We start from the raw sequence: 72089 nt of genomic DNA on the forward strand, positions 1-72089 counted from the left end.
AGAAACAGGTGTGGAGCTGAAGGTATAAAAAGTTTTGAACCGGAGAAGGCAGGGTCCAAATTATCAGGAAGAGAAAGCAGCTCTGAGAGTCCTCTTTAGTTTGGGCTAAGGCAGATGAGTGGTTTCCCCCAAAGCAACCAATAACTGCAAGAGCCAGTGGGGTGCAGGATCGTGTTTATTGGAGCGGAAGAAGAAAAGGTGCAAATCATGCCCATTACAAATCATGCCCATTGGGACCCTTCGACTGCAGTATGAACCCCAAATACTTCAGAGTGATAGACAAAAGGTAAAGGACCCCTGGATGGTTAAGTCCAGTCAAAGGCGACTATGGGGTTGCAGCGCTCATCTCGCTTTCAGGCCAAGGGAGCCAGTGTTTGTCTGCCGACAGCCTTCTGGGTCATGTGGCCAGCATGACTAAACCTCTTCTGGTGCAACGGAGGACTGTGATGAATGCCAGAGCACATAGAAACACTGTTTACCTTCCTGTCGCAGTGGTTCCTATTTATCTACTTGCACTGGCCTGCTTTCGAACTGCTAGGTTGGCAGGAGCTGGGACTGAGCAACGGGAGCTCACCCCGCCGCGGGGATTCGAACTGCCGACCTTCTGATTGGCAAGCCCAAGAGGCTCAGTGGTTTAGACCACAGCGCCACCCGTGTCCCTATTGATAGACAATAGCAGTGTAACACAGGTTGAGGAATCTCCCCTTCTGTTACCATGCTTCAGATGGGCTGCCACCTCTGGCACCAATTCCAAACACATTTATAAGGATGGAAGCCCCATTGCTAAGGAAACATGCATAGGATTGCACCATGGGCACCAGCTAATATGCACCTTAGTCTACAGTCAGCTACACAGGTTGTGATGAAACATATTAAGATACTTACAAACTGACATACTATTCTGCAAATAACCTCTCTGCTTCAAATCACCTTCTTCAGCCACAAAGCTTATGCCTACCATTCTCTCATACTGACCTATTTCACAAGTTAGTGAGACAAGGATAAAATGAGATAACCCCGAGTTTCAGAACAGGGCAGAGAAGCAAGTACTCAAATGAATCTTAGGGAGGAAAAATGAGTTTTCCCGAATAAGCTCACTTTAATTGCACTTACCCGTTTACTGTGATGACTAACAATTTCTAAGAAAAAAATATATATCCAAAGCTTTTCTCCAACCTCTGATGTACAGATGTATTCAAGGCAAAAGAAAAAACACTGCACAGGGGAACACAAGTATTTTCAAATCCAAATTTACTTATGGGGAGGGAGGTGCCGTGAAATTCGGCCAAGTGAATAATATTCAAATAAAACGTAAATGTCAAACAGTGAATACGGCATTCCTGAGGTATGCTTGATATTAAGTTTCTACTTATTCTTGCTTTATCAGCAACTAGGAAATACGATCTGAAATTCGCGGTGAAATGAATCGCCACTTGTATATACTTGTAAGGCAGAAAGGCAACAGCCTATAGCAGATTTAAAGGTTAGAAAAGGCTTTTTAATGGCAACAGTGTGGGCCTTAGAATCCTGAAGACAAGTCTTAAATTTGCCAAGATCTTGCTTAGGATGTAGTACAACATAGGGACTAAGAGATCAAGTAATGGAGGCAGGAAAATCCCTGCTCCAGCATTTTCTTCAGCTCCCAATCAGCAAGATGCTTTACAGGGTTATCGTTGAGGAATGGCGTACACAAATCAAACACTTTACTCAAAGTGCTAAGCAATATTGTTACCTTGGCCAACTTTGGCCTCTTGATCTCATTTTCTGCCTCTGCTTTAATTATTTGGTTGGATTATCAGTATTAAAGATACCCAGTTAAGCATCTCTGGCTCTCCAGGGTTAAACTCATGGTCAGGGTTGTTTTAAGGAAACAACAATATGGGGAAAAAATGAAGCCAGTATTATCCATAATAATTATCCACTGAATTTCGACCTAGAGTAATTTCCTTTAGGAGTAAGCTTCATTGAACTCAACAGGGATTGTATAAGAATAAACATGCATAGAGCTAGATAGTAAGCACTACTGCTCTATAAAACGTTGCTTAAATGCAGTGCTTTAAATGCAACATGATTCAGAAAGAAGGAAAAGGCACTCAGATAAAATAGGTTTATTTAAAAGTTATTTTCAGCAAAAATGAATATGCAAAATACAAACTCTGACAAAATGTTCATTTTTCACTTCATAGTTTACAAATATACAAAATAGAAGTCTCCTTAAATTTATATTACATATTTATTATGTAAAGAACCATATAGAAAAAAAATATTTGTTCTGCTTAAGGCATATTTGGGAATAAACCATTGTACAAATTATTGCACATTGAAACCACAGTGCATTACAGACTGTCTGCATAGAAGATTAAAAGAGAGACAAACACAAATAAGCCAGGTTTATCAACCTGACTTAGGTCATCATTAACTGTAGATCGGAAGACAAACGTATTTCCTTGTCAAATATGCAGCAGTTGAGAACTTTGGCATTTTTGGTACCTTAAGAACCAAAAGTCATTCAGCACCATGAAAATAGACTTTTAACCATAACTCTGTACCTGAATTTCTTCTTCCTCATTTGACATAGTTTAGTAATGGCTTTTTTTTTAAGGAAAAAGAAATTGCAAGACTACAACATGTTTACAATATTGCATTGAAAATAAATCTTAAGGGAATTTAGGGTGAAGACAGACATAGCATTTAAAGAGAAGTCACAGTGGATTCTTCAGCCATGGTGTGAGGCAACCCCCCCCCTCATTTCCCCCCACTTTGCACGACATTTATCCTCTGTGAAGTTAAATGGTGAGGTTTGGTGTCAGTTTTGTCCGTTTCCCCCCACATTCCTTGCTTTAAAAATAAAATAAAGGTAAGTGCAAGTTGTACCTTCACACATTCTCTCTTCTCCTTAAAAAAATGAAAGTTTTAGAACTGTTGCAAAATTGCTTGAGGAATTTGGGTGGTGGGCAAAGAAAAAGAGAGAGGTGTCTCTGAAGTCACAAGCACATTAGCAGAACAGCATTAGCTTTTGTGGCAACCTTGCACAAACATGTTTTTTGGACTCCAACCTTGGCAAAGTAGGGGGGGGGGGAGTCATTTAGATTGAATGAGATGAAGAAACTGCCAAAGCTGAACAGCCCCCACCGCTCTACAACGTTACACCTGTCTTCACCCATCATCTCCCTACGTAATCTCCCATTCTCCCCACCCTCAACAGTTTCGTTTTAACCCTGATATCCTTGACTTCCAGTCAATCCTTGGCAATCTGTAGTCCAGAAAGATTCAAGTCAGATTTTTCAATAAAAAAAATGGAATGATACAAGATCCAGTCACTGTCCCCCTATAAAAGTTCCACAATTGTCTCGTCTTTTCTTTATTGTCCGTTCATTTCCACGCTTTCTTTTTGGAAAGACCTCGCTGGGGTTCTTTGTAGTGCTTTAAAGTGGAGTTCTCCCCTCTGGCGGAAGACAGTCTTTTGTGCTGTCAAATACTGAATCTCTCATGGCAGTAAAGGAAAAAGTTCACCACGTCCTGTTTAAAAGTGTCTTTTCATATGCAAGGCAAGGTGGTCAGACCTGGAAAACGCTCTGTCACACCTCTGGCACTGGAATGGGCGGTGCCCCGTGTGTTTTCTGTAGTGACGCGTGAGTTCATCAGAGCGGGCAAATTTCCAGCCACAACCTTCCCAGTCACAGTGATAGGGCTTCTCACCTTCAGAAATAAAGAACCATATCAATTACTTCTGTATCTTCACAGATATAGGTGCATCATACGATTCAATAAATATAAGTTTGTTCCAGCAATCACAGTTACAGACAGTTTTCCCTAGGATCAGACTATTGTCATTATAGCTTCACATTAGCTGCTATAGCTGAACAAATTAGAAAAGGAAAAAATCTCATGCATATTTATTCAACTGGCGAGACAATAATTTTCTTCCCTCAAAATGCTGAAGGTGGTATAAGAAGCATTTTCTGTGGTGTGCGTACACCTATCCCTCAATCATTCCTCTTCAACAGTTCTGCAGGTTTTCTAAAAACCTGTAGAACCTGTTTGACCATGAACGGTGGCATAAAACAAACAGGCTTGCAAATAATGTACCCACATACCTAGCCACCTGTGGCTAATAAGAATTGCCTCTAGGTAGCGAAGCTGGAAAACTTTGCAAAACTTTGCTGTTGTTTTTCTTTTGATCACAAATGACTAGGCAAGCAAAATTATCTGTGGACTAGTATTATTAAACTAGTTTGCAAAGCTGGTGTTCACTACAGGTAACAATGCCTCACTTGTACCACCAATTCTCGCACGCTAACATCTGTCACCAGTCTACATAAAATGAGGACATATCTAGAAGCATAAACATCTAAGGGACATTTTTTTCAATGATTGCTTGGCAGTATGTTAAATCACAATACTTTGTTTCTCGATCTCTGCTGCCTTGACTGCTTCCAAAATTAATGTTGCATGTAAGTATTCAGACTACAAAGGAAACCTGCACCCATTCAGGTAAGCTTAGCAATCAAACTGTTGTTACAACCACACTTTTCAGGGAACTAAAGAAAACGACGGAAAGCTATTTGCAGTCCTTCACTGTCAAACTTAACAAACACCCTCCTTTATATATATATATAATCAAACCAAGAACTTATGCGGAAATTGACATCAATCAGAAGTTTCTCTGAAAGTCAATGTTCTCAAGCAGTTTGGAGATACTGAAACAGTGTTGTTCAATGTATTTTAACCATGCTGACAGTGCCCTAACTTTATTCTTTATGCCCTAGCTTTAGTATTTTAAATCATGCTTGTAAGTCTGTTTGAGTCAATTTTATGAGTAGTACAACTAATAACTGTTGTTGATGATGCTAATAATAAGAAGAATACTTGTACACAAGTGAAAGTGCCACTTAAAACAGTGAATCTGTTTCCAGGTATACATGTTAAAAACTAGGCTTTTAGCACTATTAACACATAACAAGGCACTCCTAAACTTGCTTATTCAGAGCTAAGCCTGTCTTCAATGAACTAACAGGTTACCTGCTATACTTTTACTCATAACACCCATTTTTTTTCTTAAGAGAGTCTAATTATTATTAATTAGAAAAGATGTTCAAGTTCTGGCAAATTTAATTGAAAAACAAATACTGCCATTCAAAGAATATTTACTCACAATTAAGTCCCACTGGGGGACTTAATTGAGTCCCACTGGGGGACTTAATTTCCAAGTGAACGTGTTAAGCAGCAAGGTAAATTATTGCGAGTAAAAAATTATTTCATAGTAAGATGAACGTATAAACTTCAGCAGCAAGAACTAAGTCTGTTGGTTATTTTTATCACTTTATATGGCTGGCTGGAAAATCCAGAACTGGATGTTTTCCGAAGCTAATTAACCAAGTCTGTTGCTAACTGGCAGCCGTTTTATACAACAGAATTGAGGAGAAATTAAATATAACAGTTTGTGGGAGGGCTGCACTGCTTCCCCTGAAGTCAAAACAGTCTCAAATTAGAAGTTGGTCTCCAAAATCATAGCCAATCAGCTAACATTTGTTGATTTAGAGAAAATCGAAATGAGACTAAGCTCTTTAACCAGAAGCAACAAGTCCAACAAAATAAATGAATTATAGCTATTTGCAATTTCCATTCCCCCAAAAGAAACACCTCAGTGGCGTTATCAGCATAAACATGCTTAATTCACTCTGGACTTCTAGCTACCTTGTAATTAGCTAGCCACATGGCCAGAGTCAGGCAAGAAAATCTTGCACGTCTGCAAAACAATTCCTTTGCTGTGGCTGAAACATTCAGAGACATTTTAATGAACTCCTCCGATCTGTAAGCAAAGCCATATATTTAATGGCTCCCGCTATTTAAATTCTTATCTTGGTTGCAGCCACAGATATGCATATTTTAATACACTGGTGGAATGAAACTATTTAAAATGGATACCACAAAGGTACCCCACCAAAAAAGAAAGAAAGAAAGAATATGGTTGAGGGGGGTGTTGTTGCTCAGGGTGTGTATCCTCATCATGCCTTTGCCTCTGTTAGACAGGCTAGCAGGTTTTAATATTTCCAAAACCACCAAAACCTATTTAACTAGAGTGTGAGAAAAGATGTATACATAGGTACATGAGAATGATGATTCTCTCAGACTGATGGAGATGCAGGAGTTTAAGGGCACAATTAGCACAGCAGCTCACTTACAAGGCACATTGGGATACTTCTGAGCGAAGATGGATGGGATTGCACAGCAAGGCAGTTATTCTATATGCAGACTCCTTTTTTGTGTGTCCCAACATCATATCACCAAACAAGTTTCACAAGCTTTTGGAAGACTTGCAAAACCGGTGCACAGAGTTACAGCGGGGCAGATGCATATGGCACCACAGGCAAACATGCCTTTTTCATACAAATGCCAGCTCTCTGGAAAAACCTCTTTCCAGCCACATACAACAACCCTACTAGGTTGGGTGGGGTGGGGTGTGCAAAAACAAAACAAAACCCTTTACACAGCTGATGTTGGGCTATAGAGATTTGCTTTTGAGATAAGGGCATGAGATAAAGGGATGCCTGGGACCTTGGCAGCACAGTTGAGCAGGGCTTACCTGTATGGGTCCGAAGGTGTGCTTTGAGGTGTGAGCTCTTTGTGTACGTTTTGCCGCAACCCGCATAGTCGCATGTGTGTGTGGCGGTCCTTTTCCTGGGCCATGACCGCCGCCCCCTCTTCGGCTTGGTCTCTTCGGCGAGGCAGCTCCCAGAAGGCATCAGCTCTAGAGGTGAAGAGGGCGGAGTCAGCATCATCCCTTGTACCAAGCGAGGCATATTTACAGGCTCTCCAAAAACATTTAGATAGTGAGACTGACCTTGATACTGGAGCGCGCTTGGTGGCAGCTGCTCTGGGAGAAAAGGAGGGTATCCCGGGCCAGGGTGGTAGCCTGGAGGAAGCGGCAGAGCTGGGTGACTTAAGCCCTGCGGGGAGGGGTGGCAGTCTCTGCTGTTCATCAGCTCCTCTGGAGTCAAGGGAGGGTTAGTCCTGCTAGGCAGTGGGCGCCCCAAGGGAAAATCGTGTTGCTGCGCCCTCTGAGTATTCCCATGGGATTGGCCAATGGTGCAAGAAGGGGCAGCCTCCTGCTTGATTTTTTGGCACATTCTGGGCACATGGTTATAAATAGGAGGCTGCACAGGTCCATCTGAACAAGGGGAGGTTGCAGCAGCTGGGTTGTTCTTGCTGCTAACACTGATGTGGTTGTTGTATTCCCCCATGTTCACGGTGGCTTTCACCACAAATTTGCCATGCAGGCTGCCCAGTGGGGATGGCTGCTGCTGCTGCTGTTGTTGTTGCTGCTGCTGCATATAAACTGGGTCCAGATCTGGCCTCATCAGCTCAGCTACAAATCCACCGGAAGGGGAGACGTCGTTGATATCAGCCAGGTTGAACGGGGCAGCCGGGGCCTGCTCCCTGTTGTACAGCATAGCTCCCCCTCCTCCTCCGGTGTGATCGCCCCTTTGCAGTTGGTAGGTGAAGTCGCAAGTGGTAACTGTTGGGCAGTTGCTGCTCGTGACGGCGGGCGAGGGGCCAGGAGTGGTGCTTACTACTGCTGCGGCAGCAGCCGTGGGTTGTTCCTGGGGCATCAGGGAGTTGGAGAGGATGAAGTCAAAGTCCAGAAGCTCGTTCAACTCCTCCGTCTCCCGCCTTGACATAGCCCCACTGCTGCTGTTTGTGGTGCTGCTTTCCAGCTCAGAAGAGAGGTCGTAAGGCCGTCCTGTGAACACAGAGGGAATCCGCTTGAGGTGAGAGAGCTCCTCCCGCCACTTCTGTGGGCAGAAAAAGAAAAAAAAACGGTGTTGGTAAAGAAGGAGAAAACAGTGCTGGTGAAAGCACACTGAACTTTCGAGTTTCGCAAAGCAGGAAAGGTATAGGAAAACCTAGGCATGAGCAAAACACGGCGACCACCAAAACAGGGGGAGAAGTCTTTCACAGACAACTCTTTGGGACACAACTGAGTTGCCACAACACAACAAGGGACAGTCCTCTGCTGATTGAAGTGAACCTGTCAGTCTGTTCAAAGCAGTAGTCGCATGGCCCAATGCAATCAGCTGCAGAATTGCAGGACTGTGAAACGAAACCCTGGAAATAGTCAATCCCCTATTTTATCATGTGTTGAAAATACTTAAATAACACACACTGCGGGAGGGGGGAATAAATTGGGAGTCTCTTGACTTCTGATATATGTGCTTTTAAGGCAAACTAGGCAATTGTCAAGTCACGACATGTTGCAGAGAACTTTCATTTTCCCTCTCCATTCTGTGCTACATGGTGTGTGGGGTTTTTTTTGGGGGGGCACTGTAATATTAATTTACGGGTTCAAAGGATTATCAGGACTTTTACTGTAAAGCCTGAAGTTGCAAGGTTTAGATGGAATAATTTTTTAAGTCTTTAACTTTCCAACGGTCTGTTCAAAAACTTGCTTGCAAAAAGTTACAAGACATGGTGATAAAATTAAAGGCACCAGTTAGCAAATTTATGTGTGTTTATGTGACTATACCTAAGTTTATGTATAGTCACATATATGCCCTTATAATCAGGTTACATTTACCTACTTATTAGTAAAGCAATGTTTTAGACACTACTGAGAAACAATGAGTTTACATGACTTAAAAAAGAGAAGGTATCATGTGGCTTTCTGCTGTTGTAAAGGAGCACAAAAATTAATACAAATCAACAAAAACTGCACGCACAATGTTAATCAGATTGCCTGCATTTGATATTAAACACACGTAGGCGTTTTGTAAAGCAGCATGCATTATACAACAGCAGCTGTAGGTACAAGCCATCAGCTTGAGACAAGCGAACAAAAAGTTAACCTAAGCACATGAGTAGGTGTGCATATTTCCCAAGGCTGCCCATGTATTAAAACATATGTATCCACACCCATGATTCTGGGTTGCGATACACTGCATATTTCAGCTTATTTACTGCAGCACAGATCTGGTAAAGCAGATCTATCTATCCCAGTTTCTCTTTCCCCCTACCATCCCACATTACAGAATGAACTTCAGGGAGCAGCTACGCCCCTGCCGAAGGTAAGAGCATTTTCCTAAATTGTGCTTACATACATTCTGAGGGTCTAGGGAACAACAGAGCAAAAGAGTACTGTAGTCAGATGAAAGTGCTGCTTTTTTTTTAAAAAAAAGGTGGGGATCATATCCCCGCAGCTGCTGTTAGAATATACATTTACATTGCAACACCCCCCATGTGTGTGCTTTCACAATTGTAAAGGGTGGAATAGCTCCCTTTTCGAACAAGACCGGGATTTTGTTTTTTTAAAGATGTCTCATTCAAACTCTGTTGAGACCTGATCAACTTCCACATTCCATCCTATTATAGGAATCTCCTCCATCTTCTAACATCCCACCCCAGCCCCAAATGCTTTAGCTTATATATATAAAAAAAAAGATAGTGGGGCTCAAGCCCATCAAGAAGCACCACCCTAAGGTGGAATCCCATTCCACCAGTACAGGAGCTTGAGTGATTCTTTGATTCAGTGTTTCTTTGGTGGAAGAAATGCACTCCACACCTGTGCCGAAGGTCATTCTCATGTCCCATTAAAAGCAAAAATGCAGGTTCTGGGGGAGCTGAGCTCCTCTAGCACTAGTTTGATCCCTGAGTAAACCCCCCCCCCCCCCGCCCGTCAGCATTCACACACAACTGCCCTGCCTGGTTGTGTACTCACGTTACTGGCACCTGCTTGCCTCAAGGCTTTCTCCCTGCCGGCCGTGCCCGCTGCGAAGGTGGCGATGGAAGGGAGGAGGGTGCCGCTGAGAGCCATGTCAAACTCGCCGTGGGGCGGCTGCCTGCGGAAACGTCAGAAGGGAGAAGGGTGAAATAAACCGGCGAAGCCCTGGGTTCATCCACAGACAGAAAGCAATCAAAGAAAAAAAATATCCAAATTCGGTTCTGGCATGCTCAAAGTTCAGATCCAAGCATCCTCAAAGGGAAGAAGGGGGGGTAGAAAAAATGGAAAAAGGGGAAACATCACCCACCTCATTAACGTGCCAAGGGCCGGTGCTTGGTCGGAGGTCAGAAGTATAGAATTATTAGTGTGATATATATATATAGATATATGTTTTTATATATACTGCAACGGGATGTTGTTAACTTTTGTCCTTTGGGTTGCAAAAAAAAAAGCAAACCAGAAACTTTAGAAAAATATATATTAAAAAAATTAAAAAGCCGAAGGACGAGCTTTTGCTGGTGGCTTCTCCTACGATGAGGAGCAGCCCCGCCACGGAGCTGCTCCAGCAGATTGCAGCGCGAGCAGCGGCTGGAAGAAGGCGCGAGACGGTTCCCGGGGATTCCCTGCTCGCGCCGCTGCCATGAGGGGAGTCCGGGAGTCTCCCGCAGCCACCGCCGCACGTCCCTGGCTGGCTGCGCTAACTGACGGGCGGGGCCGGCTCGCTGCCTCGGTCTCCCTCTCTATCTTTCCCCGTCACGCGCTCAGGCTTCTCCACTCCTCCCGCCGCCGCCGCCGCCGCCGCTCCTTTCGCCCACCGCGGCCTTTGCGAACTGTCAAGCCGCGCGCCCGCCTCAGGCTGACTTATAAACTCTCCCGCCCGCCCCGCCCACCTCCGCGGGAGCCACGCCCACCACCACAGCCACCCCCGAGAGGCGGGGCTGGGGCATCGCGTCGCTACGGGCGACGGGAGAAAACAACAAACTTTACTCTCCCGTCCAGCACGTGGGGGCGGCGGGAGGGAGAGAGCGAGAGTGAGAGAGCAAAGGGATGGGCCGTGACGTCAGCAGAGCAGCTGGTTGGCAGCTCGCGCCCGGCGCTGACGCCAGCGAGGAGGAGCCCGCGAGGCAGCCGAGAGCCGCCCGTTGTGTTTCTGCTCGTCGCCCTCGCCTCAGAGAGGCGCTGCCCCCTCCCCCCTCCCGCCACACACACACACACACACACACAGAGAAGCCGCGCGCGCCTCGTTTCAGCCGTTGCGCGCCAGCGGGCAGCGCCCAGGCGTCTCGCGCACCTGAGGGCTTCAAAGGGAGCGGGGGGGGGTCGCTATGCGTGAAGGGAGAATAGTATATAAAACACACACACACACAAATATAAAGATATATATGGGGAGAGGGAAGGAAGGGCGGCTCATAGATTCAGTTTTTGTGCTTCTCCTGGGTCAGCTCTGGCGCCTTTCTCTTACGCGGGGGTTTGGGGGAAGCCATAGATGGCAGTGATTTAAATGCGTTTCCCTCAGTCGTCGAGTTTAGCTATAGAAAAGGTGATTCCACCCTCCCCCCCCGCGCCCCAAAATAAATTACATTTCTCCGATGAAAATAGGGACGTTCTATTCAATTACGAAAATCAAAACATTAACGTTGTTATTTATACTCTGCCCATCTGACTGGGTTGCCTCAGCCAGTTTGCCAACATGTATGAAAACATAATAAAACATTAAACATTTTTAAAAGAAACATCCCTATGGTATTCATATACTTATCTCCTTCCCTGTACATATATGCTTATGTCCTTGGCTCAGGAGTTGCATAACTCCATATCCTCCAACATTTCTCTGATGAAAATAGGGACATCCTATTTAATAATAATAATAATAATAATAATAATAATAATAATAATAATAATTATTATTATTTTATTATTTATACTGCAGCCATCTGTACAGTGCATATATAAACATAATAAAACACTGAACATTAAAAAACAATGAAAACAACAACAATAATTGCACCTCACTCATCTGACTGGGTTGCCCCAGCCATTCTGGGTGGCTTCCAACATATATAAAAACAAAAAAACATTGAAAATTAAAAAATTTCCCTATACAGGGCTGCCTTCAGAAATCTTCTAAAGGTTGTATAGTTTTATCTCCTTGGCTTCAGAGTCACATAACTCCATACCCACCAACATTTCTCTGACGAAAATAGGGACATCCTAAGGAAAAGCGGGACATTCTGGGATAAAATCAGAAACTGGGACGGCTTCTGTAAATCCCGGACTGTCACTGGAAAATAGGGACACTTGGATGGTCTGGAGTCGTCATCTGATATTCAGATAGCACCTTTAGAGAAGGATTTTGTCCATTTATTTTAGAACACCTGCCCCCCACCCTCAACTCTCCGTCCCCAGGTTACCATTTCCAGGACAGAAATAAAACACACACTTTTAATTGTTAGTCCCACAATCAGTTGCAGGTCTAGCTTGGCCCTGAGTAATGCTCTCAGCCAGAGCTGCCCGCCGCTCATTTTGAATTAGAGGGAAATGCTTCCAGCCCAAAGGACAGGGCCTGCAGGCAGGCTTAAGCTTTAGCACCTGCCCTTTGTCTCCACCATTGCCAGGCTACTCACTAGGATGCCTTGTCATTCACCCATCACCTTTGCATCCTGGTGTAGAGGAACAAGAACCAAACAAATGTCACATTAGCCCGGCAGCCATTACACTGAGGGGGAGAAAGTCACGTATTGCTTGCTCTGCTTTCTGGAATTGCAACCCCTCCCTACACTTCTCCCCCCCCCCCAAAAAAAAATCCTAACTATCCCATTTTGCCCTGACAACAATGGCAAGGGGAGATTCACTTGAAACATCTGCCCAGGGCAGTTCATAGCCAAGCAGAGATTTGAAGTCAGGCTTTCCGTGTTCAGGCCCAACCAATCCGTTCAGTTCTGCCCCAGTTAATGCAGGATTTTTCATTTTTCATTTGTATTGCTTGGACCTGCCTATACTTAAAGTATAACAGGTCTCGCCTCACTGCTCTTCTGTATGCATTTCCAACTTGTGTTTGAGCAATACCCACATGATTTGGTCAAACAGTAATTACCACGAGTAACAGGGTTCAGATTACGTTTATCTTCATATACTAGATTGTGTGGGACCCCAAAATTTGCCCTGAATAAAGTGCTACTAGGTTTAGGAGCCATATTGGGTGGCATGCACACCATACATTTAAAACACATCACTTTTCCAAAGAATCCCCACAGAACTGCAATTCCCAACACACTTAATGAACTTCTGGTCCCTGGACTTTTAAAATGTGCTCTTAACGTATTGTGTGTATGCAGCCTTGGAGAAATCCAGTAATGTGGGCCCAGGACATGTAGTTAGTGACAGGGAAAAATTGTGGTTCTGCTAAGTAGTCTTTGTCCACCATTACTGTTTCAGACTAACTGATCTTGATGAAAGCTTATGCTCCATTAGCTTTTCAAGTAGTATAGCAGTTCCAAAACAATTTTTCACAGCTCAGAGAATTTTAGATGGCTTCTGGAAACCCTGTTATTGCTGTATCTTGGACATAAGGTATCCTGGATCTGGAATTGTTCAATCATTGACCACCAGCTACAAATTGGTAAGAGTCTGCCTAATGTTTGCACATTTAACTATGGCAACATAGTGTAGTAGAGCTACAATTCCCTGTGTAAGGATCAGTATCAGTATAGATTTTTGCTATTGGTGACATGAGAAAAAGATGGAAAGCAGAGCAGAAAAGTAAGAGGAGGTTGAAAGTGAACAGGAAGTAAAGCAAACACTGTTAGGAGGGATGAAAGAAGATTTTTTTCCCCCTATGTGAAGTTACAAAAGCTTCAGATCATTCATCTGTGTCACAAGCTAGGATGTGTCACTTAATTGCAACTAATTGCCCTGCCCCTGCTTTAGTTGTTGAAAGGGATAAGGAACATTTTGTTTTGTCTCCAGCAGACAACCACTTTGTTGTTCCATGAGGAGAGGGGGTTGTAGTTTTTTTAAATTATTATGTTTTGTGTTTTTATGTTGTAAACCACCCTGTGATCTCTGGATGAAGGGCAGCATATAAATTCAATAAATAAACAAAATAATAATAATATTCTTCTTTGCTTCCTAAACTGATGTGTTCTTCCAGTAATATGTAGTGCTGGAATGTGGTGCTTTTTCTGTCCTTAAGAGCTTGGATTGACATGATTTTTATATTCTATAATTACTGAGTAAGATCTGAACTGTAAGAGTGACACTGTCCAGAATATTTAACTACTTTATAACTAGCTTCACTTTACGTCACAGGAATTATTATAATATTTGTTTATGTAGCCTTCTTGCATGATCTAAGAATTTTTATGTAGAAGGAACTAAGTTGCAATTCTATATATACATACAACTGACTTTCTTCTAAATAGACTGGTATAGCAGCCAGTGCTCTGTAAATTCCATTGAAGTCTATAACATTAGACCTTATTAATACTTATAAGACATCTTTGGATATTGTAAATTTTATAGAATGTTGGAATGAATGTTACAGGTTCCTCAAAATTAAGTACAATAACCTGCATCATTATGAACGACGTAATGGTTCCCTCACACAATCATATTAATATTTTTGCTGCTTCAAATTGCAACTGCTCTTTTTGTTAGTTAAATGTTGGAGTGCCTGGAAATGTCATAATTTTGAATTACTAACTACACTGAGGAACTGGGTTGTGGGTACACTCTAAATACTTGACATTATAAAAGTAATACAAGGTGGCTGAGAGATTCTAAACCATTGCTTCCCTTTTATACTCTGTTTATGGAAATGAAGTTTCCTATTTCTGTAGAATTTTGCTGCCTTTTCACCCACCTATATGCAGAAATAATATCTCTTTGATTTTGTCTCACCTATGTCTGAGTATATGTGTTCCATAACTTACATCCTTTATTGCTGGATGACATCAACTTTGTGACTATTGTGACTTTTCACCATACACGTGAAAGATCTGTTTGAGTTGAAAAAATACACTTCTACCCCATTTTGTGGAGAAAAAGGTAGTCTCCAAAGAATACAGAATACAGCGTCACTCGCATCCCTACAGAATATGGCTACCCCGTAAAAGAAATATGAGATTAGTAAAGGTAAAGGGACCCCTGACCATTAGGTCCAGTCGTGACCGACTCTGGGGTTGTGGCGCTCATCTCGTTTTACTGGCCGAGGGAGCCGGCGTACAGCTTCCGGGTCATGTGGCCAGCATGAGTAAGCCGCTTCTTGGTGAACCAGAGCAGCGCACGGAAACGCCGTTTACCTTCCCGCTGGAGCGGGACCTATTTATCTACTTGCACTTTGACGTGCTTTTGAACTGCTAGGTTGGCAGGAGCAGGAACCGAGCAACGGGAGTTCCCCCTGTCGTGGGGATTCGAACCACCAACCTTCTGATCGGCAAGTCCTAGGCTTTGTGGTTTAATCCACAGCGCCACCCGTGTCCCGCAAGTATGAGATTACTAGATGTATAAACATGTAGCTTCCAGCTGAAATGTAAATGTACCAACTTCTTTTGCTTTTCATCTTTCATCTAAAAAATATTTCTCAGCTGTAGATTCTGGAAAGAATGGGGGGTGGCCTCATAAATGAGGCTGGTTGTATATTTAAAGGTTATGAACCTCCCTTCTCATAATCTATTATTTCCAAACAGGTTAATCTGGGGGAGTTAAGTTCTGCTCTATATAATTTATAAACATGAGAGTGAGTAACCTTTGATGACTAAATTAAACCATGAAAGAATAAAATGCTCAGCTTTCTCTCTACAAACTGGTATTTCATGTTTCACCATATTAATAGTTAATATCTCTGGTCCGCAAGAATGGAGATGTTTCGGTAGAAAGTTCATTTCTTGACAGAAGATATGATGAGTAGCATGACGGTAAAATGATTAATGTGGAAACATGAGAAAGAATTTTTAAAAAAAGCTTTCCTCCTTATTAAGGGTTTGCCTTCATGCCTGAGATGTATAGTTTTTACTGTTTACTATATATTCTAGTTTTAGGGTGCATCCAGGTCATCATTTTTCCAGGAGCTGCTACTGAAAATAGTTCAAGGAGACTGAAAGCAAAGAATTAAGGGTGTTTCTCCTTCACTCAAAATCACAGCCTCCTGAGACTGCTTTTCTTTAAAACAGAACAGAACTTCATATCATTTGCAAATAAATGTAGTTTGCACCCGGCTGGGACCAACAAGTGGATTGGGTTTGATGCCGACAATGAGTGTCGCGGTCAACATGGTGAAAACAGGATGCAATGAAAAGGAATAGCAGGTGGGATGGGCCTGGCTCCAAACATGGAGCCTGTTGCCCAATAGGTCAGTGTGTCTGGCTGTTGGTGGTTGGCTGTTAGAAGGTTCATGGTTCAAGGCCACCCAGGGACAGCTGTGGGCAGGATTTCTGCATTGCAGGGGGTTGGTTTAAGTCGACATTTCTCTCTGTCGTCTCTCCAGTCCTCTCGCAGGGCCATCCTAACCTTTCCCTATAATACCCACTCATATGCTCAAGTCAGAACGTGTTGTGCACCTTTGACTCAACAAGAAGTTGACTTTGGGTCACGGTAAACTAAAGGGAAAACTGTATATAATTTATATTGCAGTTACACTATAAAATACTCATGACCATGTGCACCTGGTCCTTCAGAGGCACAATTGCCCCGTTCAAGACCAGGGAAATCTCCCAGCCCCTGTCCCCCAGAAACAGTACTTCTGTCTTGTCCAGATTCAACCTCAGTGCGTTAGCCGCATAAAATATAATTACTTTTATTTTATATTTATGCTGCTGCTCACTAAAGCTTCCATGGTATCTTAAAGCAAAGTTAATAGGAGCAAAAAAAGTACCATAATAATAATAAATATAAAACTAACAGCAATCAAAGAGATAAAATGACAGAGCAACAGCTAAAAGCAATGTTTAAATTCAGCAGAACAGATAAATAAACTACAGCCAGCTTACACCAAATGACAAAAATGTCAGGCAAAAAAAAAAAAGTATTGGCACTAAAATGATGTCAAAATTGCCATCCGACAAGCCTCTCTGGGGAGAGAAATCAAGCTGGCCATCTCTTCAGTCACCACCCACCTAAACAGGGGTTCTGAGGATGGCCTTTAAGGATGGCTGCATATTAAGTCACTACAATGTTTGGTTTATGTACTCTTAGGGTCAAACTACATATATCTATGATTGCATTTATTATATTTGCTGTTTGTTACTAAATGATTGCAATTAGTATATAAAGTTTGTTACTATGGTATGTATTTTTGTGTTTTTATGTTGTAAACTGTCCTGTGATCCCCAGATGATGGGCAGTATAGAAATATATATATATGGTAAAGGACCCCTGACAGTTAAGTCCAGTCACAAATGACTCTGGGGTTGCGGTGCTCATCTCGCTTTACTGGCCAAGGGAGCCCACATTTGTCCACAGACAGTTTTTCCGGGTCAGCATGACTAAGCTGCTTCTGACGAAACAAGAGCAGCACACGGAAACGCCATTTACCTTCCCGCTGGAGTGGTAAATAGCTATTTGCACTTTGACGTGCTTTCAAACTGCTACGTTGGCAGGAGCTGGGACCAAGCAATGGGAGCTCACCCTGTCGCGGGGATTCAAACTGCCGACCTTCCAATTGGCAAGCCCTAGGCTCAGTGGTTTAGACTACAGCGCCACCCGTGTCCCTATAAATATATTCTTAAAAATGCAGCCACAGAGAATGGGGCAATAGCACATGGAAAGTGGGGATTTAACCCTTTTCTCCTGCACAACATTTCCAACAAAAATAGTTCCTCCCAAGCAGCAATCAATGCTGCTTTTTCTCAACTGATCATAAACTAGGCAGTAAGGATGCAACTGTTTGGTGTACGTTTGTTACAATATTACATGTATATATCCAGCTCACAAAGCGATAAATATTTATTCTCTTACACATATTTTACTGTATTTATTTATTAAACTGAATAGGAATTATTAACTCACTCCTAAGGTATATTTAAATACAGGCAAGTCCAACTTTTTAAATGTAATTCTCGTGCATGCAAGTATGTTTGGGAGTGGGGCATTGGTCTCCATAATAAAAGATGGAGGAGTGAATTGATGTTTCCTGTTCTGAAAGTAAATATTTTGCTTCAAGAGTTTGCCTTAAATGTCTCCAGCTTTGCTTTGGCATTTATGTAGCAGCAGGATACTATTATCCTACGATAACATTCTCTTGCACAGACATGATAGTTTAATTAGAGCAATATGGAAACAACTTTAGTATCTTTGACATGGGCTCTACATGGTGAGTCATTGATACTATAACTAAAGACAGATTTTTGGCATCATAATGTACAGTAGGACAAAGATTTGGAAATATAAAATTCTCTTCCACTTGAATGGCAGCCTTCCAGGCAGGGGCAGCTACACAGAGTGGCAAGGTCATGCATCTGCCAGGGCCCAAAGAATGTCCAAGTAACATTATCATTCTCACTTGGCATTGCACACTCAGAAAAGTCAGAGGCAATGTGATAGAATTCTCACTTGTATGCCCCATCTTTCCTAGTTTAAGGCTCAGTGGAGGTGCATTGCAGAGGACTCCCACACTCCTGGAACTTGGCATTTCCCCCAAGGTACTTAAAAATGACCTCTTTGTGCTTAGTTGGTGCTTGTCCTTCTAATTCAGTAATGCTGAGTGGATATGATTCATCAGAACTTCTTCTATGCCAGCACCACTGAAATAAACAGAACATGCAAAGGAGTTCTGTACTCTTGTGGAAGTTTCATTTATTTCAGTAGGTTGACAAAGAACGGTTAATTGTGTCCATTTGTTTTACCAGCATATTATTGTTGTTACTGTATTTCGGTAGATGCCAGCCTGGCACTAAGCAACGGTAAGGGGTATTTCTTTACTTGCAGCATAATAATAATAATAATAATAATAATAATAATAATAATAATAATAATAATTTATTATTTATACCCCACCCATCTGGCTGAGTTTCCCCAGCCACTCTGAGCGGCTTCCATTCGAGTGTTAAAAACAATACAGCATTAAATATTAAAAACTTCCCTAAACAGGGCTGCCTTCAGATGTCTTTTAAAGATAAAATAGCTGCTTATTTCCTTCACATCTGAAGGGAGGGTGTTCCACAGGGCGGGCGCCACTACTGAGAAGGCCCTCTGTCTGGTTCCCTGTAACCTCACTTCTCGCAATGAGGGAACCGCCAGAAGGTCCTCGGCACTGGATCTCAGTGTCTGGGCTGAACGATGGGGGTGGAGACACTCCTTCAGGTATACAGGACCGAGGCTGTTTAGGGCTTTAAAGGTCAGCACGAACACTTTGAATTGTGCTCGGAAATGTACTGGGAGCCGGTGTTATGTGGTCCCAGCAGCTACTCCCAGTCACCAGTCTAGCTGCTGCATTCTGGATTAATTGCAGTTTCCAGGTCACCTTCAAAGGTAGCCCCACGTAGAGCACATTGCAGTAGTCCAAGCATATGAGAATGTACTGGTGTGGGTTGAGATAGGGTAAGCACAGTCTTCTTCTGTTATAAGTAAATGCTGCAAATCTGCATTCTGTGCTTGTACCTTGAATATGACTTCTTCACCATAGGGATGAATTGGTAAAAAAATGAATGAGCTTTTTTGACGTTACAGAACTGTAATAAACAGTTCTATAGGTGAATAGTATTCCACCCTTTTGCAGTTTGTCTACTTTCAGGATAAGTCCAATAGGCACATGTGAAAGTCACAAATAATGTTTATTTAGTCAGGAGTAAATCCACTCAGCTTCCATGGTCTTTTCCCCCTAGTAAGTATGTTTAGGATTGCAGTCCAAGGCTGCCAGGTAAATTGTCACCTATGAATATGTCTAGCATAGTTTATTATTTTAAAGGGATGGTGAACAAAAATCATGTTTTCAATCTGTATGTTGTTGGATATAAAGCTATAGGTAGTGGGTATGCTGTTACTATGTTAGCTCCAAATTGCTCTTTTAAATAAACCAGCACCCTCAGTATTCCAGGGTACAATTAAAGCATATGCTAGAAGGATAAAATGGAAAGGAGGAATAGATAAAAGAATATTTGCTTTCATTAATAATCCCAGGAATAAATTTGAGGATTCTAATGAGCAACCTAACAATTATCAGCTGGAACTGTGACTTTGCATTCAGACTGCAACTTGATTGCCAAATAATGCTTTCATCCATAAATAAATTCTTCCATTTTATTTGACAGTCTCCCTTGATTGTGTTACACAACATGTCATCTTGTCAATATGTCACACAATTGTTAAGACTGGTATTTTTGGGCAAGAGGTTTGTCTAAAAGAGTTAGACTTGCAATGGCTGGAAACTTCAAAGTAAATCCATCATCCAAATATGTCAACTTTATTCTGTCCACAAATCTGTTTTCTGTGCTTTATTCCAAGTGTTATCTGCTGACATTTAGTGACAAGAACTAATCCCTTGTTGATCTCGTAAAAGGTGAAGGATTCTTTTTGATCTCATTATCAGAGTTGCTAATCCTCCCCCCCTCCCCCGCATAGCTGTTTTGGTACAAGAAACCTTAAAAATGATGCAAGTTGCTACTCAGTTCTTGTTTAATGTTGTCATCCTCAAAACTGTATTTCCCTAGTGCAAATCTTCACTTCAGTGAAACCTCTACTGGTATAGCGTTTTGAGGGATCACTTCTAAGTTGATCCAATTTGACCATTTACAGATAGGTAGCCGTGTTGGTCTGCCATAGTCAAAACAAAAAAAAATTCCTTCCAGTAGTACCTTAAAGACCAACTAAGTTAGTTCTTGGTATGAGAACTAACTTAACATTCGTATGCATGCACACGAAAGCTCATACCAAGAACTAACTTAGTTGGTCTTTAAGGTGCTACTGGAAGGATTTTTTTTTTTTTTGTTTCAATTTGACCATGTTCAGTAATGTGAGGTGGGATTTGCTTAGAGAAAATTTAGAAAACCATAATGTTAAAACTCCAAAGTCAAGGGCAATTTCTTTTTAAAGGCTTGTGGGAGGAGGCGTGAAATCTTTGGATACTATAGGAACACACTGGATTTTTAAAATTATGATTTCTATATTTGTTGCTTATACTTATATTCATGCTTATGAACTTTAAAGGCTGTTGAAGTGCTTGGTCAACAAATGACTGAACAGTATCAGACTCTTGCTGTTATGTAGTGTGAATTGACTTCAATATGAGTTATACAGCCAATAATAAGTTGCAATTTTTTATTTTGATTTTACTGACAGTGCGGTCCAGTGCATGTCTACTCTGAAGTCAATCCTATTGAGTTCAAAGAGAAATATTCCCAGGTCTGTGTGTTTAGAATTGCTGCTACTCATTCACTAGTGTAATATCACTAAATTACATTTGTTTCAAACACAGGAATCAAATAATGTTACAAATGCATTTATTATTGTTTCCTACTTTGAAATATTATTTCAGTTTCTGCCCTTTCTTTTTCATTTCTCTACAATTATTTTTCTTTAAACTTGTTTCTGCTTAATCTGAATCTCAGGTTGTACAGGAGCAAATTGGTGAGCGGAACCAATATTTCAGTACCTCCATCAGGGCTCCTATTACAGCAATTCAGTCAAGGTAAAAAGTCTGTGTGCAAAGTACATTTTTGCATACAGGTGTGTGGAATATTTAAGTAGATTGTATGGAGCTAGTTGGATAAATTGTATGGAAGAATGAAGGTAGGGGGAAAGACCCAAATAACAAATCTAGTGGGACAAAATGTTCTAGAAGTAATTCTTTTACAAGAATGTAACATAATATGCACTTTTAAATCCTATTGTTTTAATTAAGTACTGTATATACTTAATTTCCCCCCAGTCAAAATCAATATGGCTGAAACATGCTTAATTTTATATGAATTTTGCCCTGTGGGTTCTAAACTTCCTGGGATCAGCATTCAGTATTTTTTTCTCCATTTGCTTTAAAATGCATTTAGACACAAATCTGTACAGCTGCTTGTCTGGAAAGTACTGGTCAAGTACTCTTTCTGCAGGGTATGGGTGTTTGAAATTGGCAGTTTCAGGCTTCAGCAACAAAATAAGTAGCTAATCAGAAACAACAACAGTGGTTAAAGTGTGTGTTAAATGTTGTTGGCAAAGGTCTGAGCAACAGCTAGTATACGTGACTGCTTTTGGTTCTCTATCCATCTCTCCACCCCCTCATCAATACAGATGAGAAACTGAGGTTGCGAAATGGCCCAATTCCCATTTGTGAAATATTTCATTTCAATATACTGTTTGCAGTGGTGTGCTTGGAGAACTTTTAGAAAATTGCTTCCTGCCTCAAATTTCCATATATATACACAATAGATTCTATGGTGACCAAAAATAAATGATCAGTTGAAAAACCAGGACATATTAAATTATAGTAGAGGTTTCCATATTATTATTATCGTTAATATGACAAAGCAAATTTGTTTAAACAAATAAAGCAACTCAGCAGGGCTGGCTCCAGGTTTTGGGAGACTTAGAACTTGGATGCTGCCTTAGAATTTTGGCAATTGAAATACAGTATCAAGGAGAAAAAATTTTGATATTAGGAATCTATGCACAAAATGATGGGAAATCGGAATTTTATAAGAAGTTGCATGAAAGCATGCTGGAATATCTGGACTATGACAACATCATAATGATGGGAGATATGAATGGGATTGTATCAACTAACATGGATAAGTCGCAAAGTCAAAAAGTTACCAAAGATGGCAGACTACCAAAGACCTTTTTTGAAATGACAGAAAATATGGGCTGGATTGACATATGGAGAATCAAGAACCCCCTAGGAAAAGAAGGAACATTTTTCTCTGAGGCTCAACTGACTTGGACAAGAATCGACCAAATTTGGATTACTAGAGGTCTGGCACCTAAGGTCAGGAAAGTGGAAATCTGCCGAAGGACATGCTCCGACCATAATGCTTTGAAAATGGACATGACATTATTACCAACCGGCTCCTTTAGATGGAAGATGAATGACAATTTGTTTAGAAATCAGGAGATCATTAAGAAGGCCCAAAAAGTTATAAAGGACTATTTTGAAATAAACCTGAACACCGCGGTGGAAAAAAGAACAATTTGGGACGCAAGCAAAGCTGTGATGAGAGGGTTCTTGATACAACAGAATGCCATAAGGAAAAGGACACAAAATGAAAAGAAAGACAAGATTCTGGAGAAAATTAAAGAACTAGAGAAGAAGCTAAGAGCCAATCCGAAGTCACAGCCGATTTTGAGAGAAATTAAACTTCATCAGGCACAATATTCAAAACTGATAAACCAGGAAATAGAATGGAAGATTAAATCAATGAAACAAAAAACGTTTGAATCGGCAAATAAATGTGGGAAACTGCTGGCCTGGCAGTTGAAGAAGAGACAAAAATTGAACATAGTAACAAATTTGGAAATTGAAGGAAGAAGTATACAGAACCCCGTGGAGATTAGAAAGTGTTTTCAAAAATATTTTAAAAAATTATATACTCAAGGGCCGCAGAATGAAGTTGAGATTGAACAATTTTTGAGGAAAAACGGATTGAAAAAATTGTCACAAGAAAATAGACTACTCCTGAACAGCAAAATAACACGACAAGAGATTGAACATGCCATTCAGAACTTGAAATTGGGCAAATCTCCAGGGCCAGACGGCTTGACCTCCAAGTACTATAAGACATTAAGTGATTATTTGATCCAACCACTGCTGGAGGTCAGCAATGAAATTATGGAGGGAAAGAAGGCGCTAGAATCGTGGAAAGAAGCGTTCATCACATTGATACCAAAATCAGAAACTGAAAAGACACAGCTCAAGAACTACCGCCCCATCTCCCTTTTAAATGTGGATTACAAAATATTTGCTGATGTTTTGGCAAACAGACTTAAAAGAGTTTTAAGTCAAGTAATTCATAAAGACCAGGCAGGCTTTCTCCCAGGCAGACACATGTTTGCTAACACAAGGAACATTATTGATGTCCTGGAACTTTTGCAAACTGACATAAACACTAAAGCAGTGCTAATTTTTATAGATGCGGAGAAGGCCTTTGACAACATCTCTTGGAAATTTATGAAGGGAAATTTAAAAGAAATGGGAGTGGGGAGGGGTTTTGAAAATGGGATTGACGCAATATATTCAGAACAAAAAGCAAAATTGATTGTTAATAATGTGGTAACAGAAGAGTTCAAAATTGAAAAAGGAACACGACAAGGCTGCCCGATTTCCCCTCTGTTATTTATCTCAGTCCTGGAGGTGCTCTTAAACTTGATCAGAGGGGACCGGTTGGTGCAAGGGATCCAGGTCGGAGCGAAACAATATAAACTTAAAGCTTTTGCAGATGACCTAGTTTTGACACTGCAGGAGCCGGAATCTAGTACAAAAAGAGTTTTACAATTGATTGACAATTTTGGTCGGGTGGCGGGATTTAAGTTAAACAAACAGAAAACTAAGGTGTTGGGGAAAAATTTGACAGATATTGAATCAGAACAGTTTCAGAGAGAAACAGAATTATCATTGGTGAAAAAGGTAAAGTACCTAGGGGTGAACATAACAGCAAAAAATCTGAGTCTATTTAAGGAAAATTATGAAAAATGCTGGTCTGAAATTAAGAGAGACTTGGACAGTTGGGCAAAATTGAAGCTTTCTTTGTTAGGCCGAATTGCTGCTATTAAGATGAATGTATTGCCAAAAATGTTTTTTTTTGTTTCAAACACTACAGATTATAGACAAGACGGAATGCTTCCGGAAGTGGCAGAGAGATATTTCTAAATTTGTCTGGCAGGGCAAAAAGCCCAGAATTAAGTTTAAGATACTGACTGACGCAAAGGAAAGAGGGGGCTTTGCCCTGCCAGACTTAAGGTTGTATTATGAAGCCGCAGCTTTCTGCTGGCTAAAAGACTGGCTACTTCTCGAAGACACTGATGTGTTGGATCTGGAAGGGTTTAATAATAATTTTGGTTGGCATGCATACTTATGGTATGACAAAGTTAAGATCAATAAGGCCTTTAAGAACCATATTGTCAGAAAAGCAGTGTTTAATGTCTGGACAAAATATAAAGACTTATTGGAAAATAAAACCCCAAGGTGGCTTTCACCTCTGGAAGCTAAGGCCCGAAAAAGACCCAATATGGAAGCCAATTGGCCAAAATATTGGGAAATATTAGAAAAAGATGGAAATAACTGGAAATTGCAGAGTATGGAAAAAATGAAGGATAAAGTGCGAGACTGGTTACATTACGCTCAGATTAAAGAAGTTTTTAAAAATGACAAAAAGCTAGGGTTCCAGGTGGAGAAATCGAAGTTGGAAACTGAACTGTTAGAACCTAAGACTAAGGTACTTTCAAGAATGTATAACTTGCTGTTGAAATGGAACACACAAGACGAAATGGTTAAATCGGCTATGATAAAGTGGGCACAGGACATTGGGCATAACATTATGTTTGAGGAATGGGAAAGGTTGTGGACCACTGGGCTAAACTTTACTGCATGTAATGCTTTGAAAGAAAATATAATGAAAATGATATACAGATGGTACATGACCCCAGTTAAGCTTGCCAAAATATACCACTCATCTGACAATAAATGTTGGAAATGTAAAGAAGATGAAGGAACATTCTTTCACCTCTGGTGGACTTGCTCTAAAGTGAAGGCCTTCTGGGAAATGATATATAATGAACTGAAAAAGGTATTTAAGTATACTTTCACTAAGAAACCAGAGGCCTTCCTTCTGGGTATTGTCGGCCAGAAGGTGTCAAAGAAGGACAGAACTTTCTTTATGTATGCAACAACGGCAGCAAGGATACTCATCGCAAAGAACTGGAAAACTCAAGATCTACCCATGCTGGAAGAATGGCAGATGCAGCTGATGGACTATATGCAGCTGGCGGAAATGACTGGCAGAATTCGAGACCTGGGAGAAGAAAGGATTGAAGAAGACTGGAAGAAATTTAAGATTTATTTACAAAATTATTGTAATTTGATGGAATGCTAAGAAGGATGCTTGATTATAAACAATTGGCCATCACTAAATTAGATGAGTATTATTAGACTATATTGTAATGATTGGTTATAAGATTACAAATAAGATGGTAATTTGCTTGAAAAATTTTATGAACAATGTAAGTGCGAGCGGATGACGCGAGGAAGTCCAAAGATGTTATGAAATTTTGTAAAGACACAAACAATGCTGTTTTTCATTTTTGTATCTCTTTTATTAAAAAAAACCTAATAAAAATTTTGAAGAAAAAAAATAGAACTTGGATGCTGCCTTACAGTGAATACATCTCATCTGAGAAGCTGAAAGGTATGGGAAGAGAGGTATTCAACTTAAAAGGCTCATCTTTTAAGTAATTTTGAGGGTGCCCCTTTTGTCATTGTGGTTCCAGAGTCAATAACCTGCTGGCTATGTAAATCAAGATATTTTTCTGAGAGCGAAGTTACATTATTAGGCTGAAAGCTCTAGAACATAAAGGGATAGACTTGCCAATATAAGCAACATGTTATGAGTAAATTATATATGTTGAAATTCAGGGGAGTTTCAATGAAAATCACATCTTCCAAGGGCAACATCCTGATTTCTGCTAGTACACTTCATAAATGACATTTAAAACCCGCAGCAACCTGCAGAAAGTATCCAGAGTAATGATTTATCATTGTTTGAAAACTTGGTCCTCTGTATTGTGTAAACACATAGTAATATGTTGCTTATTGTGGAAAGATACTGTTCTAAAGTTCATCAGCCTGACAAATTTTACTTATAGTATATAAAACCTGTATGTTTTCATCTTAGCTACAAAGATGACATTACATCAATCAGATTTGGCTACCATCATCACATTCAGTTTGACAGTAGGAGATCTATTGATTAAAGGCACAAAAGTAATCTTGGTTTCCTGAATTTAAACAGGGAACTGCATGGCTTCCAGCTACTGAATATACATTTTTTCTGAATTAGCCTGCTAGCTTTCTTTGCAATTCCCCCCTCCCTGCAGGTTTTTTTTTTTTAAAAAAAGGTTCATAGTTCAATTTCTCTTCCCTGATTTAATAGACTAACCTGGCTTAAAATTCACAAACTCATAAACAGCTAAGAATGTTGGTGTGTAGGATTCATTAAAGTCATAAGAAGTTCACTTCTTGGACACACATTTTAGAATTATCTGACTCTATTAGAAGAGCACCCTGGAATCAGTCTACCTTAACACCAGATTTTTCCAAAGTACTCAGAGTAACAGCGTCTTTTGGCATAGAGCATGTGAAGCCAATCCAGACTTCCCTTTTCTCTTAATTTTCCTTGTCTTATCATGTTCATCTTGGTCGAAGAAATAAGCAAGCAGCTGGAAGGGCATTCTGATGTTTCTGTTGTGACCAAATGCATTACCAGACAGACATGTTATTTCAGTACAAAAGGATGCAGTGGACTTTGTACAGAAGCCTCTGACACATGTTCTTCTGCTATTTTAGTCATGGTCTTGTGGTCCACCTGAACAAATACTATAGACTGCTTTTTAAGGATCAACAAGCTTATTGGAAAACGGATTATTTTCTGGCAGATTCGAATCAACATTTTAAATTAATGTTTTAAATTTCAGATTAGTGCAGACATTTTCAAACTTTTTACTCCCTGGGCTCAATTGAAAGAGTTTGCTTTGCTGTCCTTCTCTCCAACTCCCTATACAGCTCAGGACCAGGCTACTTGAGAGACCGCCTTATCCCTTATACACCCAGTAGATTGCTGCAGTCTGTAGGAGAGTCTTTCTGCAAGTTCCAAAGATCTCAGAAGTCCACACTGCAGTAGCTCGGAGCAGAACTTATAGTGTTGCTGTATTATAACTAAACAACTTACCCTTACTATTTCTGGGAAACTCAGTGCTGTTTTTAGTTACCTGCAGAAGCCATGGGGATGGTTTCATTGTAATTCTTGCATTGAAGGGGGTTGGACTAGATGATTCTCAGGGTCCGTTCCGACTCTACAATTCTATGATTTTATGATTCTCAACACATGTTGTTTGAAAGTGAAGGAAGGGTTGTGTGAGCTTTTCCAGACAATCAGTTCTGCCAAAGTGGTAATCTCATACAGTTTCATTTCTTCAAATAAATAACCATTAAGAGTAAAGAAAAAGACAAAACAAAGCAAAACAAAAACAAATTCAGTTCTACTTTTGTGTTTTACATTTTCTAATGGTTATGTTCTTGAAGCTACAAACATGAGTCTGACCAAACTGCGAGAGGCAGTGGAAGACAGGAGTGCCTGGCGTGCTCTGGTCCATGGGGTCATGAAGAGTCGGACACGACTAAACGATTAAACAACAACAAATGGTTATGGACAGAATTTCCAAAATATAAACAATACATAACGTCTTCCTTAACCAATCACAATAATAAGGTAGACAGAACTAGCTAGATGTGATATCAGATTTGGTGTGTGTGAATCTATTACATATGTGAACGCTGGCAGAGAATATAGCATTTTGTATTTGTCAGAGATAGCCCATTTTACTAAGTGCACCTAAGTCCTTTTATTGGGCACCTGCCAAAGCCGTATTATTACCATCTACGCAGGTTATAGACTGTTGGCATTTAAGATTAAGCAGTACTTAATGACAGAAGCAAAGCAACGCTGGAAGGTAATGTTTAATGATGGGCAAACTTCAAAACACTGGATTTTGTAAATGGCGAATGGACATAATTGGCAGTTTGTCAGAAAGCAAAAATGTAATTAAAGCAGCACCTGCCTGGAGTTTGGAACAAGATATTTCATGATTGAAGAGAAAAGGGAAAAATAGTAGTAACTGATAAAACTCTGAAATTCAATGGGGCCTGGAGTGGGTTTCTGTGGGAATAATACTTCCTACTGCTCTATCAGGTAAAAAATTAGGTAAAACTCTGAGGTTTTCCTGGATAAGTAAATAAGATTTGCTTATTCACTATACTGTTTTGTTGTTTAGTCGTTTAGTCGTGTCCGACTCTTCGTGACCCCATGGACCAGAGCACACCAGGCACTTCTGTCTTCCACTGCCTCCCGCAGTTTAGTCAAACTCATGCTGGTAGCTTCGAGAACACTGTCCAACTTCGAGAACACTGTCCAACCATCTCGTCCTCTGTCGTCCCCTTCTCCTTCCCAGCATCAGGGTCTTTTCAAGGGAGTATTCTCTTCTCATGAGGTGGCCAAAGTATTGGAGTCTCAGCTTCAGGATCTGTCCTTCCAGTGAGCACTCAGAGCTGATTTCCTTAAGAATGGAGAGGTTTGATCTTCTTGCAGTCCATGGGACTCTCAAGAGTCTCCTCCAGCACCATAATTCAAAAACATCAATTCTTCGGCGATCAGCCCTCTTTATGGTCCAGCTCTCACTTCCATACATCACTACTGGGAAAACCATAGCTTTAACTGTACAGACCTTTGTTGGCAAGGTGATTTCTCTGCTGTTTAAGATGCTGTATACTGTAAGGAAGTCCTATTAGGCAACTGCTTAGAACTGGCTCATTTTTTTGGACTAAATATGTCTTTGGGGCATATTTACATTTATTGTATGACCTTGCAAATCCACACCCACCGCTCCAGTTTTTGCTAAATTACTGTCATTGATATCTTGTTTCTTCTTAAAGTACATCAGTACATTGACATTACATGGAAGTGAGATTTCTTGACCGTTGGCTTATTCTAGTGGTTACACATAAGTGTGACACATGGATGTGTTGGTGACAAGTGTCACAGGTAGTTTGCTAGTTTTGTTCAGAGAAAACCCCAAGGATGTGGATTTAAGATGCTGAAGGCCAGATTGTCAATTCTTAATGATTCAAGGCAAGTATTAAGTGAAGCAAGAACACAGCTGAGTGACATTGCAATAGATGAAAAACAACATTTGAAAATTATAGAAGCTTGCTAAGAAAGTTCATCAAGTCCAGTAAATCAAGTTACAGATAGGTAGCCGTGTTGGTCTGCCATAGTCAAAACAAAACAAAATTTCCTTCCAGTAGCACCTTAAAGACCAACTAAGTTATTTCTTGGTATGAGCTTTCGTGTGCATGCACACTTGTGTGTATCTGAAGAAGTGTGCATGCACACGAAAGCTCATACCAAGAAATAACTTAGTTGGTCTTTAAGGTGCTACTGGAAGGAAATTTGTTTTGTTTTCAGTAAATCAAGGACATTCTTCCAGTGGGACTTTTAGATCAGATCACATCTTGGTTGCTTTCCCACCTTCACGAGTGGTTATGTTAATAAATTTAGAACACCCAACTCAGTACTTGCTATCAAGAGACAGACAACTGCAAATAGAACTTGTACAGGACATGTGGTATTGAAGCTGGCTCACATTATTTTAAAGGCAGCTTGGTTCAACAAAAGTTATTCTCAATGATTATATGGTAATCGTTTAATAGCCACATTTCCCTTGCAAATTGGGCGATACTGCAATTTTAGACATTTGTTTTGAGAAAGAAGCCTAAATTTGTGTCTCTTTTAAAAGTTAAAGGGACTTGTGTGTGCGTGTGGAAAGATGCAGAAATGAAGGATGTGGCGAGTTCTCATCTTTGCCCAAAATGGCAGCCCTCTCATGTGGAAGTGATATTGATGAGAAAGTGCCTTTAAGATGACATTGCGTACAGGTATGTCTTGTAAAAGGCCTATGTGCACCTTAGAGATGGTTCATCACCTCTGAAAGATGAGAAAGGGACCAACTACTTGTAAATTGGAGGCGGAGAAGAGCAGCTTAGCCTTTTCACCTTGTGCAGCAAAAAGGTTGGTGTCAATCCTGCTGGGTACTCTGTGTATACATATATTTTTTAAAAGAATCAAACCCCCTCTTGAACAATTCATTTTGAATAGATCAGGAATAATTGCATCTGGATTCTCTGGCCATAAAATATTCTGTGAATGATTTTAAGGGACAACTCTAGGTGTGAAAAACTGTTGCAGTATTGATATCCTCCTGTCCCTCAGCTTTCTTCATGGGTTGCTTTCAGAGCTGACTGTTAATGCTAGTTTGTGTCATGTTTTTAACCATCTGTGTGATGAATGGTTGCTCAACAAGAGAGTGGCATTTATCACATACAGGATCACATGTACTTCACACTTTTTCTCCCCCAGACCTCTTTTCCCTGCTGGGTAACCCTTCCTCAGTTTGTTAAACTTCCCTTCCCCTGTGATTGGCTCCATTCTTGCATTAAGCTTTTCCTAAATTAGTAGGGGCATTGGGGGGGGGGGGGGATTTCCACCAGAATTGTGGAAGGGCAAGGGAGGTTGTAAAATTTTCCTTTTCCTACAGTCCCGCTTGTTTCTTCCTCAGATGACTGGGAAGCAGCTAAGAGCAGTGAAAAGGGGGCTGCAATGCAGAAAAAAGGCTCCTTTAAAGGGTGGGATATTGATTAAATAAATCAATAATTCTTCCTCCCCACAACCGCTCCTCCAGTGGCCTAGGGAGTGCAAAGTGCACACTTCTGAACAAAAATTAGACAAAAGGGCGTGTCTCTTGGAGACTATGCATACCGACTGGAGAATGTGCATATGGCCCAGCAAATGTACAAAATGCCGCCAAGAATGTACAGAATTCAGCAGAGAGATGCACATTTCCTATGGAAGTAGTATATGCACATTCTCCACAAGGCCTAGTGAATGTACACCATGGCCGTTTATGTATTTATGTATTTATTTATTTATTTAAATGGATACTGTACACTCCTTGATTGTAAAAACACACACCCTAAAAGACGTTTACAAAAAGATAAAACAGTAAAATCAAGAAGAATCACAACCATACTTTGAAACATACAAAAGTTAAAATACTAAAAAAAAAAAGAAAAACCAGATTCTAAGCATCTGGATAGGCTTGTGTAAACAAGAATGTACAGTGAAGGCACCTGCTCGTTCTCAATAGGTAGGGAGTCCCAAAGTTCAGATGCTGCCTCACTAAACAATCAAGTTCTTAAAATGTGGATCGGGCAATATGCAGCACCTGGTGTAGTGCCTCCAGCAGTTTTTAAATTTTTAGTACGTGTGTATTGCACACACACAGAGAGACAGACAGAGAGAAAGAGAGAATAAAAAAACCCAAGATTTTTCTCTAACAAAGCAACTGGCCAGTACTATGCCCAGTGCAAGTAAGGGTCTTCATTTCACTTTGACATATGGTTGACATTATAAAGTATTTTTCATTGCTCAGGAAGACCTTTAATACTTAGCTTTAATCGTACAATAGAGAGCAATATAATTTTCCTGGCAAACTAAAATAGATGTGCAAATTGAAACAAAAGGATGGGATCTAACAGTGGCATGTAGTCTAGCGCGCTCATATATAACCAGGAATGAGCATAGTAGGGAATATGTCTATATTAAGGCCAGAAAAGCAAAACAAAATCCATGCTGTGGATATAAAGCCCACTGTTAAAAGAGCTAGAAAGGTTCACAGCAAGAAAATGAAAATGCACATTTGTATTTGCACAGAAAGGGCTTCCCATTGTCTTATTTGAAAACTCTTCCCGTGTCCTTCCATTGATTCCCTCATTGCACTCTGAGAGCAACAGCAACAACAACCCCCTTCATTATTTTGTTTGCAACTGTGGACTAGGCAACATGTAATTGCCACAGAATCGGGCTAATGCTATTATAATATTACAGGTTACCCCAATCTCTGCTGACTGGTAGCAAGCTTCCAGGGGTCTTTTCACATAAACCAGGGTTTATGTTCCTTTGGAATGAGGCACAGCAGAAACTAGTTTATTTTGCACATATTTACAACCTGGGTTTTGGTGGAGGGAGTGCAGAACATTACAAACCCTCCAAGTTCCCTTTTTCCCCAGCGACAGATTCCCAGATTTACAGAAGCCATCCCAGTTTCTGATATGATCCCAGAATGTTCTGCTTATCCTTAGGATATCCCTATTCTCATCAGGGGAATGTTGGAAGGTATGGAGTAATGCGATTCCTAAGCCAAGGAGATGATGATGATGATAATAAATTTTATATAATAAATAATAATTTATACCCCGCCCTCCCCAGCCAAGACCGGGCTCAGGGCGGCTAACAACCGATATAAAAACAAATTGATTGAAATACAACTTAAAAACAATATTAAAATACAACATTAAAACATTAACTATACAACCTTTAGAACACATCTGAAGGCAGCCCTGCATAGGGAAGTTTTTTTTAAATTTTTTTTATTATTATTTTATATGACATTACACCCCAGGAGTGTCTCTCAGTACAGCCTCTCCTAACTGAAGTGCATGGAGTTCTCCCTCCCCCTTAGTGCAAAGCTCTGTTTTTTAAAAGGACACATTTTTCCTGTGATGACATCACACCCCCTGTTACCCTGGCAACCTCCCCCTCCCAACTCTGCTGTTATCTTTTGCAAACTAATACACAGCTGGGGGAGGAACCCCAGCCCCCTTCTTGTCTGATGCTGAGTGTCTTACCTTTTGTCAGGTAAATCATCACCTGCCTTTGTTCTGTGATGGTACCTCTCTATAAGACAAGCTCACGAGGAAGCTGTCTTGACTTATTTTCTTTAGGCCTTGCTGAATCCATTGCTCAAACCCCACATTTAGTAATTTCAGAAATTATGAGGAGAGCCTGGCCCTCAGGAATTTTAGGGGATGCTTTCCCCCGGCGAAACCAAAACAATAGCGTCAAGAAAAGAATGAGGTTTTTGTTGCTGGTGGAAGCACAGACAACTTTTCAGTTATATCCATCTCTCCAACTAGTTTAATAGTACTTCGTTTATAATTAGGCCTAGCAGAGTGAGATGGGGATCAGGATGTGTTTGTATGTTAAGAGCACAGCCTGCTCTTTTGTCCTCAAGTCACCTCATCGCTGCTGGGCATTGCAGGAGACTCTGAGCTGAAGTCAAAACGTGAATCGTTGCCAGGTACAGCATGTCATTTTAAACATAAGGAAAATGTGGCAAAATAATACAAGCCCGTTCCTGCAGCGTTTGCTCACACAATGCTCCTTCTGAACTTGGTGGGAGTTTTTTTTGCGTGAGGTAAAAATCTTAAAAATAGGGCTTGGCAAGTCTAATTCATAATTCCCTGTGCCATCAAGGGAAGGCTACATAACTGTACCAAAAATGTATGCTCAAGCGATTTGACATTCTTTTGCAGACTTGAGTATGCCAAGATGGCTGTTGGTGTTCTTTGACACCAACGGAAAGTTGCTTTGTTGTTTTGGAAACATCTCCTGCACAACCTGCAGAAAGAGAAATCCAACTGACCCCGAAAGGGGAGAAAATGAAGGGGGAAATCTCTTTACCGAAGGCACTTGCCATTTCCACAAGGAAGATGTTGAGCTTCTATTGCTCTATGAATCTCTAATTGTAGTTAATGGGAAATGGAGTATTCTAGGCAATTCAAGATTTATCATTCACTTTACAAACAAGAAACAGTTTTGTTTGTTTGCTATTTTAAATAGATGGCTAATCTTTTTTGGCCATCCATGACAAGCAAGGCATCCTCTCAGATCAGTCTGACACATGAAACAGGGTGCACCTTTGAATTGCTTTAAGTGGGGAAGGAGCAAGTCTGGAAGGAGAAAAGTAGTGCCCTGTTGTAGTTAGGCCACTTCTTGGTGAAGTTGTCTTGTAATGGTTAGTCCCACCTGCAAGGGCAGGGGGCCAGAGAAGAAAGATGGTCTGCCCTTGGTGGCTAATGGATTCTAATGGATTTCTGATGACTTTGGGGGATTTTTTTCAGTGGATAGATGAGGTGATCCTGTCAAGGCGCTTGTTTCATGGTGGAACATCAACAGGATCACTCCCAAGGTTCCTCTCGGGTGCTATGGATATCATATGGCTCCTTGGTACTCTGAGGAGCTGCAGTTGATGGCGCAGGTTGGATGAATACTGCCACACAAATGGTGGAAACCTTGTACTGAAGCTAATTGAACCTGTGTTAGGAGACATAGCTGTGTTGACCACATGACGGTGAAGGCAGTAAAGAAATTGTATTTCCCTGTGCCAGTCATGTCCCTGAGCAGTTGGGCTGGCAGAGTTGGAGATCAGTGACCCTGGATTTGGTGTGTGTATATTTACATGATTTCAAGTACTTCTGTAAAACAGTTTCTATTTATTAATAAATTGCTGAAGCACATATTCAACCAAACAAGCTATAGCTTAGGGCCTCACTCTACAGTCCCTGCTCGGGCGTTTGTAATTTGTGGTTTGTTTGGTTGTTGTTGTTGTGTTGCTTTTGTTGTTTTTAAGGGATGGCATCCAATTTCGTTGCACTTGTGCAATGTTGCACTTGTGTAATGACAATAAAGAATCTATCTATCTATCTATCTGTTGGGGGCCCCCAAAAAAATTAAAGGAGAAAAAAAACCCTGGATGTACATTTCCAAAATATAAGATAAACTTTTTCTTAACTGTATTTCAGTTCAACAATTACTTGGATAAAATACATATTTTGTTATGTGCAAATGGTTTCAGATACCTATTAGGTTGATAAATTACCATGTATCATATAGTCAACACAACAAACAGAGACCATTTGTTGTTGACAAAGGACAGCTGGACATATAAAGGGCCCCATTACCTTCAGTGGCTTAGGGCCTCATCAAACCTAAATCCGGCCCTGCCCATGACACGAACACACATGCTATCCACACAGAAAAAAGAGGTGCAATAGTTTTGTTCCCTTAGGAAGAACCATGGTGTTGTCTTAATTCGAAGAAACAGTGATGTCCTTACCATGGAACCATTTATTGTGTTAAATCAGTCCTAGCTCTGAAGTCTTCCCAAGAGAGAACTACATAGTCTGAAAATGCCTAAGAAATTATGCAAAGGATCTTGAGATTTTTCCAGTACTGTCTGCTGTTTTAGGACAGCTCTTGGTCCACTCCTGTGTGACTTCAAATCATAATCTTTGATTCTCACCTAGATACCATAAAAGTGTTGGTTTTCCGATTTATGATTTTCTGTGGGTACGGTTTGTTCATGTTGCTTACAATGTATATTTATATTGGCCATATTATTGAATTAAAACTTCATATATAATACAAATGATTGGTCCACATCTGCCTGTATGTCACACATGTTTCCATGTCTGGGTCACTGGGAAGCAAACTGCTTGTTTTTATGGATTTCTTGTGCTCGTTCCACTGTTCATCCTCTCATCAGGCTCTCAAATTGTGTGTATGCTTCATACCATGTTCATACTGTGAATCTCTCCCCACCACACCATGTTTGTCATTTCCCATTATGGGGCATATCTAAACTCATAAAATTAATTTCTATTAATCCTGTGAATATTCAGAGTTTTGACTGCAGAAAAGAGAGCTGTACGCTTGCGTATTGGAATGGAAAAGCGGGTAAGGAAATGGGTGGACATTTGGAAACGAATAAGGATATAATAGACTCTGCTGTTTGACTTCTGGGATATCTCTTCACTCATATAGGGTGAGATGATATGTTGAGTCATTCTGTACTTAGATTTTGAGTGGGTGTCACACAGCAACTGAGTATTGTGTAGCAACACATATTCACATTCTGCAAATCAGCAGTAAGCCGTCTTGATAGAAAGTTTGAGCAGAAAAGAAAATAGAGTATGTGTTCAAGAGACACAATGGTATGAGTAATCATATTGTCCCCGCAGCACATACTCTGAACACTGCATATTTCCTTGCCCAGTTCCTTAACCAGGTTTTACTCTCCGTTTCTTCAAGTCTCATGTTCTCTTGGGATTTCAATATCATTGTTGCAGCATTAATGCAATCTTCTTTTGAGCTTTAAGCAAACATCCCTCGTGTTATTACATCTAACCTGGGATTGAGAAATGGCCACTGAAATGGACCAATCCCTACATTGTGTTCTGAGGACGCAAATGTTTACACCTACATCAATAATAAAAAATGATTGTTAAAGTGAATGAATGTTTTCACAATGCACCACTTCCTCATAAAAATATTTGCATCGCCTACTTTCCATCTAGCTTAGTTTTGTGTTTAATTCCCTTGGTTAACTATAGGCTGGTACTTCTCTACATTCCCAGTGAAAACAGATCCACAATGTTTCTTCTTAAACAATAGGGCCTGTTAAACAAGCAGAGGTGTATTTATTTTTTTTAAAAGAAGCTTAGGACAGTACAAAAAGTAATCCTACTTCTCCCTGTAATTATTATTATTATTATTTAATTTTAAAAAAATCAGATCACAAACTGCCTTAAAGAAGAAGATGGTTACAGGAAACACTGACTGGACGTGCCTCTCTTTTGTTAGGACTTTCTGTACAGCAATTAATGGGGCTTGTGGAAGGGAATGCAGCCATGTTCATTTCTATGCATGCAAGGGCATTCTCCCAGCTGTCTGTCTTTTGAATAGCTATTTTATTCCATTTAAATTGAAGGAGACAATTGCATATACAGTGCAAGGGCACTGACTTCACCCCAAACAATAAAAAAAGCAATAAAACCTTGGGAACAGAATGTGTAAATAGAGCCTAACGATGATGTCCTTACACTGAAAAGCAAAACATGGAACTATTATTATGGTAATGCTGTGAAATATTGGAGTTATATTATTCCACATTCATCCTAAGGTGCAGGAGTGCCGACAGGATAATCCATGCCCAGGACACTCTATGTGGATCAAACCATCAGCCCTCACTCACAAAATAGGGTATAGATTTGCATTTGATTTGCATGTACCTTGCGTCATATACAAATCTGCATCCTCTCTGGTAGGTGGAATGGAGGCCCCAAAATAAATCAGGGACCACATGCAAGTAATAAGGTATCTGACAGATAGAATGTAAACAGGTGAAGCTTTCCCCATTAAGTGGAACCTTGGTTTTCAAACTTAATCTGTTCCGGAAGACCATTTGGCTTCCAAAAAGTTCAAAAACTGAGAATCAGTAGGCTGGCTGCAAAGTCAATGGGAAAAAATGAAAAAGACATTCGGCTTCCAAAAATCGTTCAAAAACTGGAGCAGTTGCTTCTGGGGTTTTGGCGTTTGGGAGCTGAAATGTTCCAAAATGGAGGTGTTTGGGAACCGAGGTTTGACTGTAGTACCGTATTTTTCGCCCTATAGGATGCACTTTTCCCCCTCCAAAAATGAAGGGGAAATCTGTGTGCGTCCTATGGGGCGAATGCAGGCTTTCGCTGAAGCTTGGAGAGCGAGAGGGGTTGGTGTGCACCGACCCCTCTCTCTCTCCAGGCTTCAGGAAGCTATCAGCAAGCCTGGGGAGCCCATGGGAGTTCCTGCTTCCCGGAGCGCGGGGTGCGCTGAAAGCAGAGTGCCCGGCACTTCGGGAAGACATCTGCAGCCCAGGGAGCCCTGCAGGAGTTTCCGCAGGGCTCCCTAGGCTACGGATAGCAGTCTGCTGCATGGATCATGGGGAGCGCTGAAGCAAAGCGCCCTGCGCTTCGGGCAGACATTGGGCAGCCCCACAAGCTTGGGGGACAGTGGGGAGGCGCAGCACCACCATCCTGCTGTTTCTCGACCTGGTTTGGATTCCCTGACCTGGTTAAGGAAATTTCCCCCCCTTTATTCCCCCCCCCCCCAAACTAGGTGCGTCCTATGGGCCGGTGCATCCTATGGGATGAAAAATACCATCTGCCTAGCACACAGCTGTTAAAAGAATGAGTCCTCTTCAGCTCCAGTGCCAAACTTACACCCTGCAAAGAACTCAACTCTCATTAGCTGAAAAGCACTTACTGTAGAATACTCTTTGTCTTTAATCAATTGATCCTTAGGTTGGCAATACCACATTCAGTGCCATTACTTTAAATGGGTCTACTGTGAGTAAAACGTAGTTGAATACAGCCCAGGGTCCCATCTTTGGGGTCAGGACAAGTCTGGTAAAAAAAATGATAGTTGTTGCTTCATGTCTATCCACTTTGCTGTAGCACAAACCACAGGCATGAGTTTGCCATCATAACATGTGGTTAGATACCTGGTAAAAAAGGGCCAGCAACCCGGGCTACAAGGCATGCATAGAAACATATGACCCCACTTCTCTCAATGATCCCAGTGGTGTTTTGATGCATAAATTAGAAATACTGATCCATAGCTTTGTGACATGCGACATCACTCTTTTGTTTCTCTCCACTTCCAATCCATTTGAGAAACACTGCTTTTAGCCACGTCTCCTTGATGGTGGCAAGGTCTGTGATGGACAGAATCAGACGTGGGTGGCGCTGTGGTCTAAACCACTGAGCCTCTTGGGCTTGCTGATGAAAGCACACCAGTGCAAGTAGATAAATAGGTACTGCTGTGGCAGGAAGGTAAACAACATTTCCATGTGCTCTGGCTTCCATCACAGTGTTCTGCTGCGCCAGAAGTGGTTTAGTCATGCTGGCCACATGACCCGGAAAGCTGTCTGTGGACAAACGCCAGCTCCCTCAGCCTGAAAAGTGAGATGAGGGCCACAACTCCATAGTCACCTTTGACTGGACTTAGCCGTCCAGGGCTCCTTTACCTTTTTACCTTATACTGTAACACATTTCAGATGACCTTGGGCAGAATTTGCTTCTAAGGTACGTGCTAAAATCTAACAAATTCACAGCTCCATTTTAGCAGGAAAAGGTGATGAGAGCCAGTGTGATGTGGTGAATATTGCACTGAATTTAAAGCAAGGAAATCTGGGTTCAGTGTTTTGCTCAGCCATAAAGCTCATTGAATGACCAATCACCACCTCTCAGTCTAACTGGAAGTGAGAGTTCATTACCATGCCCATGTGGCAGTAACAGAAGCAAAAAAATAAGGGGGGGGGGGCTTTACTTTGATTCTCCCATTTCATCCTCTGAGAGCCACACAGCAGTGCTGTTCTAAGTGGTGACAGCCTTCTTGAAATCTAGCCCAGCCGGGAGGTCGCTGGAACCTTCAGCAGCTTGCTGTGACAATTTTGCAAATAACTTCAAGGATAAAACCCCACACATTCACTCAGAGCTTGACACCGCTGCTGGGGATCTGTCCCTGTGCAGATGTTTGCACCAGTTTCCTGAAAATATGGGGCAAGGCAAGTTCTTGTCTCAACTCTTGTCCATCCTGACTGATAAGAGTGAGCGAGATCCTGCTAGATCCCGGAACATTGTGTCAGAGTTGGGAAGAAGTATAAAAACAGAGGTGGTAATGATAAAGCTGTTTCTCAAGAAATCCTCCCCATACTTCATAACTGCTGACCTGATGCCAGTCTCCCCCTTTTGAGCAAGATGTTCAAAAGGGTGGCAGCTGGTCAGCTTCAGAATCTCTCAAAGGAGGCTGGTTATCTAGACATATCACAGTCTGACTTTAGACCGCAGCTAGGGCCTGAAATGGGACGCGGGTGGCTCTGTGGTCTAAACCCCAGAGCCTAGGGCTTGCCGATCAGAAGGTTGGCAGTTCGAATCCCCACGACAGGGTGAGCTCCTGTTGCTCAGTCCCTGCTCCTGCCAACCTAGCAGTTCGAAAGCACGTCAGATAGGTACTGCTCCGGTGGGAAGGTAAATGGTGTTTCCGTGCGCTGCTCTGGTTTGCCAGAAGCGGCTTAGTCATGCTGGCCACATGAACCGGAAAGCTGTCTGCGGACAAACGCCAGCTCTCTCGGCCTGAAAGTGAGATGAGTGCTGCAACCCCAGAGTTGTCCATGACTGGACTTAACCGTCAGGGGTCCCTTTAGGGCCCAAAATGCCTTTGATCACCTGGTAGAGAGGGGGCAGAGTGGATCCCTCAGTGTCTTTTGATCCCGCTGACCACAGTATTTTTTCCAGATCAGTTCTCTGGGCTGGAGGTGGGGGGCATTGTGGGACAGCTACTAGACTTCTTAGGTATCCTTGTAATGCAAGCAAATGAAAAAATAAAGAAATCCACACTTCTGCTTGCCCCATGATATCTAGGCATGGGTGCAAGTGGTTTTCCGTCTGTCCCACTGCTTTCCCCTGGGAAAACCCATTCTTTGCAGCTGAATTGAAGCAAACATCATTCTGCAGAAAACTTGATTGGCGTTTACTACAATTCAGCGGTAAGGACCAGGTTTTCCTGGGGGAAAGGGGAGGGACAAGCAGATGTGTGGATGATACCTAAGTGAGTGTAAAATGCCACCTTTTTTAAAAAAGAGCTTTGTGATTGAGTTTTTAAAAATGTTCTCATGAAAATTTGTCAGCATTTTAATATTTGTCTTCCTAATACGCTAATTTTAAAAACGCAATTTTGCCTAATGCACACATTTTGATATCCAATTTGTCAGCATTTTAATGTTTGTCTTCCTAATACGCTAATTTTAAAAATGCAGTTTTGCCTAATGCACACATTTTGATATACAAATAAATGAACATTAAATAACTGATTTCTACAAATGTTGGAGGAGTTGCTTTTTAAAAAAAATTCTGGTGTTTGCTTAAGCAGACACATCGCTTTCACAATTTTTAAAAAATGGTTGTTTCCTTTCAGAGCCTGTATTCCCCCCCCCCTTCCCGGCTACTGATACTACTGTTGACATATCACACTATTGAAAATGGTGGGATGACTCAGAGCTTATGGCAGTGTCTGGGAAGTTACTGTGGCCCACGATTTGACTGTGTCACCCTTTTGCAGAAGTTGCATGAGGCAAGCAGTTTGGAACCAGATTGTTACAAAAGTGTCTTTTTTTCTGTGAGACATTCTCTCTCTCTCTCTTTGTATGTATTCCACGTATAATGTTTTTGTGAATTGTAGTTTAAAATAAACACCAGATTTTTTTATGGCTTGAGAAAACAGAGATGCAATTTATTTTTATTTATTTATTTATTTGTTTATTTATTTATTTATTTATTTATTTATTTATTTATTTATTTGCTGGATTCCCTTCTTCTCCCAGAGTACTTCCACCCAGTGTTCAAAACTCCCATTGTTCTAGGCACATTTTGGGACAGAGAATTTCATTAGGGTGAGCAGTTTCTGAGCTCTGTGTGCAGTACCGCACCTAAGATTTCAGATTAAAACTGCAGAGTAGAAGGAAAGGACAACTTTTTTGCGTGGACAGGCGGAGTCCCCAGATCCCGCGCAGTCCCCCGTCATGTGGAATAACGACTCAAGACAACGTGCTATGGGATTTAATTGGCCACAACTTTATTAAATTTCAAATGTGGGTAGACCTTGGCTCAGGCATTGGGCGTTCTCCCTCCACAGTCCCCAGCCGGGGACCTAGGGAGCATCAGGGTTATCCAGTGTGTGTGGGGGGATGGGCCGGCTCTGGAGAACATATGTTCAAGCAGAGATAGCCGCCCCCCATTATGCCACCACCGCAGGGGAGAGCAATGACGACCTTTCGGCGTACGGTCAAAGCCTCCCTTCAGAAAACCCCTTTAACGGGGAACCCTGGTATCGCTGCCGCAAAGAGGAAGATGGACAAAAGGATTCCGCCCAAGGCCTGATACCGCCAAAGTTGTGATGTTTTGCTACGGGAAAGGCGAAACCTGCCAATGCAGGGAAATTCCTTTCTGGCCCTTTAACAGCGACCTTAACGTAGCAGCACCCGCATACCTGTGAAGAAAAGTTAACCTGCAAAACCTGTGAAGAAAAGCTCTGGAGCCAAGTGAGGATTCCCAGGTAAGATCCTCCCTCTATTGTGTGGGCAGGTAATCCCTCCCCTACCTGGCCTGGTCTCCTTGGCAACGCTTCCCCCAGGTGGGATTGGACAGCTGACTGAGGTAGGCGGAGACCTCCAGGTATCCCACCTGAGGGAAGGCAAAGCCAAGCCTATGCTGTTGGAGCCGCTCCAGATCTAGGGGCTGCACACGTCCACGCAAAGGGCACCCCCCGTTTTAAGCGGGGAGTGGTCATTCTGCCTCCCCACTTCCAGCTACCCTCTGAAGACTGGAGAAGAGACCCTCTTAAGGATATTAGGGAGATGGGCAGGGGAAGGATTAGACCGTTTGAAAAATGAACATAATATTTTAGCTGCAGTTCATTCATTTTCAGCTTTGCATTCTTGTTATTAAAAAGCGCAACTAGATATTTCGTTGTGGCGCCCATAACCTAGGTTTAAGGTGCCATTTAGCTCCTAAATTTCATATCTCAGTTTCTAACACTGCTTCCATCGTAAGTGAAACAAATGAGAGTGCACTTTCAGCTGTGATGCCCCTGTTATGAAGAGGCCACCTCATTTATTACTGTATGTTTATTTATACCCCACCTTATTTCTCTGACAAGACCCAAGGTGGCTCACATGTAAAAACGAGAACCGCTAAAAACATAGAAACAAGCAATCATTGTGGGGCTGAAAAAATTAATTAATGACTTACTCATCTGACTTTTGAATGCATATTGATATATTTTTAAGTAGGGAAATGAGATAGAATGGCCTTCTGAACGAACACCTGTGAATTCAACATAGATCAGAAATAGGATGATTAATTCATCCCTAGTGCTGAATAGTCTGTGTTGGCTGGGGCTGATGTCATTCAAAACATCTGGATGACACCAGGTTGGTGAATAATAATAATAATAATAATAATAATAATAATAATAATAATAATAATAATTTATTATTTGTACCCTGCCCATCTGGCTGGGTTTCTCCAGCCACTCTGGCCAGCTTCCAACAAAGATTAAAATGTCACACATTAAAAACTTCCCTAAACAGGGCTGCCTTCAGATGTCTTCTAAAAGTCAGGTAGTTGTTTATCTCTTTGACATCTGATGGGAGGCCGTTCCACAGGGCGGGTGCCACTACCAAGAAGGCCCTCTGCCTGGTTCCCTGTAGCTTTGCTTCTCACAGTGAGGGAACTGCCGGAAGGCCCTCAGTGCTGGACCTGGTGAAGGCCAGTCTGCATGAGCTGCTCACCTGGGGTGGGCACTTTTTCCCTGGCAAGAGGTTGAGGACAAAATATATTGGATCCTTCACAATAATGAGATATATTTTCTTGCCTGGCAATTTCAGCTGCCTTGTGTACCAAGCCTAGTGCCCAAACTTCATTGTAAAACTGAAAATCTCTCTCCCCCCCCCCAGTCATCTTTATGCTTCTTTCCTGCCTCCATTGAGATTTTTATTGTGAAGCATTTTTCAGTGCATAGAATTTCCCCTTTGAAGACAGGTGCAAAATTTGTAGAACAATGAAGTCGATTTGGAAGTACTGTCAAAACGCTTATACCTTTCCCTCACTTGGACTGAGTTCTTAAAAATAAACAAAAACAAAACCCAAACAGCTCTTCATTTTTGTAGCATAAGCTGCCTGTGGACTGTTCTTGCCATCCGAGAGTAATTTGTTTCTGTAGCACAATGTTAAGTGATAAATAAAGACTGCACGCTTCATGTTTATTGCCAGCATTTGAGGAGAGACAAGTCAAACAAAAACCCAAGAAAAAGAGTGGCTGACTCAGTGCTGGATTTACGTATAAGCTAAACAAGCTATAGCTTAGGGCCCCACTCTCTTGGGGCCCTCCCAAAAATCTAAAGAAAAAAACACCCTGGATGTACATTTCCAAAATATAAGATGAAAAACAACTAAAACAAAACCTTGTACAGCAACAGTGTAGGTACATAAATTACCATATAGCAAATATTGAACACAAAAAACAGTGGGAATTCATTGTTGACAAAGGGCAGCTGGACATATAAAGGGCCCCATTACCTTCAGTAGGTTAGGGCCTCATCAAACCTAAATCTGGCCCTGAGATGGTTGCTAGCTGTCTTCTTTTCACTGATTTTTCACTTAAGGGGCAGACTAGGCATTTTGCACCCCACTATTGGTAGCCATGCGGGTGGCGCTGTGGTTTAAACCACGGAGCCTAGGACTTGTCGATCAGAAGGTCGGCGGTTCGAATCCCCGCGACGGGGTGAGCTCCCGTTGCTCGGTCCCTGCTCCTGCCAACCTAGCAGTGCGAAAGCACATCAAAGTGCAAGTAGATAAATAGGTACCGCTCTGGCGGGAAAGTAAACGGCTTTTCCGTGCACTGCTCTGGTTTGCCAGAAGCAGCTTAGTCATGCTGGCCACATGATTCGGAAGCTGTACGCCGGCTCCCTCGGCCAATAAAGCGAGATGAGCGCCGCAACCCTAGAGTCGGTCACGACTGGATCTAATGGTCAGGGGTCCTTTTACCTTTATTGGTAGCCAAAAAAATGTAACATATACATGTAGTTTGTGTTGTCATTCCTGAGTGTAGATATTAGAGTTTCTAGTTACAGGACATTAAGAGGCAGCTCGTGGCCAAGTAGATGGGAGGGCTCCAAATTGGCTCCAAATTTTGTATATCTTGGCTTTTGCTGTTCTGCAGCTGGTTTTTTCCCCCTTTTATAACTTCTAATGCCAATTAAATAGTATTAATGAGCTGGAGTCATTTCCCTCATCTTCGTCTGCCTTTACAGAGACAAAGTATTTACCAGGTTCACCAGTTCAGCAAATAAATACCATAAGTGAAACCTCAGGAATTTCACGAAATATAGAGATGTTGGGTGCAATAGCAGCAATATACAGTAACCAGCTTGTGTGAAACAGTTATATCCAATTCAGTTCTACTCAGACATGATTATTTTAGGTTCATTATTTCCAATGTTTTGCTTTGAGTAGAACCTAGTAGGATACAACCCACATGTGCTGTTTAGTTGTGTCTGACTCTTTGTGACCCCATGGACCAGAGCATGTCAAGCACTCCTGTCTTCCACTGCCTCCTGCAGCTTGGTCAAACTCATGTTCGTAGCTTCGAGAACACTGTCCAACCATCTTGTCCTCTGTTGTCCCCTTCTCCTTGTACCCTCCAACATCAGGGTCTTTTCCAGGGAGTCTTCTCTTCCCATGATGTGGCCAAAGTATTGGAGCCTCAGCTTCAGGATCTGTCCTTCCAGTGAGCTTAATTTTATTTAAAAAAGGTTGCATATTTTAAACAACCTGCTCCCCCTCCCTCTGTACATTCTTATGACTGAAGCCAGCCTCGCCCCTTCCTTTGCACTGCATATTTTCCATTTTAAGATTTCCTGTTGAAACTAAAGGGCAAAGATCTCGTCAATAGCTGCACGGAGCTGGGATTATTTGCAGTGTGTAAAAGGTAGCTTGGAGGCTGGTAGTGGCGACTCTCCTTATCGGGAGAATCAGGGCCTCAAGTTCACTGCCTTTGACTTCCTACTGCTTCGTTGGGCTAAAGTCCTGACTTTCAGCGTAATCTGAAGAACGGCTGAAAACAGCAAAATCTGCTTTTGTATTGTAATAGTAGGTGGCAGGCTTCCTTCTTCCCTCTCCAGAGTGTTTTGTTTCTTAGTCCTTCCCTATCTTCACCTGTGCTTATTTTATGGGTTACACACAAATGTACTTTTCTGTGTGGGTGAGTTGTGCAGTAAAAAAAGATATGAATGGAGCCAATAGGGTAAAAGTTAAGTTCATGCTCCATCTGCGAGGAAAAACGAGAACGGTCAAATATAACATTGTTTTCTCTGAATCGCAGACTCACACCATACATTTAAAACACTCTTACATACCCTCCAACATTTCTCCAATGAAAATAGGGAGGTCCTAATCAATAATAATAATAATAATAATAATAATAATAATAATAATAATAATTTTATTATTTATACCCAACCCACCTGACTGGGTGGCTTCAAACATATATAAAAACATTAAACATTTTTTAAAAAACTTCCCTATCCAGGGCTGCCTTCAGATGTCTTCTAAAGGTTGTATAGTTATTTATGTCCTTGGCTCGGGGGTCGCATAACTCCATACCCTCCAACATTTCTCTCATGAAAATAGGGGAAAGTGGGACATTCTGGGATCAAATCAGAAACTGGGATGGCTTCTGTAAATCCAGGACTGTCCCTGGAAAATAGAGACACTTGGAGGGCCTGCTGTTGTATTCTTATGACTGTGATGCCGTCACACTGCCTGAAAAACTGTACTTATGCCATGGTGAATCAAATCTTCCTTATCACCTGTATTTAGCTAATGGGCAAAATATGATACAGTATTACCTCTTGCCACCTGGCGTTCCATTGTGCCCACACAGTCAAGACTCTTGGGAAACAGCACAACGAGCTGATTAAGTTTATCAAGAAATGCAAACAAGACCTTGATGTGATACCGTGGCTCCTGCAAGATCTCGATGTGATACTGTGGCTCCTGCAAGACTGAGAGTCCGGCGTTTTAAGTTCAAGACCTTTTATGGCACATGATACAGCTGTCCAATAGACTGTCACTTAGGATGGGAAGCAGCTGAGATCACTCAGAGGAGTCGTCCCTCATGTTACAGAAATGGGGCATTTCATGTTGCTGCTCTCAGGCTATGGGACACTCCTCTAGCAGAGATTTGGCAGGCATCCTTGCTTTTGAATTTGAGGCATCCCTTGAATATATATAATGCAGACAGGCCTTTGCAAGTGGTTCAATTTTTTATTTTTTTCTATTAGCCAGCCACCTTATTGTTGTTTGTATTTTTATTTTTTAAATGGCATGTAATGTTTTAGCATTGCACAGCACCTTGGTATTTTATAATATGGCGATTCAGAAATACTTCTATAGATAATAAAATAAATGAGGTTCATATTTTATAGGTGCATGGAAGACAGGAGTGCCTGGCGTGCAATGGTCCATGGGGTCACGAAGAGTTGGACACGACTAAACGACTAAACAACGACAACAACAACAACAACAACAACAACAACAACAACAACAACATGATTTACAGAAAAAATATTGTACCTGGTGCTTCTGTAACAATCTAGCATGCCAACCAAATACAGTCCATATGAAAAGCATTTTTCACTATTTCAGACACATGCATAATCTGGGGCAGTGGTATTGGGGGCATGGGCTTACTCCCTCCAATATATCCCAGGCCTTTCCCCCAAAGTATTCCCCTTACAGTTAAAACTAAAAGTGAGTTTCCAGTCCTCTTACTTGCAGAGATGCAAGGATAAATGTGTAGGCAGTATCCTTATGTTTCCCCCTAAGAAATAGACCTGTGTCCTGGCAACAACTGTGCTGGTCCATGTACCTGGAATAACACAGTAATAAGTACTCAAGACAACTGGTATTTATGTTTGTTTTTGTGTGTTAAAACTTAAACAATTCTATACATTCAATAATTTTGAAGATATTGGACAGTTTGTGTGAGGCTTTCACAGTTCTGTATTGACTTACGATGCCAGTCCTCCCTTGAGTTCACTGCTATGCCACAAAAGTTTCACCGGCTTGTCCTAGAAGCCAACCTCCCCTGTTTAATCCCCATCATTTCATGCCGTAAAGGCTGACCCATCAACTGTCCTCAGCATTCATGGTCAGTGGCGTAGCGTGGGGGGTGCAGGGGGGGGGGCTGGCTGCACCGGGCGCAACATCTGGGGGTTAGGGTGTGCAAATCCATGGGTTAGGGGGCACAAATCCACGGGTTAGGGGGCACAAATTACTTGCCTTGCCCCGAGTGCTGACAACCCACGCTACGCCACTGTTCATGGTTCATCTATGGCAGGGATGAGGAACCCAAAGCCTTCCAGGTATTGCTGGACTACACCTCTCCTTGTCCCTGACCATTAGCCTTGCTAAACAAGGCGCTTGGTAACTGGAGCCCAAGAACAGCTGGAGGGACACAACTTCCCACTCCAGCCTATCCCTTCCACAGTTCCATGCATCACCCATTTGCCTATTGACTTGACCAGCTGGTGGAGGATTGGATCCAGTGGTAGACCTATATTTGGGCCCCTGAAGCTCAAACTGTTATGGGTATCCCTTTGCAACCAGCAACAAGGTCTGGAGAACCACTGCAAACTATCTTCTTTGCAACAACCTTTACAACATCTGTGCTACTGACTCTCAAACTCTGGGGTTGTTGAAATATATACAGCAACAAAATCAATCCATTTGAGTTGTGTGACTCAAATTAGGTCTAGGTCAAGGTCAAGGTACCCCTGACCATTAGGTCCAGTTGCAGAGGACTCTGGGGTTGCACACTCATCTCGCTCTGTAGGCCAAGGGAGCCGGCGTTTGTCCGCAGACAGTTTCCAGGTCATGTGGCCAGCATGACTAAGCCACTTCTGGCGAACCAGAGTAGCACACGGAAATGCCATTTACCTTCCCGCCAGAGTGGTACCTATTTATCTACTTGCACTTTGACGTGCTTTCGAACTGCTAGGTTGGCAGGAGCAGGGACTGAGCAACGGGAGCTCACCCTGTCACGGGGATTTGAACTGCCAACCTTCTGATCAGCAAGTCCAAGAGGCTCTGTGGTTTAGACCACAGCGCCACCTGTATCCCTTAAATTAGGTCTACTAGATCTAATTTTTTAAAAACAATGTGGACCAAAGTTGCTTCTGGGACCCTTCTGGGATTAGCTTCATTAGTTTCATAGCCAATCTGCCCCAATTGGATCCATTCCCTTAATGTCTTATACTGATTTATGGGATGATTTGGCAGGCAAGAGGAGAATAATTGGATGAGAGAGGAGGCACAAAAATATGCACCTTGAATTGAAGTGAGGATGCAGTGTGGTTAATGTCCCTGAGTGCTCATCAGTGATTAAAAACCCTGCATCGCAGACAAGGCTTTGTCTAATTTGGCATATTAATATGCTAAATTATATAAGTCTGTCTGTGATGCAGGGTTTGAAAATTCTCCTTATGCTGAACGTCCTGAAGAAAATTGCTGTGAAGGAGGTGAAATGGTGCCAAGATATATAGCCTGATATCTGGTGGGTTTTTTTTATGGCAACCAACTGCCTAGAACTACTGATAAAGTAATTGTTTTCTTCTGAGTCATATACATTTCTCTGTGCTGACAGGGTTACGTGACTAAGCAGAGAGGGGGATGCCGTTTTATCTTAATTTGTTTTCTAATATCTCTCCCTGATAGTGTTTATCTGTGCCCATAGTGCAACATGGCATAAAGGTTTGCCTGACACAGTATTGATACATATTCCTCGTTAACTATGGCCTTTGCGTTGGCACAGGCTGGATTTCCTTCCTGCTCCTTCCTAATATATTGTCTTAGTTTATGAATCACTCCATATTTTATTTGTAGTTCTCTGAGAAAAGGCCCATTAAGTACTCCTGTTTTGACTGCCACAGTACAAAATGCATTCCATTGTGTATGAATGAAAAGTGCATGCAAGTATAATTCATGACTTTCCCCTCAAGAATACTCCCAAGTTGGAGCCTTTTGCCTTCTTGGTGCTTGTGTGCTTTTTGAAAGGAAGATATGTGAATTATATACACTGTTACCCTACAAGACTGATGTAATATATCGGTATTTGTATTCAGGTATGCAACTTTGGGGCAAGGTGCTTTGAAGAGTGTTGGAAGAGTGTAGTTCAAAGGCTTCAGGAACATAACATTTTGTGAAATGAAGTTTACTGATCAACATTTGTCTTGTTTAAATTGGGACCTGGGAACCAATGACCAATTTCAGCATAATGTTTGGGTAGTCCTTTGGATCCTGGCCTTAGCTAGCTATTTTGTTCCTTCATTGAAGGCTTTGTGGCTCTTCTCCAGCCCCTGCAGAAACACACAACTAGAGTGGTTATTTTTAAGCAGGGACAAATCAGTCCAGCAATCTCCACATCCAATACTGTATGTGAGAACGGGATACAGTGGTACCTCGCAAGACGAATGCCTCGGAAGACGAAAAACTCGCAAGACGAAAGAGTTTTTCGTTTTTTGAGTTGCTTCGCAAGACGATTTTCCCTATGGGCTTGCTTCGCAAGACGAAACGTCTTGCAAGTTTGTTTCCTTTTTCTTAAAACCGTTAATACCGGGGTGCATCCGTGCTTCGCAAGACGAAAAATCCGCAAGACGAAGAAACTCGCAGAACGAATTAATTTCGTCTTGCGAGGTACCACTGTATTGTGGTTCTAGCATGGGATCAGAGCTAGCACAAGGACAGAATCTGAAGCTCGATCCATACAAGATGGAGCACTGATAGTGGGTGGTTCAGTGGTTTGGGAAGATGATGTTCAGTCTCTTGTAGAGATGGATCGGGTTCAAGTTTTATAACTAATACCTTGGATTTGAATGCCCAGGTGGCATGTCTGTGGCACAAAGCTCTGTCCACCAGTTACGACCCCCTAGATGGAGGTGGCCAAACAGTGTGCATGCTCTGGTTGCATCCAGCCTGGACTTCTGCAGTTGTGTGTGGTGCTGACTCTGAGGATTTCTCAGCAACTCCTATTCCTCAGAAATACTACTGTTACATTGCTGACTGGCGCAAATCATAAGTAACATATATTCCCAGCATGTTAAACATGCCTGTCAGCTGGTGCTTACCTTGAAACTACATAATTTGGAACCTGGGTATTGGAAAGTAGGCTCCTATGACCTGCCTGTATACTGTGGTTGGATGGATGTCTCTGCTCTCAGAGGTTTGATAGCTGGTGACAGGCAGCTTGTCTGGTATCTCTGACGCTTTTTCTTTTCAGTGCCAGTCAAAGTCATTTATCTTCCCAGGCTTTTTAAAATGTTGGTTGAACTGATTTCAAGTCTGCTTCTGTCTCTGTCTGTTTTCCTGTTTTAATTTGTCATTGAAATGTTGGCTTTTATTATTTGCCTTAAAAGAAGACCTGTAAGCTGATGGGAGTGGTGACACCGGAGAGTGAGATACAAATTCCCAAAAGAATAAGTAAATAGAATCCTAAGAAAAATTAACCCTTTAAAAACACCTGTAAAATCTCATCATGATTCAAGAATTGGCAAGTGTGATGTCTCATTGGGACATGGGGCTATTCTCGTTTTATAGCCAGCAGCACAGAGGCACAGAGAGTGAGAGATTGACAGATGTGTCCATGACCACAATCTCTGCAGACAAATTAGGACAACCACACACGCATGCATTAAGGGAGAGAAGATGAACAGATGTTCTGTACATCCTGATGAATGGACATTTTCACTATAGTTTATATAGTAAACTGCCACACAAGGTTAGTACCAGCAGGTTGAACCATTTACAGACCCCTCTGTGACTTCTATTTTGTATGCCACTAAGAAGAGTCAGAATATACAGTGGTACCTCAGTTTTCGAACGTAATCTGTTCCGGAAAACCGTTCGAGTTCTGAAACGTTCGAAAACCGAAAACTCAGCAGCCGACAGCTAGGATCTTGTGCTCAGCGGAAGCCATGTAGCAGGTTCAACTTCTGAGGCATGTTTGAAAACCGAAGCATTTACTTCCGGGTTTATTGCGTTTGAAAATCAAAATGTTCATCAACGGAGATGTTCGAAAACCAAGGTACCACTGTACCATGAAAAACAGAAGGCCAATCAATGGAAGAGAAAAACATGGTCACAGAGACAGTGGAGGAGGGAACACAAAGGGGAAAATGGAAGAAAGCTTGGTCCTCAGTTCCTCAGATCCTTGGAAGAGTCTGAACCTTCCCTTACACTCAAACATTCCTTTCAGTGCACATTGTAGTGGTCTGCTTTCAAAACCAGCCAAATCTGAAGATAATCTTCCCTTTGTGTTAACAGTTTAACGTGGGAATCCTGGTTGCCCTCTGAACTCATGAGTGAGAAAGTCATCTGCATAACACATGCCAGCCATCTCATCTTGGCACATTCTGTTTGACTATTTAATTTGGGAGACAAATGGCAAACGCTTAAAAAAAAAGTATGGGAGGTTGGCTCTCATAAATCGAATCCTTAAGCAAATGTGCTCTGCCAAGGTATTCCCTTCCTCTAGGATGTGAAGCGGACTGCCAGTAATTTGCCTGCAACATTTTGAAACCAAATGTTTGGGGCCAGGTTTGACATTTGAGTTGATCTTTCCCCATCTTTTCTTGATTATGTGAGCACTGCAGCTTTTATCATCTGAAAGCATAAGACATTAAGTTTCTTGCAGTAAACCTGCCCGTGGAAAGGGCCTTGTATGCTGCTAATAATTCCAATTTGTTTACATGAAGCTTTTATCATCCTAGTTTTTTTTCTTCAGCCACAGCAGAATTCTCTCTCTCAGTCTTGAATGGCTTTTCGGAGTCTGTTTCTAATATATAGCATAAAGGTAAATGGTTACGATGTTGGCCTTAATCTAGGTAATAAATTAATAAATCAAAATGTGCTGGGCTAGAAGGTTTTCCTTGGCTCCTTCATTGTTTGGGAGAGCCGATGTACAAGAAACCTATTCACATGCTGACAAGTAGTAATGCTTGAAAGCACTCAGTTCAACTTGATCTGTTCATGGTATAGAATGACAACTGCCGAAATGAGATGGACAACAGACTCAGGTGAGAAATGGCATGTTCATGCCAACCTGCATGGGATTCCACATTATGGATCCAATCTGGCCAGTATAAAGCATTTTTAATAAAGAGAATGCTTAGATAATGTGAAAAATAGCATGGTGAAATTTTGTTTCTTGAAACACGAGTGAGATTATATTTTTCCTAAAATGGATTTGGCACTTCCAGTCATTAAATTCCAACATAAAGGGCTGGTTGGTTCAAACGTAACACTAAGCCAAGTGATGAGTTGGTGAGTTCTGTGAGCATGTGGCAGGTGCACCCAATGTGATTTTTGCTGGACTACAACTCCCATCAGGCTTAGCTAACATGGCCTATGGTTGGGGATGATGGGAGTTGCTGTTCAACAAGATTTGAAAGGCCTAGCATTGACTATTGCTGGTGCGTGGCTTTCTGGAGAAGACATGGTGGCTCTTCCCTGCTCCTCCTGCAGTTGTGCTGCTCTGAGCTGAGCTATAGATTGGCTTAGCATGGCATCCAAAACCAATATTCATTCATTCATTCATTCATTCATTCATTCATTCATTCATTCATTCATTCATGTCTCTTTCACAAGCCATTAACCCAAGAATGAAACTTGGTTGCACAAACCACAAGGATAAATGGTTCTCTGTGTTGCCCCATTATTCCCAAACAACGAGACACAGATTGGGAAGTAACTTTTAAAAAATAAAGAAATAAATATGCATGTTTTTGTCCAGTTTATTTATTTATTTAATTAATTATATTTGTATATGACTTTTCACCCATAGATCTCAGCCTGGTTCACAACTTAAAAATACAAGATTAAACAAAACAAAACAAAACAAAACAAAACAGAAAACACTTGTATTTCTGTTGCGTTTCCATATTGGTCATGGGCTATGACATAAATATACCATTATGAAATGGAAATACACAAACTAAACTTTTAATTAAATGCTTAACTCTTGTATTGAAGACAATGGACTCCCAAGCGTTTCATCAGATTGCCAATTATGGCCGAACCCAATAATTTCACTAACCTCTGAAAGCAGGTAGCAAGCAAAACTGAGCACTCTATGTATGTTACAAATGCAATCCTACCATTCAATCCATGCTTCTGGAAGAGATTAGGAACAGGTGGTAGGATCTCTCTTCTGGTAGTGGAGCTCCACCACAGCACAGTTTTCCACTTTGTCCACCAAATGTTTGGGAATTTAGTATGGTATCTCTGGCAGTATCCACACCAGTGCTAGCCACTCTAAGAACCTGAAACTGGGCAATTATGGGACAGGGGAGAAGTTGAACAGAGGTGACATTGCATCTTCTGGTCCAAAGTTGGTCCATTTCTTGGAGAGGGTCTTGATCCAGGTCTCTTTACTATGCCAGTCTGGAGCTAGCACAACAACAACAAAAGCGGAAATACTTCCCCCCCTCTGCCCTGGCTGGTATGAGCAGTAGGGCTTTGGCTGCAAAGGTAAATTTGCCATTCAGTTCTGCCCCACTGCTTCTCACTGGGGCTTTGCCTTGCTCTGTGTATCTGTAAGCTTTGCAACTGGCCAGAAAGCTAGGTCTGCATTATTATTCTCATATTGCCTCTTACATATCCTCCAACATTTCTCCCATGAAAATAGGGACGTCCCATTCCATAATGATAATTTTACTATTTATATCCCACACATCTTATTGGGTTGCCCCAGGCACTCTGGGCAGCTTCCAACATACAGTAGATAAAAACATAAGAAAACATTAAACATTTTTAAAAAAACTCTTCCCTATACAGGATTGCCTTCAGACGGCTCGGGGGGTCAGATAACTCCATACCCTTCAACATTTCTCCAGTGAAAATAGTGATATCCTAAGGAAAACTGGGACATTCTGGGATCAAATCAGAAACTGGGATGGCTTCTCTAAATTAGGGACATCCCTGGCAAATAGGGACACTCGTGGGGTTTGCACTTAATGAATTCCTTGCATGGCAGAGACAAGATTAAACCATGGGGCCTCCTGCTTCTCTGGTCAGTTTCTTAGAATACTGTTCTAGAATACCACTGGGGCGTCTTCTCAGGTAAGTGTATAGGATAACAGTCTTAGGTACAGTCATACCTCATGTTACGTCCACTTCATGTTATGTTCTTTCAGTTTACGTCCGGCAGCGACCCGGAAGTACCAGAAAGGGTTACTTCTGGGTTTCGCCGCTCGCACATGCACAGAAGCGCAAAATGATGTCACGTGCATGTGCAGAAGTGGGGAATCACAACCTATGTGTACACAGACGTTCCGCTGTGGGTTTCACTCTTTTCATGTTGTGAACGGACCTCCAGAACTGATCCCCTTCACAACCAGCGGTACCACTGTACTGTGTTGGAGCACCCAATAGTTAATGCCACCTTGTATCTGTGTCTTCCTTTATTAGCTCAACGTCTGCTCCCACACGGAAAACTGTGTGTGGTTCCAGTATAGTAAACTTGCCCAAACAAATGCTCAAATCTGCAACATTGAAGCATGTGAGTTTCAAGCTAATGGTCACTAAAACCTAAACAGAGATTTTTCTCTTAGAATTTGAAACGAGTGTGTGTGTATGTATTTAATTCTGCCTTGGCACAGGGGTCTTGTGAATCTCAATAGCTGAGGAAGCCCTGACCCTGGATCAAGCAAACCCAGAGAGTCTCACTTGTGGGAACCAGCGAACATTGTCTGGGATGTGCTGATTGCTAATTGCCAGCTTAATCCTTCCGCTGTGTCAAAGCTGGGGCACTGCCAACTGACACAGCACAGCTGAAAGAGCTGGTGTTGTGTTTAACTGGATTAATGATTGTACAATTACAAGTCTCCCTTAAATGCTCTTCTACAATTAGAGCTCATGATATCTTTGCAACCTGGCAGGCTTCTAAAAACATAATTACAGGCCACCAGCATTATTTGTATTTAACTTGAGGCTGCAGGAGGAGGGGAGGGGGGAATTACTGGGAGCAGAAAGTTGCTGCATACTTACAAGTTGCCGAATCGACCTTGGTCAAGGAATGTGTCTGTCACAATTTAGTTTTTCCCTCATGCACTGGGTTTTCTTTGCTATTGGGGGCAGGGTTAGGTAGGAGCAGGACAGCAACATATCAAAGGCGACAGAGGAGGGGAAAAATCCCAATCTGTATTTGAAGGTAAATAATGTGATATCATATATTTTTCCTTCCAGTTACATGTGCTATTTGAATACTGAAGGTCTGTCTTGCTGGGTCCTTTAAAGCACTGTATTGATCTCTGACAAAAAGGTTGGTCCTCCAAGCGTTAGATGCTTGTTTTATGTGTCCTCCAGACAATTGCTCCTTGCCTGTTGTATCTGTTTTTGTGACTTCTTAGGCCATGGAATCTCCTCCATGAACCTCTTTTTGTCTCACGGATCTGCAAGGTTGTTATTGCGTGTCGAGGTCCCCAGGTCCACCCCAATAACTCACACATCACACAGAAATTTTTGTTTAAGATTTTTGGCATAATTTTGGCCACAACTTTATTAAAATACAAATTTGTGAGTGGTTGCGTAGGCATTGGTTGCGACTATCTGCCCCCACCATGGGGGACAGACTGACATTCCGCACAATGCGAAAGTCAGAATGGGGGAATACACTTGGGGGTTACGCGGAGCAGGGAACCTGCCCTCACCCCAAATGCAACCAGGAGCTCATTGCTATGGCCCGAGCCCCCTTGACAGAGTGGACAAGCAATAGTTAGCTCCCAATTCCTTTAATGGAATCCCTTGCAGCAGCAGCATTAGAGGGGCAGGCACAGCCAATCCATGCCCCTCAACCAACCAAACCATAAACCAATGCCTAACCGCAAACCTTACAAGTTGTGATGATTTGCTACGCAGTAGGCAAAAACCAAATGGCCCCAGCCAATCAGCCAGATGGACAAAATTCCTACCAGGCCCCCACTCCAAAGCAGACGACCCCATGACAGGCATAGCAAGGTCAAAGCGAACAACCCTATTTTAGGGAGGGAGGGATGGGCAATCCAATGCACGGGCGAAAAGAGGAAGCTCTAGCCTCGTGCAAGGAGTTTTACTATTTCTGGCTGTCAATCAATAAATGGCAACATTAACTTCATCCCAACAACAAGGGAAGCCCCAATCGCATCAGTGGCCAACGATCAATTAGCCCGCCCCCCAACTTTGGAGTGTCCTGGCGGCCCCCACCGCAACACGTGCTCTCCATGAAGGAGAACACGCTTCGTTGTTTAGTCGTATCTGACTCTTCGTGACCCCATGTACCAGAGCACGCCTGTCTTCCACTGTCTCCCGCAGTTTGGTCAAACTCATGCTGGTAGCTTCGAGAACACTGTCCAACCATCTCATCCTCTGTCGTCCCCTTCTCCTTGTGCCCTCAATCTTTCCCAACATCAGGGTCTTTTCCAGGGAGTCTTCTCTTCTCATGAGGTGGCCAAAGTATTGGAGCCTCAGCTTCACAATCTGTCCTTCCAGTGAGCACCCAGGGCTGATTTCCTTAAGAATGGATAGGTTGGATCTTCTTGCAGTCCATGGGACTCTCAGGAGTCTCCTCCAGCACCTTAGGAGATTCTTGAGAGTCCCATGGACTGCAAGAAGATCAAACCTATCCATTCTACAAGGTTGCTACACCACAATTAATGCACACACCTTTTTGTACTTTTCAGAACACACAAACACACACACAAGTCTGCTGAACCTGGTCACTTTCTTTCTCTTTGTAAGGGGAAACAGCCACAGTGTCTTGATTCAAAACATCCTCATGGTCTGGATCAGTGCCTTGCAGTTTTGATTTTTTTTTTTTATTCCCTCTTGGCTGCTTTTTGCCACTCACTGCATAATATTTAATTCCAGGTCTTTTTTTCAGCAGGAACTTGCTGGAACTCAGTTCTGGCATCTCTCAGGTGGGCGCAATTGCCATTCAAAGAGAACTAGGGAGGTGTTCATGGTGAGTTCCGGCAACTCTTTTTCTAGCAAAATAGCACTGTTTAATTCTATCTAACATCCCTGGGCAAAGGCAAAATGAAATATGCATAGTTATTGTTATAGCAAATGCTTTGTGCCAGGTCTTCCTCTGGGCAGCTTTATCATGTTCTGTTCTGTTCTGAAGCGCTCTCACTTCCTTTTTCTGTTTCCTCAGCCTCTGATTCATTTTAAAGTGGAATATTTTAAGCCTCTGAAAGCTAGCTCTTTCCTCTCACAACATAGTAAAATAATAGAGCTCTCATAGAAGTAGGATTGTGTCACTAGCACTCAAAATAAAGCCTGATTGCATAGAGGGAAATTGTGAAACTCTGCTCTTAGCTGCTTTGTTTGAAAAGGCTCGGCAACATTAATTAGAGCTTCTCTGAGTCTTCTGTGCCTTTCAATTAGTTGTTTCGTGTCAATGTGCAGCATTTTTGCGAAAGTGTTTTGAATACATTTATTGCATTTTGATTGCATTTACTGGGAACATTTCCTTTGCACCCAAGCTTCTTTGGAAAGGTCTTCTCTGTTTGCAGTGAGGAAATTATAGTGCGACATGCAGAATAATAAAAATAACTGGAAGTGGAATAGAGGGTGGAAACAATCAATGCTTGACATAGTTGAAGTTCCCACAGCTTATCAGCTTCTTTGGGGGGTTTGCAAGCACAAAGCCAGTTGTTGCTATTGCTGTTGTAACAATAATTAAATTTATGTACTGCCCTTTGTCAAAACACTACAGGACAATTTACAACATAGAACACAAATGGCAATACACAGCAAGGATATCTACACATCATCATCATCATCATTTTATTTATACCCTCCCCTTTTGACTGGGTTTCCCCAGCCACTCTGAGTGGCTTCCAGCAAAATATAACAAATAATAAAATGTCAAACATTAAACACTTCCCAATACAGGACTGCCTTCAGATGTCCTCTAAAAGTCAGGTGGTTCTTTATCTCCTTGAAATCTGATGGGAGGGCATTCCACAGGGAGGGAGCCACTGCCAAGAAGTCCCTTTGTCTGGTTCCCTGTAACTTCACTTCCTGCAGCGAGGGAACCTCTGGAGATGGACCTCAGTGTTCAGGCTGAGTGATGGGGGTGGAAACACTCCTTCATGTATACAGAGCTGAGGCTGTTTAGGGCTTTAAAGGTCAGTACCAACACTTTGAATTGTGCTCAGAAACATACTGAGATCCTGTGAAGATCCTTTAGGACCGGTGTTGTATGGTCCCAGTGGCCACTCTCAGTCACCAGTTTAGCTGCCACATAAAAGTCTAAACTGGTGCCAGATTTACGTATAAGCTAAACAAGCTATAGCTTGGGGCTCCACTCTCTTGGGGCCCCCCCAAAAATGTAAAGAAAAAAAACCCTGGATGTACATTTCCAAAATATAAGACAAAAAACGAATAAAATAAAACCTAAATACGGTTAGAACTTGATAATTATTTCACTATTAATATACTTCTTAATTGTACTTCACTATTAATATACTTCTTCTTAATTGTATTTCAGTTCAACAGTTACTTTGATAAAATACATATTTTGTTATGTGCAAATGGCTTTAGATACCTATTAGGTCCATAAATTACCATATATTCAACACAAAAAACAGCGACAAATTGTTGTTGACAAAGGACAGCTGGACATATAAAGGGTCCCATTACCTTCAGTAGCTTAGGGCCTCATCAAACCTAAATCCGGCCCTGGTCAGAACAGCTATATAAATATAATTTTAATACTAATAATAAGTACATAGCGAAATAATAAAAACTCCACTTCCCCTCCTCTCATTCAGGGTCCTTTCCCCATCCATCTGCCACTTTCCTTGGGATTCAGCCATGATGTCCCCAATCCGAAACACACGCTCTGGGTGAGTCAAGTCTAGTTTGCCTTTTTCAGTACAGCGCCAGACAATTAACACCGCCTCATGCTCCAAATTGCTCTGTTTCTATTCCCTTAATAATCTGTCTGTTGACACCTCTGTCGTTGCTGCCAAGATGTTTCTGCGGAAGGTCACTGTCAGAGACCACATAGACATCTCTAGGGAGCGCACCGCAAGGGTGGGGCATGCTGATGAAAAGAGATATCAGAAGTACAGCTGTTCTTTGTCTCGTTTATGGAAGAGGAAACTTATTCTCCACATTTTAGGGCCAACAGGCAGAGGGCGTGGCGGGGGAAGGGGTTGCCTCGGGTACAGTTTTTTTGGGGATGCATTCTTCATGACACCTTGCCAGCCCACAAGACTGGCAGGGCATCGTGAGCTGTTGCATCCTTCTCATGCTGCCCTCGAGGTGGCCGGTGGCTTGAGAAGAATGCAACAGGCATGAGCCCTGTCAGTAAAACCCAATAAAATAAACAACTCCACATACTGCGTGAAAGAGATTCTGCTGCGGTTCAGGAGAACTAAATCTTCCTTGGTAATTGGCTAGTGAGCTGCATTTGTCTTTCTGGGTTAGACACTGAGCAGGACTGCCCTAATTCAAATAAATGAATAATTCACATTTCTGCCTCACAGATATGAACGTACACATGTGTGCTTATGTATACATAAGCATGCATAATCTCTCTGGCATTATATTATGCATACTAGTAATTTCTAGCACGATCTGCTTTTCACATAATCCTGCTAATCGAATTGGGCAGATGCTTATGTGGTATCTAGATGAGCAGGAAGTTAGCACATCAAATGTAATTCAGTGTGAATAAAACGGGGGAAAATGATTTTTTAGCATGATGCAGATGTCCAGAGAACACTGGCCAGCCTTAAGGTGTAGCTGTAAAAAAAACAAACTAAAATCAAAATGTAAACTTGCAATCATCTTACATGGTCTGCAACCCAAAGGCCATTTACTAGGGATTTCTTTTCTTAAATTTCAGTTGGACTTCCTTTTGAATAAATATACTTAGGGAACATACAATCAGTTGCACAAATGGTGAAGCCAGTGACCCCAAAACAGCAATTCGCTTTCATTTAGAAAGTGTGTCTTTATTAATTGTCATCAGGAGATTGGGAATGATGTGTCACAAATATGAATGGCATTTACCTCTATCTCTCTGTTCCATCTGAACAAAGGAGAGGTTGAGCTATCAGAACGGTGCTTGGAGATGGGCCCCTAAATTGAAACCTGAAAAGACAAAGGTGATTTGTATTCCCAGTTCTTGAGTCTGGGAAGTGGGAGATGGCCTGGTCTTTATTGGGGTGAACTCCCCTGGAAGGGACAGGTTTATTGCTTGGGAGGCAGTGTGGGGTTTGTACATTGTCACTGGAAGATCGGGCGTCAGGGACTGGGCAGAAAAGAATGGTGGAGACTGCTTCCCCAGCCTGGCGCTTCCAGAGAAGAAGAAGACAGTTCAGAATTACAACAGGATAGATAAACTTTATTCGCATTAGCCAATGGCCATAGCAACATAAAACAAGCAATATATATAATTAAAAAGACAACAATGGGTAGAAAGGACAATCAGATGACCAAGATTATCATTCAGATAGTGGCCCTTAATCTCATTGCACCCTTGATAAACCTAGCAACCTTTGCTGTTGTCTGATCATTTTGATCTGATAAAAGAAAGAACAATGTGGCCACAGATGGGCGGCCTGGGATGGTAAGTAAGAGTGGGGTGATGATCTCATTCCTCAGATCTTGATAAAGGGGACAGGACAGGAGAACATGAGCCACTGTTTCCAGATTGCCATCTCCACATGGGCGGAGTCGCTTCTCAGTTGGAATCTTTTGGTAACTGCCCTCAAGTATGGCAGAGGGCATCACATCCAATCTGGCCAGTGTGAAGGCACATCTGTATTTTGGGATAGTTAATTTATACAAATATGGTGCCAGGGAATCAAACTGAGAAGGGGGGAAAAGGCATACCAAGGACAGATTACTACAGGAGTTTGAGGAAGGTTACAGCTCAGAGGCTGATGAGGGGGAAAGCTGGGAAATAATGGGAGAGGAGGAAGAAGAAGCACCAGAGGGGGGACAGCTGATGGACACAGTGTCTTTAGAAAGCACTCCAGACCCCCTCTCTCCCAGAACCTGGTGGGCATTGAAAGTAGGAGAGTAGAGAGCTCAGAGGCGAGAGTCACAGCTCAGCCACCGTAGTAATGACGCAAAATGGGAGAGACTGGGGTGGGGTTTCACTTGGAGCAACACCATTACTCCAAGAGGCTGCATTTCTAAGCCTCTCTCTGTGAATACTGAATAAAAAGCATTGGTAAGAACTTTTCTTGTCTTATCCATTCCTGGCTACCTACCATGGTGGGTTAGATCCTCTGACGTCGGATGACCTCAGTGGTTAGGAGTATCTATTTCCAGCCCACCTGGTTCACTTCTCCAGAATGCTTCTGGATTGCTGCTGCCCCTTATAAACTGCTCCTTGCTCTATCATCATCGCCCCACCCAGGATGCAGTGCACTGGAATTTGGCTCCAAAGTTTGCACCTAATGGAGCCACTATTTGGGATTCTGCACTATAAGAGGCCTGCTTACACTCTTATATCTGCTTAGTCCTTGTCTATTTCTCTTTGTCCACATGACTTTAGACAACAGACCCTTTCATTCCCCCCTTTTTTCTAATAGGCTCCTATTCCCCGAAATTGCTCCTCCCCCCCTGCTAAATCTTCATGTTCAGCCACACCCAACATGACAAGAATCTGAAAAATCTGCCCTTCATGATTTTCGATAAAGGCTTTCCAAATGTGATGAGGTGTTGGGCTGGCTTGTGGAAGGAAATAACGCAGGGAGGACTGATCTTATATCCAAACATGGCAGAAATCCACCAAAAAAGAAGGATAAAACATCATAGTTATTCTTTCCTTGAGACCCATTTTCAGAAACTGCCAAAGTGTGGTCTTTCCCTGTGTATGCTCCAGGAAATTAATGCTTGGGAGAGGTGGCTGAGGTTCTTTTAAAAGGATTTTAAAAACAAAACAAAAAAAACCCCTCTCCTCATTGAAGAAAAGCTCTCATTTAGAAGGGGAGAGTGTGCATTTTAAATTTTAACTAAGAATTAATGTAATTAAATAATTCAACGCGGGTAGCACTGTGGGTTAAACCACAGAGCCTCTTGGGCTTGCTGATCAGAGGGTCGGTGGTTCGAATCCCTGCAATGGGGTGAGCTCCCGTTGCTTGGTCCCTGCTCCTGCCAACCTAGCAGTTCGCCAGTGCAAGTAGATAAATAGGTACTGCTCCAGTGGGCAGGTAAACAGCATTTCTGTGTGCTGCTCTGGTTCATCAGAAGTGGCTTGGTCATGCTGGCCACATGACCTGGAAGGTGTACTCCGGCTCCCTCGGCCAGTAAAGCGATATAAGCGCCACAACCCCAGAGTCGTCCGCGACTGGACCTAATGGTCAGGGGTCCCTTTACCTAATGGAATCTCAGCTGCAACAATCTCAGGGTATGGAAATAATCACAAACCATTGAAAACTGGTGCAAAGATGCTGGAGTCTGCATGGTCAATTCTTGCCCACACTGCAAGTCCCAGCACTGAAGTGACATTGACTGCTTCCTATACAGGCTCAGATTACAACATGATCTGGGAGGTAGCACTTACTGAGAAACTGACACAAAAACAACATGTTGCGAGGGGGGAAAAGAAGCAAGATACAATGCCTGCAGAATGGTGTCTCCTCATTCAGTTTACAAATAAAAAAGCTAGTCCCTCCTACATTCTGCAATATATGGCTGCAATGATATTTTTATGGCTTGTTTTCTTAATGCATAAGTTCATTTTGTGTTTCCTTCTTTACTTGCCTGAGGAGTGTGGCAGGGAGATCTTTGGATGTTTAGTTCTTTGTGTGTAACGTTATTTCATTTCACCTGTAACTGAGAAACAATAAATTAACAGAAAAGGAAGAAAAAGAAGCCAGCTTTTGTTGGTAACATTTTGCTTCCTCGGCTCCACTGACCAGTATGTTTATTGTCTGACATCTTCATTCTTGCGTAAACTTCCGAGCTGCAGAATCTCAGACACAAACAACGTTTCTCCCACCCATGAGCTAGACAAGCGATCACCTTTTTTGCCGCATGGAGTAGGCAAATAGTAGGGGGTGAGACCTGGGATAAATAAAAGGGGAGTTCAGCTTTTCACATGCGTAGTGAACCTGATAGCAATGAATTGAGGGAATTCCATCAACGATCTGAGTGCTGAGCAGTGGCGTAGCGTGGGGGGTGCAGGGGGGGGGCGGCCGCACCGGGTGCAACATCTGGGGGTTAGGGTTAGGGGGCGCAAATCCACGGGTTAGGGGGCGCAAATTACTTGCCTTGCCCCGGGTGCTGACAACCCACGCTACGCCACTGGTGCTGAGCCCAGCCTTATTTAAAGCATTAAGGGACTTTTGTAACAGTCACTCCCTAACTCTCGAGCAAAGCCCATGAACTTTGTTTTTTTACAATACATGCACCTCCGTCCAGGAGATATGCTCTGATGGATTTGGAACCTTAAAGTTCATCTTCACATTTAAATATTGTTCAGTTGGTGAGGACCACCGAGATCTTACAATATCATTGTTATGCGGAAATGCATGGTCTCAGAAAAGGCGTTTTCCCATACCACAGGGAGTCCCAGCTTCATATTTCATGGGAAATGCAGAAAATGGTGAAACTTACTGGAAGAATAAGAAATCAAGATAACAAACCTTTTGTAAAAGAATGGAAATGGTTTACTGAAAATTTACAGACAAATTGTAAACAGATAAGAACATTGGCAGGATTATAGTAATAACCTGCAGTTTCATAAGAGTATATATTTAAAGAAGATGAATAATTGATAATATTGATAATACTCTGGATATGCAGAAGATATTAAAAATAAATTTAAGGAACCACAAGTCCAGGCTGTGCCCCCTTTCAGTACAGTGGTACCTCGGGTTACAGACACCTTGGGTTACAGACACTTTGGGTTACAGACTCCGCTAACCCGGAAGAAGTACCTCAGGTTAAGAACTTTACCTCAGGATGAGAACAGAAATCGCATGGCGGCGGCAGCGGGAGGCCCCATTAGCTAAAGTGGTACCTCTAGTTAAGAATGGTTTCAGGTTAAGAACAGACCTCTGGAACGAATTAAGTTTTTAACGTGAGGTACCACTGTATGGCGCTGTGGGTAAAACCTCAGCGCCTAGGACTTGCTGATCATCAGGTCAGTGGTTCAAATTCCTGCGGCGGGGTGCGCTCCCGTTGCTCGGTCCCAGCGCCTGCCAACCTAGCAGTTCAAAAGCACCCCCGGGTGCAAGTAGATAAATAGGGACCGCTTACTAGCGGGAAGGTAAACGGCGTTTCCGTGTGCGGCTCTGGCTCGCCAGAGCAGCGATGTCACGCTGGCCACGTGACCCGGAAGTGTCTCCGGACAGCGCTGGCCCCTGGCCTCTTGAGTGAGATGGGCGCACAACCCCAGAGTCTGTCAAGACTGGCCCGTACGGGCAGGGGTACCTTTACCTTTACCTTTACTAGCGGGAAGGTAAACGGCGTTTCCGTGTGCTGCGCTGGCTCGCCAGATGCAGCTTTGTCACGCTGGCCACGTGACCCGGAAGTGTCTGCGGACAGCGCTGGCTCCCGGCCTATAGAGTGAGATGAGCGCACAACCCTAGAGTCTGTCAAGACTGGCCCGTACGGGCAGGGGTACCTTTACCTTTACCTTTTACCACTGTATTATCCCTTTGAATGGGATGCAGGGCTCTCTAAGGAGATGCCACTGCTGAGGACAAGCTCCAAAGCTTTTGAGCATGCAACGGCCACATCCTTCATAGCTCGGCTGCTCTCTGCTCCCAGATCTGCTGCTTCCTCCAGCCTCTTGCTGTTCTCTTCTCTCCCTTATTCAGCAGTTGAGGTTGGGCTGGGTCATTGCCACTCCAGCGCAGGTGTGCCTGTGTTAACTCTGGCTTGACTATGCACACTTCCTGTCAGGCTGAACCAACAGAGACCCTCCCAGTGGCACAGCTCCAAACAACCACATTGTTCAGCAAGTGGATATTTGAAGATTAGAAGTTAAATGCAATCTCTGTAGCCAGAACTACATTATCTGAAACTTCAGATTAACTGTGTGTTTTGTGTTAACTCTGCCTTGATATAACACAGGGCAGCAAAGCTGCACACATCTAGCTCTCCTAGTAAGAACTATATTTTTTGGACATGCTTAGGCAACTTTTGATACCACAAGGTAAGGTTTTGCTAGTGACCTTGAGGGTATTCTTTTTGTATTTTTGCAGTATTGCAAAGGCTCGTTGAAGCTGTTCTTTGGATAGTCACAATACATATATGGATAGTCACAATACATACATGATCACAATATGTATTTTTAGACTGCTAAAATGTACTAATTTGGATCTTATTTTGTGGCCTTCACAAACTACTGTGAAATAAAAGTCAAGATTAATAACATATGTTCAGAAACCTCAATGGAATGGGGCCAGTTTATGTCCTGGGAGCCTCAAGCCCATTACACCAAATCCATCCCACGGAAGTCGATAGGACTACTTTGAACAAAGTACACTGAGGTTTCATTCTGACGGAATTTACAATGACAGAGCACCGTGGTGACATTCAATTGGAACAAATTAACTGTCAGGCCAGGGCTAAACTTGTAAGCGTGGGGGACGCAGATTTCTCAGTAGTTGTCCTATAAATGTGGCATTCACAAAGATCAGAATGACCACAAACCACATCGCTTTTAAACAAAGTAAGTGCAGACTCGCTTGTTTGAATTAGCTTCCCCACAGCAGTAAAATGGAACGAGCTAAAAAAAGATTGGGCGATAGGAAGGCTAGGTGAAAGAGGAACAGAAAAGAGAAAGTCACATTAAGATTCCGGGAGTGAAGGGGGGGGGGGGAAGAGATATGTTCACTGAGGTAATATATATGAGCAACTCCAGTTTAGCTAAGTAAACACACAGCAGGGACAGTCTTTGCCTCAAACGAGAGACCTCCATTCCTATTCAAGGAGTATAAAAGCTAAGGAAGATACAGGATTGGTGCCAAACCTCTTCCCATGTGGCAGAGACTGCACACAGATGCCATAATGCGTACAGAGGCTCACCATATGTATCAGCAGAATTGCACAAGTAGTCTTCACAGTAGTGCGAACCAGGGGTGGCCCAGCCCATTTCGCCACCTGTGGCGAAATGCGAAGGTGCTGCTGCCCGGTGTTCATGCTTCCATGTGCCGCCAACCCTCCTTGCCACCCCTGCCAAAGCCTTCCTTTCCCAAATTGTGCTGCTGCGGCTTCCAGGTCCTGGCAAGATCTGGCAAGAACCTCATGAGATCACCCTGCGGGATTCTCACGCAATATCTCCAGACCCTGGAAATGGCCACTTTTCTTTGCTTCTCCAGTGATGAAGGGACCTTGGATTTCACCGCCTGAGGTAGCTGCCTCAGTCTGCCTCATAGATGGGCCGGCCCCAGTGCAATGATTTTCTACGGGTTGTTGGCGCTGCTTATGGAGAATTTCCATGGTACCAATCCATATGGTGAACTCTTCACATGTTCTTATAGCTGTCTGCCGTTCAGGAGAGCTTTTCGATACAAATACAACCAGTATTCTACTGGTTTAACCTCCTAAAACAATCCCACTCATGGAAGGCAGCTTCTATCAGCACCTATTAGCCACGATAGGTACCAGAGTACCAGAATGTGGGAGCAAACAGCAGGGTGAAGACCTGATTGTCAGTTTCCATGGGAAGCTATAGCTGCAAACAAAATGCTGGACTAGATGAACCATTGATGTGACTGATCAAAGCATTTCTTAATCAAACTGAGTGGGCAGTTTGCTGTTCTAAAATATTACTTAGAATTTCCGGTGTGATAGATTCCCGTTACATAATCTGGGTTGCCTAGAAACTACTATGCTGTTGTGGAGGCTTAATTTAGTTTGATGCTGGTAATTCAGTTTATGGATTACTTATTAATACTTCTGTATTGTCCTTCTGTTTCTACAATGGAACAGGAGAGACTTTAAAATGGTTTATCAGAACAATTATTGATATCTCTTTTATGGACTGCTGAAAACCCTCTTTCTTGTTTTGCTACTTAATAAGGGAGAATATTTAAGGAGTATAGCTGAACTGATATAATGTCTGGGCTGAGCTTGTGTATTAAAAAGTTATGCAGAATTGTCTGCAGACCCCTCCTAAAGTATACATTATTTCTGTGGCAAGCTGCAACAACTCAGGAAATATTGAAATCCAGAAGTAAACATGAAATTGGAAAACAGAATATCCTTGCCTCTCAGTCATAGGAGCTGTTGTGTAAAAGACATGTTTCAAAAGGAGCACTGTGATTTGACCCTCTCAACTCTGCCTTTCAAGTTCCTTTTTACCAATTCTCTCACTTTGGGGAAGTTTCCTCTTTTGAGGTCAAATGTGGCTGTTGGATTTTCTTAGCAGTTGGCCATTTGTCTTTATATTTAATAGGACTATTCCCATTGCTCCCAGTTGGGTCAGCAACACTGACAACTTGTCCCAAGTCCTGGGCACCACTTGATGTTAAATCAAGAGGTTGTTGCCCCTCTGGTTGGTTCTGTGACCAATTGTTCCAGGGTACAGTCATTTAGAGTTCTTTGAAGGGGTGCAGAATACAACTCCCATGGTATTCTGGATATTCAAACCCTCCAATATCCTCCCTAAAATGGGTTTCCTCTGTCTGTGCTACCATGGCTGAATGCTGAGCATATTCAGAATTCTGTGTTAAATACCACAACAGAAACACAATTTGGTAGATTCTTCTATATGGTCTTATGTTTCGGCTGGCTATAATCTATGATAAAATAGCATGGACATATATCTGACTGCAGTGTTTGCACTGAAAACACGTGGAATTTTGTGTAAATAGTCTAAGGACACTGTGGAAAGGGAACTTAAGATTTAGAAGCAGAAAAAGGTTATCAAAAATGAATATCCTGTGAGAAATGCACAACAAAAAGCATGCCTAAGGAAATCCAAGGGGCCTAAATGGAACAAGACAATATACTTTGGGGTTTTAGCATTCATTTTCCTTCAGTATACCTTCTGATCATTCCTTATTTTATCATCCAAAACTCATGTTTAGCAGAATTAAATGTTTGAGAGTTTCAATTAAAGGTAGGCTTAATGTGAATACTATTGTGTATAAAGCTAAGGGAAGAAAGGAAATAATAGTTCAAATAACAAGAGTTTCAAAATTCATGGAAGAGGCATGAAGAACTCCGCTGGGTTACATAAAAACATATTTGCTTTTGCTTCAACAAGATAGAAAAAAAATATTGCCAAAATGTCATGGTGAGACCTGCCAATAATTGCAACAAGATACGGTCCCAAGATATCAGAAGAATTTTTTCCTTTGGCTGCCACTCAATGACACATTTGGGCCAAATTCTTCTTATGATATTATTAGGTAAGCAATCTCATTGGTTACTGCTGGATGACTACAATAGTGCAGAACCAAATCCTGGAGAGATTTACATGTACTCTACTGTCTCTGGCACTTCTAGGGTTAATTAAAAATAGATAGATAGATCAAGTCACCATGAAAATGCTGTGTTTTCTGTTACATTGGGTACATTGATGCAAAGTTATTTCACCCAAAGTAAGAGGCAAATTTAAATGTCAGGAAAGATAAATTTCCATGTCACAAACCTTACGGTGAGAAAATCTACCCACCCAGTTCCACCACAGAACACCTACATGGGTGCCATTTTAGAAGGAAATCTCTTCAGATTGATGACCCACCTTTCCCCACCCATCCCCCCACATGCTGCAATGTGCTATGTGCATTAACAGCATGCTCACCATACTAAAACTGCAGTGTGCTTGCTCCAGAATGCTTATAACTATTGCTATGGGTAACCATAGATTGCTCCACTGAAGACAGACTGGGAGATTCTCCCCAAATTTTGATGAGACTCTAGCCTAGTTGTCTCTGGTAGCGGACTTAAGGTAAGACTCCACCTAAGACCCGCCAGAAATCACAAATATCTGATAAACAGGACCTTATCAAAGCAGCCACGGGGAGGACCATCTCCTAACCGAGGGCAGCTTTCTACAATGAGCAAGCTACCTTCAACAAGTTCTTCATTTGCTCTTTTACAAAAAGCAAACATCCCTGTATTTCCGTATTATCCAAGGCTAATCGCCACTTGAGAGCAGCTGCTAATGCTCATAGCTGTCAACTTACAGATTTGAAAATAAGGGACCAGCAGCCTCAAAAATAAGGGATCAGCAGCCAAAATAAGGGATTTTCTGGGCACAGGTATGTTCGACTTCTGAGCCCCTCTGAGCCAAAGGCAGAAAGCCCAGCCAGCAGCCAAACGAAGCCTCATCAATAAGGGACAGCAGCGGGACATGGCACTGGGATAAGGGACTGTCCCGCCAAATAAGGGACGCTTGACAGCTATGGTTAAAGCTAGAAAACAATAGTTGGACTGTTAGGTCCTCCTCGTGATATAAAGTTTAGCAGCCATACTCACTTGCTTACAAAAACTGCAGCTTGATGTCCTGGCCATATTTAGTCTGCAGCTTAAAAACCTGACAGAGGCCTGAATATTAAACGAATAATGTCTGTTCTGCTGACGTCCACTGGACAAGGAAGTCACAGCTAATTCTCATTTACCAGATCATAAGACTCATTGGATTCAGTAAGACTTACGGTACTTCTGAGTAGATGTGGTTAGGATTGTGCCATGAGGCATGTGGTGCTAGGAACACAGGGCTAGAAACCCATGCTAGACATTAATGGCACTGATTTCATTTTGTTCCATTCATTTCTGAAAACCATCTTCTAACCGACCAGGCTCTTAAGGCAGTTTGCAATAACAACAATATAAACTAAAACCAGATTAAAATGGAAATTAAAACTGCATCTTATCAAACATATGTAATATTACATTGCAGTCGATTGCAATGGACTTCATTTACAATAAAAAAAAGATCAATTCAAACAGCAAACAATGTGATCACACCAACATGTGAAGTTGTAATGATTATGGGCGCTGCAGTTTGTTGTGGGTTCCTGAGAACTGTAACACTGTGAGCGGTGAGCTCAGATACACAGCCTCATCTGTAGTGACTACCTGGGTGTTCCATGAGTAAGACAGAAAAGACACAATAATAAGACATTGCTCAAGGAAGGCAGAGAGAATAAATGTTGCACACAACAAACAGGTTTTTTGCAGCTGTTCAGTATGATCTAAAGCATCCACCATAAAGCCTTTTCCTAAAAAGAAAGAAAGAAAAAGAAGTGGTCTGTCATTGCTTACTTATCTAAAAGGGTGTTTTCCCAACAATCAAACAGGCTGTTGAAAGTACAGTAGCAAACACATGGATTTGAAATGTCAAAGACTATACTTGGTCATTGTTTTGACATTTTCAGTGAAAACTCTGCAACTTGTGCAGCAGATATGACTTTCCTATAGTTTATTTTATTTTATTTTCTCCATTAAAGGTGACGAGTAAAACGCAACCATAATTATTTTTTTAAAGAGCCTGACTAGATGGTCTTCCTAAAAGCACTTGTTGGTGTACTGTCTGCTTTAATTATCTAACTCGGTCCTTCACAAACCTGATGTAGCATCCTATATACTGGAAAGTGGATGGTCTATATTTTTTAAAGATAAATCGTTGAGGAAAAACATGTCCTTTAGTGCCAAAGAGTGGCCTGTTTCTGCAAGCTAAAGAAAAGCAGCTCGAAAAAAGCTTCCGATTATTAATGTGGTTGATTCTTATTGGATGTAGGGTTTTGGGGAGAAGGCACCAAGTCACTCATTTGATGGTTCCCATTTACTGTCTGGCAGCCTTTATATGCAGTGTCCATCTTAATATAAATACAAATTTTCAAATGTTTAGAAGAATGCCGTATTGGGAGTAACTATATACTAACTTCCAATTAGAGTTGTGCTTTTAATTTACCAAGTGTATTTTTAAAGTCCTTCCAGAAGACCAATTCCTGCAAGCAATTATGCACACGAGTAATCTGGTGCATGGAAAAAGTCCAAATCCGTCACATTTCAGTCTTATTGGTTTCAAGGAGACCTTTCCTGCATGTAAATTTATTCATATGGAAGCTCACGGCTTCTCTCCCCCCCCCTCCATGCCCCCCATTGACAAATGATCACTTATTTCAATGCACTTATTTCTGCATTGGAAAACTTCACTATTTTTACTGGGCTTCTCTGGATTTGCTGCAGAGGTAGACAGACAGGTGTAGACAGACAGTTTTACCTGGCATGCATGCTACTTTGGGAGCACAAAGTTATAGCCATGTTTTCACAAGGGAAATATGTATAACTCTCTTACCCTTGCAGTGTATCTGAAGTAACTTGTTCCAGCATATGCAGTTTGTTAGGGGATAACTTTTAGCTCAGAGGTAGAGCACATGCTTT

The 72089-nt window shown here is 42.1% G+C and overlaps 1 protein-coding gene and 3 long non-coding RNA genes across 9 annotated transcripts; 3 read left to right on the forward strand and 1 right to left on the reverse strand.

The window, feature by feature from the left end:
• Positions 1 to 2093: 2093 nt before the first annotated feature.
• KLF4 (KLF transcription factor 4) lies at positions 2094 to 10553 on the reverse strand. Of its 6 annotated transcripts, none has more exons than XM_083719297.1 (5): positions 10026 to 10553; positions 9716 to 9836; positions 6845 to 7793; positions 6587 to 6751; positions 2094 to 3699 (listed from the first exon to the last, which is right to left on the reverse strand). In XM_083719297.1, the coding sequence occupies exons 1-5, from the start codon at positions 10028 to 10030 to the stop codon at positions 3524 to 3526; spliced, it is 1416 nt and encodes a 471-aa protein (XP_083575423.1). In that variant the 5' UTR covers positions 10031 to 10553; the 3' UTR covers positions 2094 to 3523. The 6 variants fall into 6 exon arrangements, with proteins under 6 accessions (XP_083575423.1, XP_083575422.1, XP_083575425.1 ...); XM_083719296.1 differs by having other exon boundaries at positions 6845 to 7796; XM_083719299.1 differs by having other exon boundaries at positions 6845 to 7744; positions 10026 to 10347.
• A 44-nt stretch (positions 10554 to 10597) lies between these two features.
• Positions 10598 to 16689, forward strand: LOC310835290. Its single transcript, XR_014559514.1, has 2 exons — positions 10598 to 13337; positions 15751 to 16689. It is a non-coding gene; the product is annotated as an uncharacterized lncRNA (long non-coding RNA).
• A 4056-nt stretch (positions 16690 to 20745) lies between these two features.
• On the forward strand, positions 20746 to 27816 carry LOC310835363. The gene is made up of 3 exons (XR_014559600.1): positions 20746 to 21338; positions 26524 to 26612; positions 27411 to 27816. It is a non-coding gene; the product is annotated as an uncharacterized lncRNA (long non-coding RNA).
• Positions 27817 to 64906: 37090 nt separating this feature from the next.
• Positions 64907 to 65385, forward strand: LOC310835393. Its single transcript, XR_014559631.1, has 2 exons — positions 64907 to 65010; positions 65203 to 65385. It is a non-coding gene; the product is annotated as an uncharacterized lncRNA (long non-coding RNA).
• The last annotated feature ends 6704 nt before the right edge of the window (positions 65386 to 72089 follow it).

This window comes from Podarcis gaigeae (assembly GCF_964106915.1).
Source record: "Podarcis gaigeae genome assembly, chromosome: 17".
NCBI lineage: Eukaryota > Metazoa > Chordata > Lepidosauria > Squamata > Lacertidae > Podarcis > Podarcis gaigeae.

What these genes read in the sequence shown, in the direction of transcription:
- KLF4 (XM_083719294.1), bottom strand. An exon ending in GGCAAGCAGGTGCCAGTAAC is followed by an intron (nt 7,797 to 9,715) that starts GTGAGTACACAA and finishes TTCTGCCCACAG; the next exon opens with AAGTGGCGGGAGGAGCTCTC. An exon ending in ACACCTTCGGACCCATACAG is followed by an intron (nt 3,700 to 6,586) that starts GTAAGCCCTGCT and finishes TTATTTCTGAAG; the next exon opens with GTGAGAAGCCCTATCACTGT.